This window comes from Lampetra fluviatilis, chromosome 13 (genome assembly GCF_964198595.1).
Source record: "Lampetra fluviatilis chromosome 13, kcLamFluv1.1, whole genome shotgun sequence".
In the NCBI taxonomy this organism is placed as follows: Eukaryota; Metazoa; Chordata; class Hyperoartia; order Petromyzontiformes; family Petromyzontidae; genus Lampetra; species Lampetra fluviatilis.
In genome coordinates this window covers 19272-91360 of record NC_136287.1, presented here as the reverse complement: position 1 = coordinate 91360, position 72089 = coordinate 19272, and the positions used below count along the sequence as shown (strand labels likewise).

The 72089-nt window shown below is 47.8% G+C and overlaps 1 protein-coding gene across 1 annotated transcript; it reads right to left on the bottom strand.

Moving 5' to 3' along the window:
* Positions 1-25527: 25527 nt before the first annotated feature.
* On the bottom strand, positions 25528-46584 carry LOC144935290 (tektin-like protein 1). The gene is made up of 4 exons (XM_078861853.1): positions 46460-46584; positions 43544-43765; positions 27705-27809; positions 25528-25743 (listed from the first exon to the last, which is right to left on the bottom strand). Exons 1-4 carry the CDS (start codon positions 46541-46543, stop codon positions 25546-25548), a joined length of 609 nt encoding a protein of 202 aa, XP_078717979.1. The 5' UTR covers positions 46544-46584; the 3' UTR covers positions 25528-25545.
* Positions 46585-72089: the final 25505 nt, after the last annotated feature.

Sequence of the window (72089 nt, the reverse complement as noted above, 5' to 3'; positions counted from 1 at the left end):
TCACGTTTACGGTGACTTTCAGACCGCAGTCCACTCACTGGCATGACTATATATCTTGTATTTTCCGCAGGGAATGGATTCTTTGCTCCGCTGCAAGTCTCCTACTACCACTCTTCCATTGACATATTTCGTTGCTTCCTCTTAGTATCTTTCACTCGACGGTCAATGGTATAGTGTATAGCAGATTGTATAATAATAAATAGTATAAAATTGTAATGTTTAATACAATGTATAAGGCAATATATAGTATCGTAATTGTATAGTGAATATACAGCAGTGTGATATACAGTAGGGTGGATAGAATAATACATAGTGTAATATTACACTATGTATTATTCTAAGGTATAGGTTTAGCTGGAAGCATATAATTTAATGTTGGGTTTGTCTATGGCAGCATATAGTACGGGATAGACCCTTGTGATGTAAGGGAAAAAAGTTTAGCTGGAAGCATATTATATTTTTTGCGACGTAGAATTGTCATTTATTACTTACTTAGCTCAGCTTATTGGAGAGTATATTTAGTATACTGATGATACTATGTAGTTTATACTTTAGTTTTTTACGTGGTTGTTTAGTTACTGCAGCTACATACTATTAACATTCCTTCCCTTTATTAATGCTACCCCTATCCCCTCCCTTTGATGCTGCTAATCCTGCATAATGCACGGGCATAATATGACTTTGAAACCCCCCGCCCACCTACTACGAATTTCACAAGTAGTACTAATCACATACCTGCATTTCCCATAAATATGCTAAATTCCTCTTGATATGCAAATTATTTTGTCAAGGCGCCCTTCCCCCCTTCCAACCCAGTTTAAATATACGCTCCAAGCGTGGTGGTGTTTCATTCAGACGCTGTCTCCCCGACAGACCTGGTCTTCACCTGAGGACGGCTGCTTGCGTTATGGCCGAAACGTCGTGAGAATTATTTTATTATGTTTTATTTTTATTATTTTATTACTTCCCTTTTTCGTGACTTTACCGAAAGAACCAAGAAGATGACACTGGCATTATTTATGTAAATCATTGTTTTTTCAGACATTAAAAAAAAAAAACTATTTAAGGGAGCCGATTTAACTAAAATGTAAAAATTTTATTCGACCAGGTAAGGCCAACTGAGCTACATAGCTCTTATTTAGAAGTGACCTGGCCACAAATTATAGCCCAATGAAGTAGCTTATTGAGTGTAAATTTATACCAGACAAATACTTTAAATGCATGTTTTTAAATGTGGAGGGAAAAACCGGAGGACCTGCAGTAAAATCCATGCGACCATGGCGAGAGAGACATGCAAACTCCAATATACAGGCATCAGGGTCTGGATCGAACCCACAGCCTCTTGTATACTAGGCGAGGTATTTAACATCTTGTCACCATCTCGATTATCGTAACCATCATCATACTCTTTAGATCTTTCGGTAAAGTCACGTAGGTATAAAATATAATAAATCACGATGTTTCGGGCGCAACACAAGCGTCCGTCATCAGGTGGGAAAGCATGGTCTGCTGCTGAGGCAGACTGTTGTAAAAGGTTTGCAATGGGTGTAGCCCAAGGGTCATAAAGAAGTGGTCGGGGCTAGTAATGTTAATGTGAAAAATTAGCATGTAACTGTAAGATAGGAGAGCTGCCTCCTCGACGAGGGCACGAAATTGATTTTTCCAAGACGGAGGTACTCTGCAAACCTACCGGCTACCTTCAGAGATTTGTTTATGAAGCCATCCAGATATATAAACACAGACACACTTCAACCGAGAGGATGGGTACAAACTGAGAAATCATTTGAAGGCCGTTATTAACCAGGTAAAGTATTAACTGACTGTGATGTTTCCATGTCAGCTGTTATTTCCAGCCCCCTCATACCACCCCTGCCCCCCCCGCTCCCCCCACCATCGTGACCCCCCGCCCTGTTGTATCCTAGCCTTCTTCCATCATTGAGATATAATGAATGAAAACACCCCAAAGCGCAGCAAACTGCAAAACACCAGGTGTTGTTAAGTAATGAACTGGAGGAGGACTAGGATGACAGAATTTGCAACCTTGCCTCAAGGAAAGATAAATCCAGGGTGAGTGGTCAAACGAAGTGGGTCAGCTCAAGGCTGTGTACACAGGGGGGGGAGCTGATTTAAACAACCCTGCACGTCTGAACGTGAGGGGGCCTTTGACCTGAAATTAAGAATAACACTCCCAGAGCAGAAGGTTGGATGGCCACAGTGAGACGAATAAGAGCGTTGTATATCTCAAGGATGCAGACTCAGCTGAATAACAAGGCTGCGGGGGTCACCAGAAGTTCGCGTTCGCCTAGTTAAGACGACAAGCTCAATTATTCTGTATTGCTATTAAAGTAACGTTAAAGTCGGAATTTAACAACAGGATAGGCTAAAGTTATTGATATTCACACCCACTCCAATTAAACCAGGCCACAAGTTACGCCTACTGAACCATCACCATCATTAAGTCAATATGAAATGTTATTTCCATCTATACAACTCAACCCGAAGCATATGACAATCAGAACCTTCCTAAGTCAAAATTGAATCGCACCCAGACAGGAGCGAATAGTCGATATAAGGTTGAAGAGGGAAGGAAATTAAGAGCACGGCGAACTGCAAACGTAAGCAAAAAAGCCGGGAACGACACCAACCCAGCGACCCACCAGCCCAACAACAGCGAGTCGGGCTTCGACAGGCCATAAAAGTAGAAATAATAACTCCCGGGGTCAGGGGACATCAGGAGAAGCAGGCAGACAAAAACCAGAACTGACTCCAAGGTTCAACCGCCCTCACCTACAAGGAGTGACGGAAATTAATGAGGCCTTGAGTTAACGGCGTCAGCTGGACAGCAACAACAACGGCGAGCAGAGACAGGGTGAGGCAAAGACTGCGAGGCTATGAAATGCAACTTCATGTCAGTAAAGCCCTGACCAACAAGTTAAGTTAAAGACATCACAATACATAATATCGTACATAACATCAATGTTAACGCTATTCACCGTAAACTATATTCCGCTTATATAACCATGCAGACACCAAGGAATACGAATTCCTAGGATCAAGAAACTTACCCCTTAACCTAAGATATCGGAAATAAATTAATAATAATAAGCCTATGCATGAAAAGACAAAAGTAAAACTTATGAAAAGCCAGGATAACGGGATGAATCACCACCAGGTCGAATATAAAATACATAATAAAAGAGCGATGTTAAACCCAGGGTCGGAGAGAAAGGGAGATCCCGGCCGTCTTTGTATCCCCGCAGCGCGGGATAAGAGTGTGTATACGCTCGGGGAGGCACCTCCACTTGGGTCAAGCACCACGAGGGGAAACGGCAGACCTTAGGTTACATACAGAATCATAACTGTGAAATGGTAAGGTACAAATGTTAAAACTTTTAACCATTTCTTCGTGCATCGGTGAGGGTCGGAGGGAGTGTTGCCCTCCCTCCAGGTCGTGCAACACGGACAGAGACGCCTGTGAGAAGATTTGTAACGTCTGTGTTTTGGTTCATGAAGAAGGCCAGACAAGAGATAATATTGCACCCAGACAGAGAGACGACTTCGAGGCAATTTGTAACATCTGATTGTTTGCTCGTGGATTTTATGGAGGGAGTATGACAACGGAATATACCGTGGGTGATGCACACAAGGACAAGGACATACGGACACACACATGGACACACCTACCTACGGACAGATCCTGACACAGCAAAAATCGAAAGAAACCCCGCCTTGTGGGCAGGACCCAAAGGGATTTTTCGGCATAAAAGAAAGGACCCTGAGCATTGGAAACCAGTTCGACCGGGAGGGTCGGCTCAGGAGCTCGACCGGGAGGGTCGACTCAGGAGCGAGCTGCGACCAGCGGGTCGGCTCGACTCATCTTCAGCTCGACCGGGAGGGTCGACTCAGGAGCGAGCTGCGACCAGCGGGTCGGCTCGACTCATCTTCAGCTCGACCGGGAGGGTCGACTCAGGAGCGAGCTGCGACCAGCGGGTCGGCTCGACTCATCTTCAGCTCGACCGGGAGGGTCGACTCAGGAGCGAGCTGCGACCAGCGGGTCGGCTCGACCCTTCAGCTCGTCTGGGACTCAGCCGAGTTCGATCGGCTCACCGGAGCCGGCTCTCGGGGCTCGACTCAAGCGGCTCCCCATCTCCTCTGCAGGCGGGCAAGACCCGCTTGACAGCTCAACTCGGCCTGCGTGGGTCAACCTCTGCTGAGTCGGAGCTCTCTGCTGCCGCCGGAGGTCGCGGTTTGGCGACGAGGCTCTGTGCTTCCCCTGGTTGACGACCCAACACTGCACGCTGCGAGCGAGCTGTGGGCGCCACCTACCGACCGGGCATCCAAACCAAGTTCACCACGGTGACAGGGGAGCGACTGATACGTATGACGCGCACCGCCCCCTCACCACACGACCACCAGGCGTCTGTTTGACATAAAGAACCGACTCCGAACACTGACTATTCAAGACAACTCTTACCACTCAAAAACACTCGAACCCATAAGCCATCCGTGGCTGTGAAGGCATCACAGCGAGACCGAGTGATGACCATCCGTCGTTTATAAGAGTGTTCGTAATTTTTATCTTTAATATTTAGTGGGCTGTACTCTTAATCGCATAAATTCCCAACAGATCCATCAATACGAATTGATTCTTGGCACCTCCTTCCGCTGAGCCACGCTCACGTGGGGAGTGGTGGCCCACCAGATCCTTATCAGGTGATCTGGTCCCCAATTAGTAAACTTAGTATAAGATAACGATCTTCGGGAAAAGAGCACCGTCGCAGGCCCTTACTCCGAGCCATTCTGTTGTCAGATAACCTGCCGATGTATCTGTTGAGATTGGTGCCTTTAAGAATAATAACTGTTTTTGATTGTGTTTTTTTTATCGCCGTATAATCTTTCAAGTATCTTTCAGTCATAATCGCCGCACGTACTCGCATCCTCTACAGAATATTCAACTGTCCCGTGACCCAAGGTGCTAACAACGTGATAAGGGTTGCGTATGATCAATAAGGAGGGCGGTACTGCGTGAACAATATTGAGTATAATCATTCATTAAAGTTAAGGTTTTTCTTAGCATAGTATTTGCATGTTTTAACGACTCTCTCTCTCACTAACAACCATCGCGTTATGCGGGATCCATGTGCCGTTGTCAAAGTGAAATCAGACAATCGTTGATGATACTGTATTGATGCCGTGTTGACGTTCCGGGATTGAGAGTTCGCATACTATATCATAGTTGAGGTTGAATTAGTAATAAATTGATTAATACAGAAGTGGTTGTGTGATTCTTTCCTGAAATCTATGCATAAGATCTGCTTCTGCGTTGAGATCTGAACTTGGTGACCTTAATAAACACACTAATACATACTCAGTAAATGTTAAAGCGATAACGGGGTGAACCGGGGACCTAAAATATAAGCGAGAATGAGACGAACCTAGACAACGATGCCGAGTTAATCTAAGTTAATCTTGCATACTTACACCACACCTGCATAACTGCATACGATTAATTGCCTTATTCCGATCGATAACCCACCCTCGTCACCGAGGCGGGGTCTGGTTATCATAACGACTTGCATTATCATAATTACACCCACTCGCATAATTACTACAATTACCTCTCGAATTGGCATAATTAAATGTGCATAATTACATAAATTAATATATTTCCGGATAATTACACATTTGGCCAAATTTCAGTTGATTATTATTATTTTCACTGAATATTCATAACCCACATATACAACATAATAATTTCACCCACGCACGCATACAACACATCAAAATTTTGATAACCAACATATACAACATAATGGGGGCTCGGGTCCGGGATTTCTCGCAGACAGTTTATGCATGAATTCAGGAACGAATCACTGTTGTGTTAATCAAAGTGTTGTGAACTAACGTTGCCTTGTGATTATAAACGGGGGTATACACGCGCTCTGAAGGGAAATACCAGAGTAGCAGAGTATAACAAAGACAGCTGGGCTGAGATTATTTGCTCGAGTTGAACTGACGCATCCTGTGATACAATTGTTTATATGTGCTCTGAAGGGGAATTCTAGAGTAACTCACGCCGCACATGAGATGTTAGAATTAAGATACACTCTTAAGTCTATTAACCACACTACGTAATAGAGATGGCACAGGATCCACAACGTTCTGAGTTTGACACACCAACGCATAACACTGATACAGAGTGGACCTCTGAGGAGGAGATGGAATCTATGGAAAAACAGTATCGGGAATTTGTGTTAAAACGTACTGGACGGACTGCTAGCCAGCAGATGGAGCAGAGAGATATATGGGAGGGGTGCCATACAGAAGATGTTAAGGCCCATAGAAGGAAACTACTTAAGGACGTGATGAAATGTGGCAAAGCCAAACGTGACGTAAAAATTGCAGAAATAGCGAGGGTAGACTCGTATCTCCTCGCACAGACAGACAGAGAAAGATTATGGAATGAGGAAAAATTTGAAAGGGAAAGACAAGAGAAACTGTCCTTAATGGAGCAGGTAGAGAGTCTGCACGCCCTCGTGAGAGAGAAAGAATCCGCACTAAATGCACCAGTGAAACACCCAGACGCTGATACACAGAACACATACGGGAGTAACAATTTACCACACTCCGAGCCACGTGGACGTAGCCCAGGGCCAGATCCCACAACGAGTATGGCTACTGTGCAAAGCAATTTTGATAAGGTAACACCCTCGCAAATCGAGGAGAAAGAAGAGGAAATAATAATACAAACGGGAAAACATGAGGCCGACCACCCCAACGTTAGAGAGAGACAAATAATTAACCCTAAGTCATCAGGATACACTGTAATGAGAGGGCGGAAAAGGGCGGAGCTGGTGCAAGACGGGAAACATGACATAAACAGCACACCAGGCAGACGCACGCTACGCAAGTATGACCGACATGATGCAGATGACAGAGACAGCTCACCAGAGAAACGCACCTCGCACAAACACGACCAACACGACACGGGTAACAGGAGCTCACCAGAGAGACGCACATCACACAAGCATGAGCCATGGGATAAGCAGAAATCACCGAGCCAAGTTGACCCACGTTACAGGTGCAAAAGGCACTACAAAAGTTATGTTAAGCAGAGCCACCGTGATGGTGACGGCTCATCTGACACTGACTCCTCTGACGATGACCAACACGACACGGGTAACAGAGAGAGCTCACCAGAGGAACACACCTCACGCAAACATGACCGACATGATGCAGATGACAGACACAGCTCACCAGAGAGACGCACCTCACGTAAACATTATCAACACGACATGGGTAACAGAGAGAGCTCACCAGAGGGACGCATGACCCGTAAAAATCACCCACGCAAAACCACCCGCACCACAGATGACAGAGACAGGAATCCCGATAACCATGAAGCACGAGACAAACATAAATACAACACCTCACCTAGCAGGCACCACACACGTAGTAGGCAGCATGAAGGTCAAGGACAAAAACACTCACCACATAGACACCGCTCAAGGAGACCACGCACACCAACCCACAAGCACGAATCACAAGACCCACGTAAGGAAAACAAGAGACACAAGCAACGGGACAGATACGAATCCTCGGACAGAGGGAGATCACGACACAGACACGGGAAACATGACAACAGTGATAGTAGAGACAAGGGTAGCTCAAGTGAGCACTCCTCAGGAACCGACACCACTGATGACGAACAACACACTTTTAACAGTAAGACACTAAAACTAATGGACAAAGCACTCGTGAGAATTCCCTATTTCGATCCACATAACAAGAACAGGGACATACACACTCACATAGCTACCGTAGAACAGGAGGCTAATTTCCGGGGTCTGGGTAAATCAGCAGAAAAGGCATGTTTATCAAGGAGCCTACATGAACCCGCCAGACCATGGGTAGCCTCCCTGCCAAATAGGGTGAAGAGTGACTTTAAACAATTGAGCCGAGCAGTAGTTAAGAGATTTGGGGAATACTCCACACTATCCGAAGGATTGAACGCGGCAAAGTTGATGACCCAGCGTGTAGACGAAGACCCACGAGATTATCTCCTACGCCTTAAGAAAGCATATTACGCAGGGGACGTGGACAATGCCCAGGGAGATAAGACAGTCTTAAAAGTGATGTTCTTTCAATCATTGAGACCTGAAATAGTGAGAATAGTAGGAATGATGTTGGACCCCGAGACTGCCTCCCTACGCCAGATTGAAAGCAAGGCCCACACGGCCTGGGTGAACGGACGGAAAACCACTAGCATAGCCAAAACCCACATCGTCACCAGAGATAAAGAATGCCTCGATCTGGAGGGAAGCGAATCTCCAAGGAATAATATTAGCGCCACACGGGGTGGACATGAATTCCCCCAGGAGAGGGCGCCTAACCCAATAGAATCAACACCCGTCCACAACACGCTGAATAACGTTCCACGTGGGGGGAGGAACGAGACCAAAGGAACCTGGCACCCACAGCCGCCACCACCATGGAATGCAGGAGAGGGCGGAGGCTGGAATTATGGAGGAGGAAAAGCGAGTGACGGGCCATACCTACCCCGCGGAGGCCGACGCCCACCAAACCAGTCACTATATCGTCCCCCACTGCCGCCTCCACTAACAATAGAGCATAGACCACCGTTAGCTAACAGGAATCGATATGCTCACCACATTAGGATGGAAAAAGAGCTCCTAGGGAGTATGAAGACTCCCATGCAAATAGCGAAGGGAAGAATACCAACTATACCCACACAGGAGGAGGACACACCCAGAGCAAAGGTAGCCCAAGTGAACGTAGGGAAGACAAGAAGCCCCGAAGCAATCACCGAAGTGGTACCAGAGGAAAAAGGGTACCATCTGGGGGAATTGATTCCCGTAGGACCAGTCGGACGAGTCCACGTGGAAGTAATACTGCAAGACACCCTGACCAGCCAGGGCCTTTGTGATACTGGAGCAGAAATATCCATGATATCCAGAGAATTATTTGACGAACTCCAGACTGCCCTCCAGAGGAAGAATGAAACACTACAGATGATGCCAAGTAAACTTACCTACTCAGGATGTGAAGGGACCCACATGCGACCATTGGGCAAAATTATGACGAAGTTGACGTTCAACAAAATCAACATGAAACATCCCCTATATGTCGTACAGAACCCCGGAAAAGAGCTGATCATTGGGATAGAACTACTGAATCGCCTGAAACCCATTATGAACCTTGAATCCCGACAAATTTGGGCACAGTCAATGCCGGAGCAACAAAGGGACTCAGAAGATGAAGACGTTATGAGAGACTCCACGGGAATCCAAGTGATAACACAAGAGCTCAACGACCTATCAACGACAATCAGGAACGAAGACGAGCTCCCAGCAGGAATTCGAATCACTCAGCTAATGACTAACAGACTGAGAGAAGACCGAAAGGAAGCCGACTTAGAGTCAGTATCACCAAGTGACCGTCCCCTCATGGAGTATATACCGCCCCCTGGAGGCCAAACCGACGAACTGCAAACCGATGAAGGAGAACACAAGGGCAAGAGCGTATTACCCTCGGATGAAGCCAAGGCAACTCAACCGATAGTAACGCAAAAGGAACTTTCAACCGAGCCGCCCGAAACCACGAAGGCCTTGGACCCAGACCCAGGACAAGGAGTCTCCATAATAGAAGAACAAATTGAACAACAAATTGAAGCAGCAGACGCCCTCGAGAACGACACTCAACGAAATGAGCTTCGTCAACTGCTCCACAAATACCACTTCCTGTTCTCAGAAGACCCCTATGATTGCGGCAAAACCGACCTACTCGTGGTATCTATTCCCACACTGGAAGGAGCGCCAGCGGTATATGTGAAACAATACAAGATTCCACTGGCTGCCTACGAATCAATCCAAGAAACCTTGGAGAACCTACTCAAGAAGAATATAATTCGAGAATGCAACTCAACCTACAACTCACCGATTTGGCCTGTATTGAAACCCACAGGCAAGTGGCGACTCACCATCGACTATAGGCAACTCAACAAAACGGTTCCCCTATCTCGATGGCCAATGGCAGAGATCGACCAGAATCTCAACCAAATAAAAGGCGCAAAAATTCTCACCACCATGGATCTATCAAATGGCTTCTGGACCATGCCCGTGAAAGAAGCGGATCAATACAAGTTGGCATTTACATTCAATGGAATACAGTATACTTGGAACCGATGTCCATTTGGATACTCAAATTCACCTGCGGACTTTAACATATTCCTACACAAGGCAATGGACGACGCAAAAGAGCGAGGTACCATCGTCTATGTCGACGATATACTGGTCAAGGACTCCTCATGGGAAGAACACCTCGAGAGCCTCCAGCATACCCTCGAGCAGTTAAAGGAAGCAGGCGCAAAGATTTCCATGCAAAAAGGACAGTGGGCACGCAAAAGGGTGGACTACCTCGGGCTCCAGGTCGGCACTGAGGGAATGTTACCCCAAACCAAAAGACTTGGAGCCCTCCTCGCACTCAAATCGCCCACCACAGTCACGACCCTTCGGAGCTTCTTAGGGATTTGCAACTACCTTCGACAGTTCGTGGACGACTACGCAGGAATCGTTCGACCCTTAGTCAAACTACTGCAAAAAGACGAACCATGGGAGTGGGGACAGGAACAGGAAGCCGCAGAAAAAGAATTAAAACGACAGATCACAGAGGCATCCTGCCTAGCATACCCAGAGAAAGGGAAAGAATACTACCTGGAGACCGCATACTCAGATCATAGTATCAGCTCGGTACTGTACCAGAGACAGGAAGCAGAGAAACGAGTTGCCTATGCCAGCAAAGCCCTCCGGGGAGTGGAGATGAAGTTCTCCGAGTGTGAGAAGGCGATATTTGGAAACATCTGGGCCATACAACATTTTCGGAACTTGTTGAACGGAGAGAAGATCATCCTGGAAACGAATCATGAATCCTTGGCATACCTCAACAGTAAGAAGATTCGAGAGGGCCGCGTAACCAGCAGCCGAATAGCCAGCTGGGCACTGACACTCCAAGGCCTACCAATCACAGTGAAATACGCAAAAAACAAGAAAAGTCCAATGGCCCAAGGTCTTGCCGATTTACATGATTGTACCTTTGACAGCGTAGAAGCAGAGGACGAAAAGATACCTCCGGAGGACAACAGGTACCTGCCCTTCAGGAAGGAGACATGTGCCGACCTACCAGTGATATACATCGATGGATGCTCCCAGATGAGGGAGAACAAGCTTCACGCTGGGTCAGGAGTCATTTGGGAAACTGGCCCACTCACAGGGATTCAAGAGGGATTTCAGCTGGGACCAAAGTCAAACCAGTATGCAGAGTTGGTCGGGGTACACATCGCTGTGCAAATGGCATCCGATAACCAAATACGGACCATGGTGGTGTGCACTGATTCCAACTACGTACAGCACAGCTTCCTGCACCACCTACCCATATGGAAAAAAAACGAGATGAAGAACCATAGGAATAAACCAATTCACCATCGAGAACTATTCGAGGCCATAGATAAGATGGTTCAGAACAAGGTAATGAAGATATTTTGGAAGAAAGTCAAAGGGCACTCCAAGATACCTGGTCAAGAGAAAACTGGGAACGACCAAGCAGATGCCATAGCAAAAGTGAGAAGCCTGGAAGGCACCCCGTGGAAGCTAGAAGACCAAACCGACAGAGACGGACAACAAGAGTCGACGAACCAAGACATCGCCGTGATAAGACTGGTCACAAGAAGTGGGAAGAACCCGGCAGAAGCTGGAACCAGAGCCCAATTGAACAGTGCCCAGCCTTCCGAAGACCTGATCAGAATGCAACAAGAGGACGAAACACTAAAGACACTCGCCGATCATATCCAAGATCCAGCAGGAAAACCAATCACTACTGACAACTTGAATGACAACAAAGAGCTCGAGATCATGCATAGCCAAATCAAAAGGTTCTCAATGCGGAAAGGGCTACTGGTATACACAAACGAAAAAGACGGTCGACCTAGATGGGTAGTCCCCTCTCAATATCGGGAAATAATGTTACAACACGCCCACAATGAACCGTGCAGCGGCCACCGATGCGAGGTGAATACGGGACAGATGCTGCGACAGGTGGCCTACTGGCCAAAAATGGGGGAAGACATACACAAACATGTGTCCAACTGTCTCGTGTGTTGTAAGTACCAGCCAACGACCTCACAGCATAGGGCACCCCTACAGAGGAGGGGAACAGATTATCCTTGGTCCAACCTACAAATCGACTGGATAGGACCTGTCAACCGATCAACCAAAGGGAACAAGTACATGCTAACTGTGACCTGTGCATTCTCTAAATGGACAGAGTGTTTACCAGCACCCAACAACACCGCGGAAACGACCGCTATCCTACTGATCAACCAAATATTCAGTAGATGGGGCCTACCGTCAACGATCGATTCAGACAAAGGAAGCCACGTCACAGCCGAGGTCATCACAGAAGTGTGGAAGATGTTGGGAGTAAAAAGACAATTACATGTCGCATACCATCCACAATCCTCAGGACAGGTGGAAAGAGCCAACAGGACCATCGTGAGCCTCCTAAAGAAATATGTGTCTACCACGGGCCGCGACTGGGATACGAAACTACCCCTAGTCTTGATGGCCATGCGAGCCACACCCAACCGAGCTACAGGCAGGACACCCTTCGAGATCATGACAGGGAGGCTAATGACCCTCCCAGTACACCTGTTATATGTCCCAGTGGAGGACGAGACCCCGACGGCAATGACGCCAACTGAATACCTGACGGGACTCAATAGTCACCTACAGAGCACATTCGCTATGGTCAGGGACCAGTTGCAAGTAGAGGCTCAGGGGAGCAAAGCATACTATGACCAAAAAGCCAGCCACGCAGAATACCAGCTAGGAGACCAGGTGTGGTACCTCAATTACGAGAAAAGAAAACAGAAGTGCAGGAAATTCCTGCCTTCCTGGACAGGACCACACGAGGTTGTTGACAAAATGTCCCCAGTAGTATATCAGCTAAAAATCACAAAGACAGGAAGAGAGCAGCAATACAAGTGGGTGCACATCAACCAAATCAAACCGTACCCTGTGCTGGTGGAGCAAGATGAGGAATAAAGGTGGAAAAAGGGGGGGGGGAACTAAACTAATGGGCATATCACACTACAATAATGTGTAACATGTTTTCCAGGAAATGGCAGCCCTCCTGCTCACGCTCCTGCTAACGTACCTTGCCAAGCTAGAAGGGAGCCAAGGCCTGATGATGCCACCCAAGAATAACCGTAGAAACTATCTTTTTAACGATATCTCCTATAACACGTAGTCAATAGAATAATTTCTCCCTCCCTTATCGTTTTCCCTTCCTTTAGAATATTTTTTTTTCCTCCCTCTCTCTTGTCACATAACCATGTTAAGTTGTGACACGTACGCGCGCGTTGTAAGGAAATAGCAGCAAAACTTGAGGACAATCGATGGTTCATGATGGAAGAAGGGTATACATATTTTTTTAAAAATAACCCGTGGCCATTTGACCACTGGTCATTTTAAAAGGGCGGAATGTTGTATCCTAGCCTTCTTCCATCATTGAGATATAATGAATGAAAACACCCCAAAGCGCAGCAAACTGCAAAACACCAGGTGTTGTTAAGTAATGAACTGGAGGAGGGCTAGGATGACAGAATTTGCAACCTTGCCTCAAGGAAAGATAAATCCAGGGTGAGTGGTCAAACGAAGTGGGTCAGCTCAAGGCTGTGTACACAGGGGGGGGAGCTGATTTAAACAACCCTGCACGTCTGAACGTGAGGGGGCCTTTGACCTGAAATTAAGAATAACACTCCCAGAGCAGAAGGTTGGATGGCCACAGTGAGACGAATAAGAGCGTTGTATATCTCAAGGATGCAGACTCAGCTGAATAACAAGGCTGCGGGGGTCACCAGAAGTTCGCGTTCGCCTAGTTAAGACGAAAAGCTCAATTATTCTGTATTGCTATTAAAGTAACGTTAAAGTCGGAATTTAACAACAGGATAGGCTAAAGTTATTGATATTCACACCCACTCCAATTAAACCAGGCCACAAGTTACGCCTACTGAACCATCACCATCATTAAGTCAATATGAAATGTTATTTCCATCTATACAACTCAACCCGAAGCATATGACAATCAGAACCTTCCTAAGTCAAAATTGAATCGCACCCAGACAGGAGCGAATAGTCGATATAAGGTTGAAGAGGGAAGGAAATTAAGAGCACGGCGAACTGCAAACGTAAGCAAAAAAGCCGGGAACGACACCAACCCAGCGACCCACCAGCCCAACAACAGCGAGTCGGGCTTCGACAGGCCATAAAAGTAGAAATAATAACTCCCGGGGTCAGGGGACATCAGGAGAAGCAGGCAGACAAAAACCAGAACTGACTCCAAGGTTCAACCGCCCTCACCTACAAGGAGTGACGGAAATTAATGAGGCCTTGAGTTAACGGCGTCAGCTGGACAGCAACAACAACGGCGAGCAGAGACAGGGTGAGGCAAAGACTGCGAGGCTATGAAATGCAACTTCATGTCAGTAAAGCCCTGACCAACAAGTTAAGTTAAAGACATCACAATACATAATATCGTACATAACATCAATGTTAACGCTATTCACCGTAAACTATATTCCGCTTATATAACCATGCAGACACCAAGGAATACGAATTCCTAGGATCAAGAAACTTACCCCTTAACCTAAGATATCGGAAATAAATTAATAATAATAAGCCTATGCATGAAAAGACAAAAGTAAAACTTATGAAAAGCCAGGATAACGGGATGAATCACCACCAGGTCGAATATAAAATACATAATAAAAGAGCGATGTTAAACCCAGGGTCGGAGAGAAAGGGAGATCCCGGCCGTCTATGTATCCCCGCAGCGCGGGATAAGAGTGTGTATACGCTCGGGGAGGCACCTCCACTTGGGTCAAGCACCACGAGGGGAAACGGCAGACCTTAGGTTACATACAGAATCATAACTGTGAAATGGTAAGGGACAAATGTTAAAACTTTTAACCATTTCTTCGTGCATCGGTGAGGGTCGGAGGGAGTGTTGCCCTCCCTCCAGGTCGTGCAACACGGACAGAGACGCCTGTGAGAAGATTTGTAACGTCTGTGTTTTGGTTCATGAAGAAGGCCAGACAAGAGATAATATTGCACCCAGACAGAGAGACGACTTCGAGGCAATTTGTAACATCTGATTGTTTGCTCGTGGATTTTATGGAGGGAGTATGACAACGGAATATACCGTGGGTGATGCACACAAGGACAAGGACATACGGACACACACATGGACACACCTACCTACGGACAGATCCTGACACAGCAAAAATCGAAAGAAACCCCGCCTTGTGGGCAGGACCCAAAGGGATTTTTCGGCATAAAAGAAAGGACCCTGAGCATTGGAAACCAGTTCGACCGGGAGGGTCGGCTCAGGAGCTCGACCGGGAGGGTCGACTCAGGAGCGAGCTGCGACCAGCGGGTCGGCTCGACTCATCTTCAGCTCGACCGGGAGGGTCGACTCAGGAGCGAGCTGCGACCAGCGGGTCGGCTCGACTCATCTTCAGCTCGACCGGGAGGGTCGACTCAGGAGCGAGCTGCGACCAGCGGGTCGGCTCGACTCATCTTCAGCTCGACCGGGAGGGTCGACTCAGGAGCGAGCTGCGACCAGCGGGTCGGCTCGACTCTTCAGCTCGTCTGGGACTCAGCCGAGTTCGATCGGCTCACCGGAGCCGGCTCTCGGGGCTCGACTCAAGCGGCTCCCCATCTCCTCTGCAGGCGGGCAAGACCCGCTTGACAGCTCAACTCGGCCTGCGTGGGTCAACCTCTGCCGAGTCGGAGCTCTCTGCTGCCGCCGGAAGTCGCGGTTTGGCGACGAGGCTCTGTGCTTCCCCTGGTTGACGACCCAACACTGCACGCTGCGAGCGAGCTGTGGGCGCCACCTACCGACCGGGCATCCAAACCAAGTTCACCACGGTGACAGGGGAGCGACTGATACGTATGACGCGCACCGCCCCCTCACCACACGACCACCAGGCGTCTGTTTGACATAAAGAACCGACTCCGAACACTGACTATTCAAGACAACTCTTACCACTCAAAAACACTCGAACCCATAAGCCATCCGTGGCTGTGAAGGCATCACAGCGAGACCGAGTGATGACCATCCGTCGTTTATAAGAGTGTTCGTAATTTTTATCTTTAATATTTAGTGGGCTGTACTCTTAATCGCATAAATTCCCAACAGATCCATCAATACGAATTGATTCTTGGCACCTCCTTCCGCCGAGCCACGCTCACGTGGGGAGTGGTGGCCCACCAGATCCTTATCAGGTGATCTGGTCCCCAATTAGTAAACTTAGTATAAGATAACGATCTTCGGGAAAGGAGCACCGTCGCAGGCCCTTACTCCGAGCCATTCTGTTGTCAGATAACCTGCCGATGTATCTGTTGAGATTGGTGCCTTTAAGAATAATAACTGTTTTTGATTGTGTTTTTTTTATCGCCGTATAATCTTTCAAGTATCTTTCAGTCATAATCGCCGCACGTACTCGCATCCTCTACAGAATATTCAACTGTCCCGTGACCCAAGGTGCTAACAACGTGATAAGGGTTGCGTATGATCAATAAGGAGGGCGGTACTGCGTGAACAATATTGAGTATAATCATTCATTAAAGTTAAGGTTTTTCTTAGCATAGTATTTGCATGTTTTAACGACTCTCTCTCTCACTAACAACCATCGCGTTATGCGGGATCCATGTGCCGTTGTCAAAGTGAAATCAGACAATCGTTGATGATACTGTATTGATGCCGTGTTGACGTTCCGGGATTGAGAGTTCGCATACTATATCATAGTTGAGGTTGAATTAGTAATAAATTGATTAATACAGAAGTGGTTGTGTGATTCTTTCCTGAAATATATGCATAAGATCTGCTTCTGCGTTGAGATCTGAACTTGGTGACCTTAATAAACACACTAATACATACTCAGTAAATGTTAAAGCGATAACGGGGTGAACCGGGGACCTAAAATATAAGCGAGAATGAGACGAACCTAGACAACGATGCCGAGTTAATCTAAGTTAATCTTGCATACTTACACCACACCTGCATAACTGCATACGATTAATTGCCTTATTCCGATCGATAACCCACCCTCGTCACCGAGGCGGGGTCTGGTTATCATAACGACTTGCATTATCATAATTACACCCACTCGCATAATTACTACAATTACCTCTCGAATTGGCATAATTAAATGTGCATAATTACATAAATTAATATATTTCCGGATAATTACACATTTGGCCAAATTTCAGTTGATTATTATTATTTTCACTGAATATTCATAACCCACATATACAACATAATAATTTCACCCACGCACGCATACAACACATCAAAATTTTGATAACCAACATATACAACAGCCCCCCCCTCGCGACCACCCTTGCCCCCCATTGCTCCCCCATGCCCCCGTACCCCCCCCCCCCTCGTGACCCCCCTTGCCCACCTGCCCCTCCCCCTCACAACCCCCCATGCCCCTCCCTCACGACTCCCTCCCCATGCCCCGCCAGCCCCCCCTCGTGACTCCCACCATGCCCCCCCTCGCGACCCCCCCATGACCCCCGCGCGCCCCCTCGCAACCCCCCCATGCCCCTCCTCACGACCCCCCTCATGCCCCCCCTGCCCCTTCCCTTCCTGACCCCCCATGCCCCCCCACCCTCCCCCTCGCGGTCCCCCTCATGCCCCTCCTGCCACTCCTGCGCCCTCCCTCGTGACCCCCATGCCGCCTCGCCACCCCCTCGCGACCCCCCTTGCCCCCCCATGCTCCCCCTCAACCCGCAATGCCCCCCTACCCTCCCCCACGCGACCCCCCCTGCCCCCTTCCCCCTCACAATTCCAACCATGCCTCCCCATGCCCCTCCCTCACGACTCCCTCCCCATGCCCCCCCAGCCCCCCCCCCTCGTGACTCCCACCATGCCCCCCCTCGCGACCCCCCCATGACCCCCGCGCGCCCCCTCGCGACCCCCCCCCCCCATGCCCCCCCTGCCCCTCCCCTTCGTGACCCCCCTTTGCCCCCCGCCCTCCCCCTCGCGGCCCCCTGTGCCCCCCCTCAAACCCCATGCCCCCCTACCCTCCCCCTCACGACCCCCTTGCCCCCCCCCCCAGCCCCCCCTGGTGACTAACACCATGCCCAGCCTCGTGACCCATGCCCGCTCCTGCCCCCCTCGTGACCCCCCATGCCCCCCACTCGCGACTCCCCCCATGCCCCCGCCCTCCCCACCATCGTGAACCCCCTTTTGCCCCCCATGCCCCCCCTGTCCCGCCGTCGCGACCCCACCCCCCTTCCTGGCAAGCCCTGCCCATACCCCTCCCCCTCGCGACCCGTCCCCTCACCCCCCATGTCCCACTCCCCTCCCCCCGCTGCTACTTCCGCTTAGGCCTTGGCCGAATGGAGGCGGCGCGCGCTGTGGATTGTGGGTGGCGAGCGGCTGATTTGAATTCCCGCTCACGGCCACCGTCAGTGGCTCGCGAAAGCTTCTGAAGCGGCAGCTCGCTGGGCCTCCTCTACGTCGACTCAGCCTGAAGGTGAGAACCTCGCGCGGTGTGTCCACATCAGCAGTGGCGGCGGCGGTGGGAGGAGACAGAGGAGGCGCCTGGCCCACAGCCGTCACGTTCTGCGGAGTTCACGGCGCAGCTTCAAGCAGAGCTCGGCCCTGCTGCTGCTGCTGCTGAGAGGCACTCCCAGACGGCCGTGTGGCTGATGGGAATTATAGTTGTGGTTACATTATAGTTGTGGTTAAATTATAGTTGTGGTTATAGTTGTTGGTCGTGGTTATTGTTGTGATTATAATTGTGTGGTTGTTATTGTGGTGGTTGTGCAGGTGGTGGCACACGAGTTAACCCATAGCACCAGGGTCTAGCCCTCCTCTTGCAGTCAACCCATGGTACCTGAGTCTGGCCCATGACCTCCTCCTGCACTTAGCCTGGCACAGCCGTCAAACCATGGCATCTGAGTTATTGTGGTGACGTCACCACCACGTAATGGTGAATGGCGACTGTTGATGTGTGTGGGCTTGTGTGTGAGTATGATGGTGAATGCGTGAGTATGATGGTATCATGGTAAGTGTATCATGGTTAGTGAGTAATATTGAGTGTGAGTTTGACTAATTCTCCCCCCTCTCGCTGTCTCTGCTTTCCCCCCTAACTTCCTCGCCTGGTATACAGGAGTTTGGGTTCGATCCCGACCTTGATGCCTGCTGTATATTTGGAGTTTGCGTGTCTCTGTCTCTCCCCGTGGTCGCGTGGATTTTTATCCGGGTCCTCCGGGTCCTCTTCCCTCCACATTTAGAAACATTCGTTTAAAGTTTTGACTTGACTGCAGGAATTCATATTCTTGGTTCTTTTGGTAAAGTCACGTAAATAGAAAAAAAAATATTTGTTTTAAATATATTTTTTAATAAAAATACAAAATAAGATATATTGAAAATAATAAAAGCAATATATTATATTTATTTTATAAATATATATTTTTATGTTTTGGTTTTCTATTTACTTGACTTTACCGAAAGAACCAAGAATATGAATATTCGTTTAAAGTATTTGGCTGCTGTAATTTACACGTGATGATGAACCACTTCGTTGAGCTATCATTGGTGCCAAGTCGCTTCTGAATAAGTAATATTTAAAAGTACTTCTTTTAAAAACTCGCTTTAATGAAATGTACCGTACGAGTAATGGCAGAACTCCACGACTCCAGGAAGTTGCCCCGAGGCTTGCCATAACTTAAGGGACCGTGGTTTTTTACAGCCAACGTCAGTTGAGCGTGGACAATTAGACCCAAGCCGAATCATAACATATAAAAATGAATGTTTAAAAATACTTTTTTTTATATAATCTAGTTTTGTCATCAGTATGACATAAGTATACCAAGTTTGCAGTCGATACCACATTGGGAAGTGGGTTAAAATTGAGTTACAAGATTTGAGGATACGACAACAACAGAGTCAGTTAAATAAAAGCGTGTAATAAAATGAGATGTTTAGCTCAGTGGACCTTACTTGGTAAAATGAAAATCGTTGGGATTTTAGTCTAGTTTTGTCTCTCCTTCCCGAGCACAACAACAAGCAGGAGCAGGGGGAGGAGCATTCTCCACTAAGTGGTGGTGACGACACCACGGCACTTTTGCCAGGATATGTGCACCACATATATCCATCACATAGAGACCCATAGGGTCATCACACATAGACCTATACACTCACCACGCACAGACCCTCAGACTTGCACAGAGAACCATAGACAGAGAACCACAGACTCAAACAGATCCACAGACTCGCACAGAGCCCTATAGACTCACCAAACAGAGACATAGACTCACCACAGAGAGACACATAGACTCACCAGACAGATACCCATAGACTCAATCGTACCCACACAGAGACCCATATAATCACCACACAGAGACCCATAGACTTACACAGAGACCCATAGACTTACACAAAGGCGCATAGACTCATCACACAGAACCACAGACTCAAACACACCCACGGACTCGCAGAGTAAGACTCGCAGAGGTCTATGGGCTCATCACACAAACACATAGACTCACCACAGAGACCCGTAGACTCACCACATAGATTCTAGATTTGAAGCTTTCTTGACTGCAAGGATTCATATTCTTAGGTTTTTTTCGGTAAAGTCACGTAGGTAAAAAATTTAAATTAATAAAAGTAAAATCACGACGTTTCGGAGGCAACACAAGCTTCCGTCTTCACGTGGAGCCGTCACAGCACGATAGCTGTATCAAGTGAGAGAAATTCCAAGAACACAGTATTTGTATATACATTGTCTTTTCTGAGACTAAGGTGCTCTGCAAGCATCCTGGCTACCATCAAAGGTTTGTAGACGAGGCCATCCAAATATGCAAATACAGACATAATTTCAACCGTGATGATGGGTACAAACTTAGTAATCATTGGAAAGATGTTATTAATCATGCAATAAATATTTAACTACACATATTTGGAGCATTCCTGGCAGCGATTTCAGCCGCACCACACCCCTACATAATAATAGGCTCCGTCAACCATTCTACACAACAAAGACTCTATGTACCCCTGTGCTGTTGAGATCGCCGCATGCCACCTCTGTGCTTGGTGGATTGCCATGCGTGTGTGGCCTGCGCTCACTTGCAGCGCTCGCTGGAAAAAACAAGACATCCATCATTGTTTCATGATTTCTACTTTTTTGCAATGTTTTTAATGCACAACTGGATTCAAGCTACTAACAGAGTGTAAGTTACCATCCACTTGAGAGGTGTGTGCGTTCCGCGTGGTCAACGAATCCTGGTTATTTCTTTGGTGTGAATTATTCATACTATGCAGTTTGCTTCACAACGAACGTTAAAGATTTCATGACGTCATTTGAAAAGAGGCCATTGTGTGCCAGCGTCAAGGTCCGATTTTGTCCAATTCGAAAAATGATCCAAAAATTATTCAACTGGGATAAGGTATAGCAATATCACTCCCACTAGCGCAAGAATGCCTTACAACAGGGCCAGATTCTGAGTCACCTTGTGCCTCAGGGACAGCTGCCACTGGGGGAGCTCTTTCAATATTTGAGACCAGATGAGATGCAATTTGCTTATTTTGTGTGTAAAGAACTATGAGATGCTAACACTAAACTATTTTTCTTTTACCAGGTAAGGCACACTGAGCTATATAGCTCATTTCCAGAAGCGACCTGGCCACAAATTATAGCTTAACGAAGTGGCTTATCATGCAGAAATTAATAGCAGTGAAATACTCTAAACGCGTGATGTTAATTCTAAATGTGGAAGAAAAAACAGGACTCAGAGAAAATCCATGCGACCACAGGGAGAGAGAACATGCAAACTCCAAATATACAGGCGGCAGGGTCGGGATCGAACCCACGACCTCCTGCATACCAGGCGAGGAAAATAACATCTCCGAGTCACTGTGGCAACCCCAAAAAGAAGGGCAAAGACATATCATTGTCATTATGACGATCTGTGTGAGAGCTGTGCACGTTTCTGTGTGTGGTATGTGCTGCGCTGATTACCGCGAGGCAGTTGGTCTCCACTAGCTTCTGGCCCAAACCTTGTGTCACACGCTGGCGTGCTCTGCTCTGCAGGTGAGCCACCTTCTTGATCACGTGACTAATCTCAGAGCGGATTGCCATCACCTCCTTCTGACCTTGTGCAGCTTCTTCCAGCACGTGGGTGCACTCTGACATACGTGGGCACAGGGATTTTATCCACAGGTGCATTTCGGAGATTATGCAGAGAACATAATTTATATTGTGGTATTGTATTATTATTGTTTGCTTACCCAGCGTAGCCTCAGTCAGTCTCAAGATACTTTGTCTGGATGGTCCGATCAAGACTGTGGAGTCGGGGGTAATGTTGCTATGTATAATCCCAATTGACTAATTTTCAGGTAATAATTCAGCATTGGGATGTTTAGTTAACACCCCTTCTTACATTGCTTTGTTAGCTTATGGGATGAAACCAGATAACCTGGAGAAACCCCACACAGGACCGGGGTTGATCATAACTTCACACATAAAGGCATCAAAGTTGGGAATCAAACCCAGGTCCTTGCTGGGTTTACACAGCATACCCATAGTGCCTTTGTGTATAATACAAAATGTCACAATAACCAAATGTACTAACAGGGAAACCTCACTAGTGCGACCCCGTAGAATGCTGATTCTTTATAGCACTCCTTGTCCTGGAGAAAATGTTTACGAAAAAATGTAAGATAAAAACATCTATACTGTAAAGCACCTACAAATTTTTGTGAGTATACGCAGCAGTGCTGGCCGAGGAAATGTACCCACCCCCATCATTCTCTGATGCATGGCTCTCAGCCAACCAGACCCCACCCCCAGAGATTCGATTGGCTGCTACAAATTCCACGTGATAAGCCACTTCATTAGGCTACAATTTGTGGCTAGGTCGCTTCTGAAAAAGAGATATATAGCTCAGTGGGCCTTGCCTGGTAAAATAAAAAATAGTTGAGCTTAGTTTTATCACGATTTGTAGTCACAATTACATTTTTTAAAATCTATTTTTATTTTTTAAATGTCAATGTTAGTGAGATGAGAACTCACAAAAACAGGATAAAGTCTCTCAGGCTCCACCTAAAATAAACCTCACTGAGAATGACCGCGATTGGGAGTGCAGCAGCAGCTCCAACAACCTCGCCTTTCACCGCTGCCTTGTAGGGGTGCAGTAGAATGCACTCATGAGTACAGTACATCATACTTACTGATGTTATAATAAATTATTCTTATATTACTCATACAAAAGAAATAACGCTGTCGGGAACGCATCTGCATATATAGAATGGTATTATGACCCCATTTACCGCTTATTTGATGAGTGCTCACTTCTTCAGGAACGCATGTTCAACGACAAGCGAGGTCTGCCTGTATGTATTTATTATGTACTAGCACTTACCACACATTTGTGCAGGATATTACTTAAGTGACTGCAAATTATATGGATTCCTTGATGACACTCACTAGTCAATTCTAAATCAACAACAATATCATAACAACATCAACAATGTTGTGACATTATCAACAGTAATACTGTTCATATCAACATCAACAACAATAATATATCAACATCAACACCATATTAAAACAAATATTGTTAATAGTAACAGTTGTACAACTATTTTACAACCACAAATAAAGCCACACTATAACTACAACCATCAACCACAACTACAGAGACATAACCACAATAGCTGCAATATAACCACAACTATATCCACAACCTGCATCTTAAAAACTATAACCACATTGCAACCACAAGCATAACCACCACAGAATCACAACCACAGCAGCCAAAATATAACCACAACCACAATTTAAGCACAACCACACCAGGCACATTATAACCACAACACATTATAACCCCATTGAGACCACAACATAACCACAACTTTCTAAGCACAACCACATAACTTCAACATTACAACAACAGTTACATTACCAAAATCAAAACATAACCACCACATAAGTATAACTATAACTACCACATTACCACCAGAACTACAATATATCCAGAACAAAATATCCACAGCATAACCACAACCCAAATAACAATAACCACAACCACATTATAACCACAACCATGATAACCTAACCAAAACCATAATCATATTCTAACAACAATAGGAGCATATAATCCCAACCAAAACTACATTTTAACCACAACCATAATAACCACATTATAATCACTAACAAATTATAAACACAACCATCACATTATAACCATCACCACGTTAAATAATCACAACCAGACACATGCTATCCACAACCATAAGCTTATTCAAAACACAACCATAACTAAATTATAACCACAAACACATAACCAAAAACGTAAACATATTTTAAGCACAACCATAACCACAACTACCACATTATAACCACAATAATGAGCACATTATAATCACGACCATAACCATATTCTAACCACAACCATATTATAATCACAGCCATAACCAGAACCATGGCGTGTGTGGTGGAAGAAGCGCTGACGAATTTCCATGCCAAATCTGGACAATCCCAACTCAACCTAAGCGCAAATGGAGAGGACACAGGCATTGACTAATACATGTTTTACCTGTTTCAGCACATTTGTTAACAATAATAAAGGAATGTCACATTCATTTATAATGCATCTTCACAGACCTTTTATACAATTTCCTGGGAATGTCCTCGGCAAGGGAAATTGTTTATATTTTATGGATTTTGTTCTCCCACACAGCGTTTGGGAGTTCAAGAGCATGATAGATAAATGAACGGATATACAAATGTAAATTATATATATGTAGAAGTAATTGGCCCTTATTGGTCATATTGTGCTGTATTATATGGCTCCGGTCTCGCTCAACTCTTTGGACTCACAGGACTGTGTACTCCCTTGAATCACTGTGCGATGTTGTAAGTACTCTTGACGTATGACATTATGGCATGGCATGTGTGTCCTGTAACATTATTACTCCCAATACATGGTACTGTACTATTTGGTAGTGACATGGCCCAGCAGGACGTTTGGTGCTTGTTGCAGAGGTTCATGGTTTGAACCTAGCAGGCCACCCTGGTTGATACTGCGGTGTGCCTTCATGGTATATTACCACACACCATCTGATTAATTTACAGTGGACGTTAAAAATCATCTAATGTAACTCGAAATGAGTAGGCCATGTGCGCTGGCATCATAGTAAAACATATATTTATAAATTCCCAAAATTACGGAGTTAATTACTCCATTGGAAAACACATATCAAGAATCTCCCCGACTGACAATACAAATGCCTTCTTGCAGGCGAGGTGCTGAGTCACCTTGTGCTCCAGAGACTGCTGTCACTGGGGGTACCCTTAAAGTATTTGAGATGAGATGTAAGGTGCTTCTCACGTATTAAAAGCTGTGAGACACCCCGGCATAAAGAAAGCTACTCTAAAGCAAATTATTATTACGACTTGTGCATAAACATCTGCATGTTCCATACCACGTGTATACCTGGGGACAGTGGGCCAATAGGATCTGGGCTCCATTTGGCAGAAGGAGTCGTATGACTTAGACGACTGGGTGTTGCGTGACCGATCAAGTCTAGCACACAAGACCTCTCAGAGATGCACGCCAGCAACCGCTTACGGCAAAGGGCCAAGTTCTGCATGGAGAGAAAAACAAGTTCAAAGATTAACACTGTAGTTATAAATGCAATGTCCATATGTATGTCTAACTTCTTTCGCACCGTACGTAGCCAACCGTGCTAATTGGAGGTGCAAACATGCAATATATACATTTACAAATAATGTAGTGCCCTCAAGTCGAATAGGTACTATCTTAGTAAACCTGCTCATCACCATTATCAGCCATGCCCAATCCACTGCCAGATGAATACCTCCCCATGCCACTGCCACCTCTCAGGATCCTGCGATGCAGGAATCCATCCAGCAGCAGCACGCGAACTGATTATATCACTCCATCTCCTTGATCGCATTCCATTCCTTCAGTGCAACTCCATTGTGATTCTTAACCATCGCTCACTACCCCTTCTCGTCAGGATTATATCCTGCCCGAGCCCAATTACTTTTTAAAATAACACTTTTCTTACTAGTTTTGATGTTAGTTAAAACTGTTAAACGAATTTAAAAAAATTACGACTGGAAGGAATGCAAAGTTCTGTGCTCAATTGCAAAAAAACACCATGGAATATCTGGCAATCCATTCAGGCAGCAGTAACTAGGCTTTTCCTCAACAAGAGCAGTGCATGTATAAGACGAGTGAGTTGTGTGCATGAACACAACGGGGTGGTGACATGGCCCAACAGGAGCGTGTCCGCTGCTTGTTTCAAAAGGTTTGCGGTTTGAATCTGGCAGGCCGCCCTGGTTACTCATTTGAGTTTATTAATCATATAAATAGTCTGATCTCCGATAACGCATAGTTTTCATAACGCGAATTTTATGTAATGCAATGAATATATTAGGGAACACATTTTTACAATGCGGAAGCGAATTGGAGATAACGCGATTGAGTGAATGGAACTACTTTGCACGAGTAGGAATAAGTGGTTGTACAGCTACCTCGGCGAAGCATTATCGCACAAGGCGGAATGCTGCTGGATGCTTCTAGATGCTATCCACGCACCTCAGTGTTTGTTCGGCCTGCGTACGCATCTCACGTGTTATCGCTGACTGTGCTTTATCCTATGTTATATTATCTATTATAATGCCATTTTTCCATAACACGGTGTTCTGCAGGAACGCAACTACCACGTTATAGGAAAATAGACTGTATACGCTATCTGCTTCACAGTGGACGTTAAATATCCCCTGAAACAATTTGAAATGAGGTCATTGTGTGCTGGCAAGTCATGGTTCAAATTTGGGAAATGACCCACAAATTACTCAATTGAGATACCCATAGGAACATCGCCCTCTACCGGCAGACTAATATCTTCTTGCTGGTCGGTGCGGAGTCCTCTTGTGCCACACGGGGACAGCTGCTGCTGGTGATGCCTTTTTCAATTTGCTGAGGTGTGATGCAAATTGATAAAAAAAAGGACTTGTGCCTTCCAAAAGGTATCTATCTATTTGATGTTTGAATATCTTAACATCTGTTTTATTGCCAGAAAGGGTAAAACCTATTATTATGTTTCATCATTGTTGATCCTGGCAAAAATGTCCTGTAGATATTAATGCTCGACCAGAGATATACGTGTTCTGATACTTGCATTGTCCTTGTAATGTGTACCTTTTGGTGTTCTCTGGTCTAAAACTGCTTAGACAAGGCCAATCAGTTTCAAGGACAAAGAATATATTATCAGAGCATGTTTGTTTGCATGTTTTGCCACAAGTATTTGTGGTTAATATAGACTTGATCCCTTGCAAAAGGTATCTATTTGGTGTTGGAATATCTAAAAACCTCCTGGTGTATTGCCAGAAAGGGTAAAACCTATGATTATTTTTCATTATTTTTGATACTGGGCAAAAAGGTCCCATAGATATGATGCAAGTTGCTTACTGCTTGTAAAGCGCTCTGAGTCACCCCGGTGTGAAGGGGGCACTCTATTAATACTAAACCAGTGTTGCAGTGTGCTACGCTGTACTGCTTGATGCGCTGACATACTTGCTGTAAGGCTTCAGCGCGCAGCAGCGTTTCTGCTAGGACACTCTCCAACTCTGCCAGCTGCTTCCGCTCAACACCAAGCAGCACGTCCACTTCATCTGGACCCTACAGTCCCAGCCAGACCAAGAGAAGAGTTCATACAGTACATGCATTCAGTGAACTCCCAGCACTCTGAGTACCAGTGTACATGGTAGGGTTGTTAAACAGTAACCAATAAGCCTGCAACCATTTTCAAAATCAAGTACCGCTATGGGAACCTCATTTGCCAGTAAAAATATGAAAATTGGTTTTTTACCCTTCTATCTGGCAACAAAAAAGGTGTCAGTTTTGTTGCCAGATAGAAGGGTAAAAAACCAATTATCAATCAAGTATTAGTTCTGAAAGTCAGGGAGTGGTTATCGTTTCCAGTCGGGTTATTGGTATGAAGAGATGGGCGCACCCAAACTTTACCCACCACACGCAGTCTGCCCTTGGACTGTGCTGTACAACATTTACATTACTGGCTGGGCAGAGGCAGTAGGGGAGGGGGAATTCGAGGGACTTGCACCGTTGTTTCAACTGCCATAGAAACAAACTGGTGACCTTAGGATCATCGCAAATCCAGTGTGCTAACCATTACACTGTGGCAAATCACCCACACGCTCACTCACCGAGCTACACGCTCACCTGTACACACATTCACTCAGGACCGCAGCTCACAACACTTCTCTTTCTGCTTCTTCTCTTTTACTGACCCCATGCATAAAACATCAAGGTGCCTTACATTGGGGGGGGGGGGTAAGAAGTGGCTAAGTTAAAATTCGAGATGCTTTCTTAAAAAATAAATATTTTTAGGGGGGACCTGAAGGCCCAAACTGAACTAGACTCCCTGACCAACTTTGACAGAGAGTTCGAAAGTCCAATGGCCACCGAAGCAAAATCCCGGTCGCCCATGGACCACTTTGAGCTTTCTTCTCGCGACACAGAGATCTAAATCAGCGATTCTGATGATGCAATTTACATGAAAGTGACGCTTCACAGTGGACGTTACAATTCCCGCTGATGGCGTTACTACTATAATAGCCCAGAAATGTGTGTAATGCACGTGACGTCACTCCACATACCCCCTCCCCCGTCATTAATAATAAAATACTCATGAGCGGGTGGATTTTTACACTCACGCGGAAGGCCGAGTGGAAAGATAGTTTTTTCGCAAAGTTGCTTCAAATATGACGTTTCTTTACAGAAAGTAAAACATAAATATACGCAGCAGTGCTAAATCCGTACGTGACGTCACTGCAAAAGAGAAACCCCCCCCTCATTCATAATCATGAGCGGGTGGATTTTTACATTCCCGCAGGTTGATTGGAAATAATTTGTTTTACGCAAATTAACTTTAAATTTGACGTTTCTTTATTGAAATGTAATCAAATCAATATTTCTACGCAGCAACAAAGTGTATTTGGTGTCTTTATTTATTTCTTCAGCACTTGAAACAAAAGGTAAGTCTAATTTTTGCTTCTAAATTATTATAAAAGTAGCCTATAGCCCGTCCAAGGACGGGTGTATTGCAGTTAATCTGAAATATTCAATCGAAAATAAAGACCCGCTCATGATTATTAATGAGGGGGTGGGGCCAGGGTCCACATGAGTGACGTCATCATGCCATGATTATTGATGAAGGGGGGGAGCTCCATGTGGAGTGACGGAATCCGCTCATGATTATTGATCAGGGGGGGGAACTCCATGTGGAATGACATCATCCACTCTTGATTATTAATGAGGGGGTGGGTGGCGTGGTCCACATCAGTGACGTCATCCGCTCATGATTATTAATTAGGGAGTTTGTGTCCCGCGCGTGACGTCACTCCACATGCCGCACCCCCGTCATTATGGTAGAGCAGAATTATTATTTGTTGCAAATTCGCTTTAAGTTTCACGTTTCTTTATTTAAAATGAATCTAATAAATAATTCTACGCAGCAACAAATTTGATTTGGGGTCTATATTTTTCCTAAGATAAGTCTAATTTATGCTTCTACATTTTGGTTAAATAGACATTTCTCGGTGATTTTCCAGATATTGTATTGCAATCCAATTTATTTGCACCCCAGCGACCGAAAGCAGAAAATAATAAAGTATCAGAGCAGTGAATTAGAACAAATTGAAGGTCAGTTTGTTGTATCCTAGCCTTCTTCCATCATTGAGATATAATGAATGAAAACACACCAAGAAGCAGCAGGCTGCAAAACACCAGGTGTTGTTGAGTAATGAACTGAAGGAGGGCTAGGATGGCAGAATTGCAACCTTGCTTCAAGGAAAGATAAGGCCTGATAAATGGGCACACGTCACCGTGCAGGCGGCAGAGACAGTGGGAGAGTCAGCCAGACAGAGTTAAGGCAAAAAGCCCAACCATCTATGACCTCAGCACATGGGCGAATAATGGGGCAGTGTCGACTCGAAGGCAATGGAAGGAAGCAGAGGCGCCTTTGTCTAGATCACGGCCACAGAAGGCCGGGGGTCATCACTGATTGTGTGTTTAGGGATTTCGAGCTAATTGGAACACGTGCACACAGGGAGGAGAAATACGCCTTGTTCTCCTGCAGCTGAGGGAGCCAAGATAAACCCAGCTCAAGGCTGTGTACACAGGGGAGGGGGCCTGTGTCCTGAAATTAATCACACTCCCAGCGCAGAAGGTTGGATGACCACAGTGAGACGAGAATAAGGGTGTTGTGCCTCTCTCAAGGCTGCAGGCTCAGCTGAACAGCGAGGCTGCGGGGGTCACCAGAAGTTCGTGTTCGCCTAGTTAAGTCAAAAAGCTCAATTATTCTGTATTGCTATTAAAGTCACGTTAAAGTCGGAATTTAACAACAGGGTAGGCTAAAGTTGTTGATATGAAATGTTATTTCCATACTTTAATACTTTATATACAACTCGACCCGAAGCATAACGGGATGAATCACCACCAGGTCGAATATAAAATACATAATAAAAGAGCGATGTTAAACCCAGGGTCGGAGAGAAAGGGAGATCCCGGCCGTCTTTGTATCCCCGCAGCGCGGGATAGGAGTGTATACGCTCGGGGAAACACCTCCACTTGAGTCAAGCACCACGATGGGAAATGACAGACCTTAGGTTACATACAGAATCATAACTGTGAAATGGTAAGGGACAAATGTTAAACTTTTTCCCATTTCTTTGTGCGTCAGTGAGGGTCGGAGGGAGTGTGCCCCTCCCTCCAGGTGGTGCAACACGGACAAAGGTGCCTATGAGACGATTTGTAACGTCTGTGTTTTGGTTCATGAAGAAGGCCAAACAAGAGATAATATCGCACCCAGACAGAGAGACGACCTCGAGGCAATTTGTAACACCTGATTGTTTGCTCGTGGATTTTATGGAGGGAATATGACAACGGAATATACCGTGGGTGATGCACACAAGGACACACGGACGTACGGACACACACATGGACACACCTACACACGGACAGATCCTGACACAGTAAATCAAAAGAAACCCCGCCTTGTGGGCAGGGTCTAAAGGGATTTTTCGGCATAAAAGAAAGGACCCTGAGCATTGGAAACCAGTTCGACCAGGAGGGTCAACTCATCAGCCGAGTTCGACCAGTGGGTCGGCTCAGGAGTTCGACCAACAGGGTCGGCTCAGGAGTTCGACCAACAGGGTCGGCTCAGAAGTTCGACCAGCGGGTCGGCTCAGGAGTTCGACCAGCGGGTCGGCTCAGGAGTTCGACCGGGAGGGTCGACTCAGGAGCGAGCTGCGACCAGCGGGTCGGCTCGGCTCATAACCAGCTCGACCGAGAGGGTCGACTCAGGAGCGAGCTGCGACCAGCGGGTCGGCTCGACTCATCTTCAGTTCGACCGGGAGGGTCGACTCAGGAGCGAGCTGCGACCAACGGGTCGGCTCGACTCTTCAGCTCGTCTGGGACTCAGCCGAGTTCAGCCGGCTCTCAGGGCTCGACTCAAGCGGCTCCCCATCTCCTCTGCAGGCGGGCAAGACCCGCTTGACAGCTCAACTCGGCCTGCGTGGGCCAACCTCTGCCGAGTCGGAGGTCTCTGCTGCCGCCGACGGTCGCGGTTTGGCGACGAGGCTCTGTGCTTCCCCTGGTTGACGACCCAACATTGCACGCTGCGAGCGAGCTGTGGGCGCCACCTACCGACCGGGTTCCGAACTACGACAGCGTATCAACAGGCATCCAACCAATTCACCACGGCGACAGGGGAGCGACTGATACGTATGACGCGCACCGCCCCTTCACCACACGACCACCAGGCGTCTGTTTGACATAAAGAACCGACTCCGAACACTGACTATTCAAGACAACTCTTACCACTCAAAAACACTCGAGACCGAGTGATGGCCATCCGTCGTTTATAAGAGTGTTCGTAATTTTTATCTTTAATACTTAGTGGGCTGTACTCTTAATCGCATAAATTCCCAACAGATCCATCAATACGAATTGATTCTTGGCACCTCCTTCCGCCAAGCCACGCTCACGTGGGGAGTGGTGGCCCACCAGATCCTTATCAGGTGATCTGGTCCCCAATTAGTAAACTTAGTATAAGATAACGATCTTCGGAAAAGGAGCACCGTCGCAGGCCCTTACTCCGAGCCATTCTGTTGTCAGATAACCTGCCGATGTATCTGTTGAGATTGGTGCCTTTAAGAATAATAACTGTTTTTGATTGTGTTTTTTTATCGCCGTATAATCTATCAAGTATCTTTCAGTCATAATCGCCGCACGTACTCGCATCCTATCAATAAGGAGTACGGTACTGCGTGAACAATATTGAGTAATCATTCATTAACGTTAAGGTTTTTCTTAGCATAGCATTTGCATGTTTTAACGACTCTCTCTCACTAACAACCATCGCGTTATGCGGGATACCTGTGCCGTTGTCAAAGTGAAATCAGACAATCATTGATGATACTGTATTGATGCCGTGTTGACGTTCCGGGATTGAGAGTTCGCATACTATATCATAGTTGAGGTTGAATTAGTAATACATTGATTAATACAGAAGTGGTTGTGTGATTCTTTCCTGAAATATATGCATAAGATCTGCTTCTGCGTTGAGATCTGAACTTGGTGACCTTAATAAACACACTAATACATACTCAGTAAATGTTAAAGCGATAACGGGGTGAACCGGGGACCTAAAATATAAGCGAGAATGAGACGAACCTAGACAACGATGCCGAGTTAATCTAAGTTAATCTTGCATACTTACACCACACCTGCATAACTGCATACGATTAATTGCCTTATTCCGATCGATAACCCACCCTCGTCACCGAGGCGGGGTCTGGTTATCATAACGACTTGCATTATCATAATTACACCCACTCGCATAATTACTACGATTACCTCTCGAATTGGCATAATTAAATTTGCATAATTACACAAATTAACATATTTCCGGATAATTACACATTTGGCCAAATTTCATTTGATTATTATTATTTTCACTGAATATTCATAACCCACATATACAACATAATAATTTCACCCACGCACGCATACAACATAACAAATTTTCATAACCAACATATACAACATAATGGGGGCGTCGCCCGGGATTTCTCGCAGACAGTTTATGCATGAATTCAGGAACGAATCACTGTTGTGTTAATCAAAGTGTTGTGAACTAACGTTGCCTTGTGATTGTAAACGGGCGTAAAACAAAAAAACGCCCTCTAAGGTTAAATACCAGAGTAGCAGAGTATAACAAAGACAGCTGGGCTGAGATTATTTGCTCGAGTTGAACTGACGCAACCTGTGATACAATTGTTTATATGTGCTCTGAAGGGGAATTCTAGAGTAACTCACGCCGCACATGAGATGTTAGAATTAAGATACACTCTTAAGTCTATTAACCACACTACGTAATAGAGATGGCACAGGATCCACAGCATTCTGAGTTTGACACACCAACGCATAACACTGATACAGAGTGGACCTCTGAGGAGGAGATGGAATCTATGGAAAAACAATATCGGGAATTTGTGTTAAAACGTACTGGACGGACTGCTAGCCAGCAGACGGAGCAGAGAGATATATGGGAGGGGTGCCATACAGAAGACGTTAAAGCCCATAGAAGGAAACTACTTAAGGACGTGATGAAATGTGGCAAAGCCAAACGTGACGTAAAAATTGCAGAAATAGCGAGGGTAGACTCGTACCTCCTCGCACAGACAGACAGAGAAAGATTATGGAATGAGGAAAAATTTGAAAGGGAAAGACAAGAGAAACTGTCCTTAATGGAGCAGGTAGAGCGTCTGCACGCCCTCGTGAGAGAGAAAGAATCCGCACTAAATGCACCAGTGAAACACCCAGACGCTGATACACAGAACACATACGGGAGTAACAATTTACCACACTCCGAGCCACGTGGACGTAGCCCAGGGCCAGATCCCACAATGAGTATGGCTACTGTGCAAAGCAATTTTGATGAAGTAACACCCTCGCAAATCGAGGAGAGAGAAGAGGAAATAATAATACAAACGGGAAAACATGAGGCCGACCACCCCAACGATAGAGAGAGACAAATAATTAACCCTAAGTCATCAGGATACACTGTAATGATAGGGCGGAAAAGGGCGGAGCTGGTGCAAGACGGGAAACATGACATAAACAGCACACCAGGCAGACGCACGCTACGCAAGTATGACCGACATGATGCAGATGACAGAGACAGCTCACCAGAGAAACGCACCTCGCACAAACACGACCAACACGACACGGATAACAGACACAGCTCACCAGAGGGACGCATGACCCGTAAAAATCACCCACGCAAAACCACCCGCACCACAGATGACAGAGACAGGAATCCCGATAACCATGAAGCACGAGACAAACATAAATACAACACCTCACCTAGCAGGCACCACACACGTAGTAGGCAGCATGAAGGTCAAGGACAAAAACACTCACCACATAGACACCGCTCAAGGAGATCACGCACACCAACCCACAAGCACGAATCACAAGACCCACGTAAGGAAAACAAGAGACACAAGCAACGGGACAGATACGAATCCTCGGACAGAGGGAGATCACGACACAGACACGGGAAACATGACAACAGTGATAGTAGAGACAAGGGTAGCTCAAGTGAGCACTCCTCAGGAACCGACACCACTGATGACGAACAACACACTTTTAACAGTAAGACACTAAAACTAATGGACAAAGCACTCGTGAGAATTCCCTATTTCGATCCACATAACAAGAACAGGGACATACACACTCACATAGCTACCGTAGAACAAGAGGCTAAGATCCGGGGTCTGGGTAAATCAGCAGAAAAGGCATGTTTATTATCAAGGAGCCTACATGAACCCGCCAGACCATGGGTAGCCTCCCTGCCAAATAGGGTGAAGAGTGACTTTAAACAATTGAGCCGAGCAGTAGTTAAGAGATTTGGGGAATACTCCACACTCTCCGAAGGATTGAACGCGGCAAAGTTGATGACCCAGCGTGTAGACGAAGACCCACGAGATTATCTCCTACGCCTTAAGAAAGCATATTACGCAGGGGACGGGGACAATGCCCAGGGAGATAAGACAGTTTTAAAAGTGATGTTCTTCCAATTATTGAGACCTGAAATAGTGAGAATAGTAGGAATGATGTTGGACCCCGAGACTGCCTCCCTACGCCAGATTGAAAGCAAGGCCCACACGGCCTGGGTGAACGGACGGAAAACCACTAGCATAGCCAAAACCCACATCGTCACCAGAGATAAAGAATGCCCCGATCTGGAGGGAAGCGAATCTCCAAGGAATAATATTAGCGCCACACGGGGTGGACATGAATTCCCCCAGGAGAGGGCGCCTAACCCAATAGAATCAACACCCGTCCACAACACGCTGAATAACGTTCCACGTGGGGGGAGGAACGAGACCAGAGGAATCTGGCACTCACAGCCGCCACCACCATGGAATGCAGAAGAGGGCGGAGGCTGGAATTATGGAGGAGGAAAAGCGAGTGACGGACCATACCTACCCCGCGGAGACCGACGCCCACCAAACCAGTCACCATATCGTCCCCCACTGCCGCCTCCACTAACAATAGAGCATAGACCACCGTTAGCTAACAGGAATCGATATGCTCACCACATTAGGATGGAAAAAGAGCTCCTAGGGAGTATGAAGACTCCCATGCAAATAGCGAAGGGAAGAATACCAACTATACCCACACAGGAGGAGGACACACCCAGCGCAAAGGTAGCCCAAGTGAACGTAGGGAAGACAAGAAGCCCCGAAGCAATCACCGAAGTGGTACCAGAGGGAAAAGGGTACCATCTGGGGGAATTGATTCCCGTAGGACCAGTCGGACGAGTCCACGTGGAAGTAATACTGCAAGACACCCTGACCAGCCAGGGCCTTTGTGATACTGGAGCAGAAATATCCATGATATCCAGAGAATTATTTGACGAACTCCAGACTGCCCTCCAGAGGAAGAATGAAACCCTACAGATGATGCCAAGTAAACTTACCTACTCAGGATGTGAAGGGACCCACATGCGACCATTGGGCAAAGTTATGACGAAGTTGACGTTCAACAAAATCAACATGAACCATCCCCTAGATGTCGTACGGAACCCCGGAAAAGAGCTGATCATTGGGATAGAACTAATGAATCGCCTGAAACCCATTATGAACCTTGAATCCCGACAAATTTGGGCACAGTCAATGCCGGAGCAACAAAGGGACTCAGAAGAGGAAGACGTTATGAGAGACTCCACGGGAATCCAAGTGATAACACAAGAGCTCAACGACCTATCAACGACAATCAGGAACGAAGACGAGCTCCCAGCAGGAATTCGAATCACTCAGCTAATGACTAACAGACTGAGAGAAGACCGAAAGGAAGCCGACTTAGAGTCAGTATCACCAAGTGACCGTCCCCTCATGGAGTATATACCGCCCCCTGGAGGCCAAACCGACGAACTGCAAACCGATGAAGGAGAACACAAGGGCAAGAGCGTATTACCCTCGGATGAAGCCAAGGCAACTCAACCGATAGTAACGCAAAAGGAACTTTCAACCGAGCCGCCCGAAACCACGAAGGCCTTGGACCCAGACCCAGGACAAGGAGTCTCCATAATAGAAGAACAAATCGAACAACAAATTGAAGCAGCAGACGCCCTCGAGAACGACACTCAACGAAATGAGCTTCGTCAACTGCTCCACAAATACCACTTCCTGTTCTCAGAAGACCCCTATGATTGCGGCAAAACCGACCTACACGTGGTATCTATTCCCACACTGGAAGGAGCGCCAGCGGTATATGTGAAACAATACAAGATTCCACTGGCTGCCTACGAATCAATCCAAGAAACCTTGGAGAACCTACTCAAGAAGAATATAATTCGAGAATGCAACTCAACCTACAACTCACCGATTTGGCCTGTATTGAAACCCACAGGCAAGTGGCGACTCACCATCGACTATAGGCAACTCAACAAAACGGTTCCCCTATCTCGATGGCCAATGGCAGAGATCGACCAGAATCTCAACCAAATAAAAGGCGCAAAAATTCTCACCACCATGGATCTATCAAATGGCTTCTGGACCATGCCCGTGAAAGAAGCGGATCAATACAAGTTGGCATTTACATTCAATGGAATACAGTATACTTGGAACCGATGTCCATTTGGATACTCAAATTCACCTGCGGACTTTAACATATTCCTACACAAGGCAATGGACGACGCAAAAGAGCGAGGTACCATCGTCTATGTCGACGATATACTGGTCAAGGACTCCTCCTGGGAAGAACACCTCGAGAGCCTCCAGCATACCCTCGAGCAGTTAAAGGAAGCAGGCGCAAAGATTTCAATACAAAAAGGACAGTGGGCACGCAAAAGGGTGGACTACCTCGGGCTCCAGGTCGGCACTGAGGGAATGTTACCCCAAACCAAAAGACTTGGAGCCCTCCTCGCACTCAAATCGCCCACCACAGTCACGACCCTTCGGAGCTTCTTAGGGATTTGCAACTACCTTCGACAGTTCGTGGACGACTACGCAGGAATCGTTCGACCCTTAGTCAAACTACTGCAAAAAGACGAACCATGGGAGTGGGGACAGGAACAGGAAGCCGCAGAAAAAGAATTAAAACGACAGATCACCGAGGCATCCTGCCTAGCATACCCAGAGAAAGGGAAAGAATACTACCTGGAGACCGCATACTCAGATCATAGTATCAGCTCGGTACTGTACCAGAGACAGGAAGCAGAGAAACGAGTTATTGCCTATGCCAGCAAAGCCCTCCGGGGAGTGGAGATGAAGTTCTCCGAGTGTGAGAAGGCGATATTTGGAAACATCTGGGCCATACAACATTTTCGGAACTTGTTGAACGGAGAGAAGATCATCCTGGAAACGAATCATGAATCCTTGGCATACCTCAACAGTAAGAAGATTCGAGAGGGCCGCGTAACCAGCAGCCGAATAGCCAGCTGGGCACTGACACTCCAAGGCCTACCAATCACAGTGAAATACGCAAAAAACAAGAAAAGTCCAATGGCCCAAGGTCTTGCCGATTTACATGATTGTACCTTTGACAGCGTAGAAGCAGAGGACGAAAAGATACCTCCGGAGGACAACAGGTACCTGCCCTTCAGGAAGCAGACATGTGCCGACCTACCAGTGGTATACATCGATGGATGCTCCCAGATGAGGGAGAACAAGCTTCACGCTGGGTCAGGAGTCATTTGGGAAACTGGCCCACTCACAGGGATTCAAGAGGGATTTCAGCTGGGACCAAAGTCAAACCAGGATGCAGAGTTGGTCGGGGTACACATCGCTGTCCAAATGGCCTCCGATAACCAAATACGAACCATGGAAGTTCCGATTCCAAGCCACGTCGCACTGGTCACAATACCAAGAGGAACATTCGTACGCATAGGGGACAAGGTATTATATAACCTAGACAAAAGCCTACACCAAGCGGAGGTAGAAATAGTAGACACATTCCGAGGCCACAAGTTTGAGATAAGCAGCACTCTGTCCAACTTGTTGAACAGTAAAGAATTCCATATGGTGAAATTATCCCTCAGCGAATCAGAGATTAACATAACAGATCTTACTTGGGCGACCAAAGAGGCTGGATATCAGCGAAATCAACAGATGGGGATGGGAATCACAGGGGCAACAGGGATGATCATACTAGTCCTGGCTATTCTAACCTTAACATACCATGTGGCCAAAATGAATACCGAACTTAAAAGACTAATCGCAGGCACAAGCCACCTACCATTCAAGCTCAGGAACACGAGATTGAGCAATAACAGGCCTGATGATGCCACCCAAGAATAACCGTGGAAACTATCTTTTTAACGATATCTCCTATAACACGTAGTCAATAGAATAATTTCTCCCTCCCTTATCGTTTTCCCTTCCTTTAGAATATATATTTTTTTTCTCCTCTCTCTTGTCACATATAACCATGTTAAGTTGTGACACGTACGCGCGCGTTGTAAGGAAATAGCAGCAAAACTTGAGGACAATCGATGGTTCATGATGGAAGAAGGGTATACATTTTTTTTTAAAATAACCCGTGGCCATTTGACCACTGGTCATTTTTAAAAGGGCGGAATGTTGTATCCTAGCCTTCTTCCATCATTGAGATATAATGAATGAAAACACACCAAGAAGCAGCAGGCTGCAAAACACCAGGTGTTGTTGAGTAATGAACTGAAGGAGGGCTAGGATGGCAGAATTGCAACCTTGCTTCAAGGAAAGATAAGGCCTGATAAACGGGCACACGTCACCGTGCAGGCGGCAGAGACAGTGGGAGAGTCAGCCAGACAGAGTTAAGGCAAAAAGCCCAACCATCTATGACCTCAGCACATGGGCGAATAATGGGGCAGTGTCGACTCGAAGGCAATGGAAGGAAGCAGAGGCGCCTTTGTCTAGATCACGGCCACAGAAGGCCGGGGGTCATCACTGATTGTGTGTTTAGGGATTTCGAGCTAATTGGAACACGTGCACACAGGGAGGAGAAATACGCCTTGTTCTCCTGCAGCTGAGGGAGCCAAGATAAACCCAGCTCAAGGCTGTGTACACAGGGGAGGGGGCCTGTGTCCTGAAATTAATCACACTCCCAGCGCAGAAGGTTGGATGACCACAGTGAGACGAGAATAAGGGTGTTGTGCCTCTCTCAAGGCTGCAGGCTCAGCTGAACAGCGAGGCTGCGGGGGTCACCAGAAGTTCGTGTTCGCCTAGTTAAGTCAAAAAGCTCAATTATTCTGTATTGCTATTAAAGTCACGTTAAAGTCGGAATTTAACAACAGGGTAGGCTAAAGTTGTTGATATGAAATGTTATTTCCATACTTTAATACTTTATATACAACTCGACCCGAAGCATAACGGGATGAATCACCACCAGGTCGAATATAAAATACATAATAAAAGAGCGATGTTAAACCCAGGGTCGGAGAGAAAGGGAGATCCCGGCCGTCTTTGTATCCCCGCAGCGCGGGATAGGAGTGTATACGCTCGGGGAAACACCTCCACTTGAGTCAAGCACCACGATGGGAAATGACAGACCTTAGGTTACATACAGAATCATAACTGTGAAATGGTAAGGGACAAATGTTAAACTTTTTCCCATTTCTTTGTGCGTCAGTGAGGGTCGGAGGGAGTGTGCCCCTCCCTCCAGGTGGTGCAACACGGACAAAGGTGCCTATGAGACGATTTGTAACGTCTGTGTTTTGGTTCATGAAGAAGGCCAAACAAGAGATAATATCGCACCCAGACAGAGAGACGACCTCGAGGCAATTTGTAACACCTGATTGTTTGCTCGTGGATTTTATGGAGGGAATATGACAACGGAATATACCGTGGGTGATGCACACAAGGACACACGGACGTACGGACACACACATGGACACACCTACACACGGACAGATCCTGACACAGTAAATCAAAAGAAACCCCGCCTTGTGGGCAGGGTCTAAAGGGATTTTTCGGCATAAAAGAAAGGACCCTGAGCATTGGAAACCAGTTCGACCAGGAGGGTCAACTCATCAGCCGAGTTCGACCAGTGGGTCGGCTCAGGAGTTCGACCAACAGGGTCGGCTCAGGAGTTCGACCAACAGGGTCGGCTCAGGAGTTCGACCAGCGGGTCGGCTCAGGAGTTCGACCAGCGGGTCGGCTCAGGAGTTCGACCGGGAGGGTCGACTCAGGAGCGAGCTGCGACCAGCGGGTCGGCTCGGCTCATAACCAGCTCGACCGAGAGGGTCGACTCAGGAGCGAGCTGCGACCAGCGGGTCGGCTCGACTCATCTTCAGTTCGACCGGGAGGGTCGACTCAGGAGCGAGCTGCGACCAACGGGTCGGCTCGACTCTTCAGCTCGTCTGGGACTCAGCCGAGTTCAGCCGGCTCTCAGGGCTCGACTCAAGCGGCTCCCCATCTCCTCTGCAGGCGGGCAAGACCCGCTTGACAGCTCAACTCGGCCTGCGTGGGCCAACCTCTGCCGAGTCGGAGGTCTCTGCTGCCGCCGATGGTCGCGGTTTGGCGACGAGGCTCTGTGCTTCCCCTGGTTGACGACCCAACATTGCACGCTGCGAGCGAGCTGTGGGCGCCACCTACCGACCGGGTTCCGAACTACGACAGCGTATCAACAGGCATCCAACCAATTCACCACGGCGACAGGGGAGCGACTGATACGTATGACGCGCACCGCCCCCTCACCACACGACCACCAGGCGTCTGTTTGACATAAAGAACCGACTCCGAACACTGACTATTCAAGACAACTCTTACCACTCAAAAACACTCGAGACCGAGTGATGGCCATCCGTCGTTTATAAGAGTGTTCGTAATTTTTATCTTTAATACTTAGTGGGCTGTACTCTTAATCGCATAAATTCCCAACAGATCCATCAATACGAATTGATTCTTGGCACCTCCTTCCGCCAAGCCACGCTCACGTGGGGAGTGGTGGCCCACCAGATCCTTATCAGGTGATCTGGTCCCCAATTAGTAAACTTAGTATAAGATAACGATCTTCGGAAAAGGAGCACCGTCGCAGGCCCTTACTCCGAGCCATTCTGTTGTCAGATAACCTGCCGATGTATCTGTTGAGATTGGTGCCTTTAAGAATAATAACTGTTTTTGATTGCGTTTTTTTATCGCCGTATAATCTTTCAAGTATCTTTCAGTCATAATCGCCGCACGTACTCGCATCCTATCAATAAGGAGTACGGTACTGCGTGAACAATATTGAGTAATCATTCATTAACGTTAAGGTTTTTCTTAGCATAGCATTTGCATGTTTTAACGACTCTCTCTCACTAACAACCATCGCGTTATGCGGGATACCTGTGCCGTTGTCAAAGTGAAATCAGACAATCATTGATGATACTGTATTGATGCCGTGTTGACGTTCCGGGATTGAGAGTTCGCATACTATATCATAGTTGAGGTTGAATTAGTAATAAATTGATTAATACAGAAGTGGTTGTGTGATTCTTTCCTGAAATATATGCATAAGATCTGCTTCTGCGTTGAGATCTGAACTTGGTGACCTTAATAAACACACTAATACATACTCAGTAAATGTTAAAGCGATAACGGGGTGAACCGGGGACCTAAAATATAAGCGAGAATGAGACGAACCTAGACAACGATGCCGAGTTAATCTAAGTTAATCTTGCATACTTACACCACACCTGCATAACTGCATACGATTAATTGCCTTATTCCGATCGATAACCCACCCTCGTCACCGAGGCGGGGTCTGGTTATCATAACGACTTGCATTATCATAATTACACCCACTCGCATAATTACTACGATTACCTCTCGAATTGGCATAATTAAATGTGCATAATTACACAAATTAACATATTTCCGGATAATTACACATTTGGCCAAATTTCATTTGATTATTATTATTTTCACTGAATATTCATAACCCACATATACAACATAATAATTTCACCCACGCACGCATACAACATAACAAATTTTCATAACCAACATACAACAAGTTATATATAGTGCTACAGTGAAATGCAGTGAAGTGTTTTATGACATAATTTCGTGCAAGATTCACTGCCATTCAATTAACACAAGATACAATTATACTCTGCTAATTTTTTTCGTAAATATTACAGCTTCCGTCCTAGGATGGGCAAAGAAGCTAGTTTGATAAGAGTAGGCCAATGTGTGTTGCTGTCACGGTTCAAATTTTCCAAATTCACAAATGACCGACAAATTCCTCAATTGGCATTCCACAAAGCAACATCACAACATGTAGCTACTGCAGACTACTATATGTGCTGTACTGCGCCTTCGTGATAGCCTTGCGCTGTAAGCCTTGCGATTTTACACCTCCCCCTTTTATATCGTTTAGAAAATACGTTGTCACTTTATTATCAACACCACCGCTACCCGACTAGCGTTGCCTCAACCCACACTCATGTCGCTGACAGCATCGTCTGCCCTTTCTCGTAACCGTCGCCTCTCAACCTTCACCTCCACCTAACCCTGTACACAAACTACTTTGCATCGCGCGTAAAGAAATGTTCTGTACTGTGGAGTACAATATAGTAATTACGCATGATATTTTAGTGATTTTATTTTCATAATGTACTGCTAATAATGTTTTAACGTTTACTGCCGAAACTAGTATTGAGTGTAGTATTTTTAGTAATTGAATGTAATGTTGCGGATACGTCTAGGATGAAGATGCACGCATTGTTTAGTCCTCGTGGCAAAATTGCGTTGATTTACGTCGTTTCAGTATTCGTTGTCGCACATTTAAGGAAAGCATCCCCGACATAAACCGGGTTATTACTGTCAACTAAATTATTATTATTCAAGACTTACCACCTCACGTGTAGGTCGTCGCGATCGCATGCTAGAAGCTTGCACATTTGCCTGTTTCTCATTACGAACGTGTCCCAAGGCCTTGTTCAGATCACCTTGAGTGTGGGCCAAGGCAACTGCGTGCACGGACAGTGACCCACACTCGGCGCGGAGACGTGCCACCACCCCACGCACCTCGCGGCTGTACAGGTACATGTGGCGCACACTCACATTCACCTCCACCTGTCAGGAGGACAGAAACAAGAGTTAGGGACAAGGACATTTTTATTATTGTTACACTTCCTGACCCAGAAAATCCTAAGTCTCAAGAATATTTTTAACGAGGGTCATGCCATTTTTTTGGCAGCAGGAGGGGATGATGATTGCATGTGTCATCCGAATTCAGTAATTTTGCAAGTAATTTCCAGCATTGGGATAGATGAGCAATACATGTTCAATTGGAAGGGGTTTTTTATTTTATGGGAGGAAATCCATGTGTAGTGAGTCCAACTGAGTTGCAGAAGTTCTTCAGAGGCAACACAGTGCATCGCACGCCGTGCTCTGCTAGAGCCGGCATCACTCTGCAACACACACGATGCTGTCCGGCACCATACAGTGACATCCCCAATGTCACTCACTACACATGTGTAGAGTAGTATGACGACATGACATCATGAGCGCTGTGAGGCGCAATGACGTCCTGTCACGGGAAATACTTAAGGGGGACCCCGTGGCGAAAGCGGGGTCGTTGTGGGAGCACGGGATGGTGAGCGTCTTAAGAAGGTCTCTCCTGCTCGTGACCGGACGGTGTTGGCTGATCCCCCGTCCGGGTTCTACGAGTAGGAGAGCCGAAGATACAGCCAGGGGTAGGGCTCAGAGAAGTCTGCAAGAGCCGGTTAAGATTACGTGGGGTGCTGCTCTCCTCGGTCGGGTGGTGTTGGATAAGCCCCCATCCCAACTCGAGTGAGAGGCCAAGAGATAGCCCAGGCTAGGAATAGATAGAGGCTGACGTCCTCGTCAAGGACTGAGTGTAGGGACACCTACCTCTGGTGTGTTTTGTTACCTCTGTGTTAATAAACTGGCACAAGCCCTTACTAAGAGTTCAGTCTACGAGTCGTCCATGTACAGCAGGTGGAGAACATACACACTCCTCAATTAAGCCCACAAATCAACTATGCATCATAACGCTGGCCGTGGAAACCTAAGTTTATGAATAAAATAATTGACGTGGCTCAGCGGTAGTGCATTTGCCACTTGTTGCAGAGGTTTGCGGTTCTATTCCGACAGGCCGTCCTGGTTAATACTAAGATGTACGAGCCGTAAAATAAACTCCATCGGCTTCACAGGGGACATCGAATATCCCGTTTAACACGTAGGCTTTCACGACGAATATCATCCATAAGAGGTTTGTTTTGTTAGATCGTGTAAATATGTGTCGTTAAAATCCACCACCACCCGACACAGCCAACTAGTAAGGGTTGTAATGTAAACAGAACATGCCAATTTGTCACTAGTACAGCACACTGGTGTGCTGGAGAGCCAAGCCACAACATTTACAATCTGAGTACGATGTTTTGCCAATATTACAACTAGCTTCATCAGGCGACAGACAGATTTGTGGAGAAGTCCACCTGTTTTGTTCCTTATATAGAGGCGTAGATGTGGTGACCACACTTCACGCTCTTGCGCAAAGTGGAGGGGGGGCGATTAATGAGTCAACGTACATTATGCATGTGCATTATACGAGCCCTTTAATCTTGTCCTTCCAGTCCATTGTGTGTATTAAAATAGCCGTATCAATGACAATACAATATTCTATCAAAAAAAATAAAAAATATATTTTGAAACAATCTTGGGTCTAATTGTCAACGCTCAACTTACGTAGGCTGTAATTGACCACGGTCCCTTACATTATGGCAAGCCTCGGGGCCACTTCCTGGAGTTGTGGAGTTCTGCCATTACTCATACGGTACATTTCATTAAAGCGTGTTTAAAAAAAAGTATTTTAAAATATTACTTATTCAAAAGAAGTTTTAGCATCTGTATTATTAGTGCTGTTACCAATACCTCAATGAAGCCCTCATATATTGCTCATACATGTGCAATAATACAGGTCGACGACAAGCGACTGTGTTCATTCAGACGCTGTCTTTCCGACAGACCTGTTCTTCACCTGAGGACGGCTGCTAGCGTTGTGGCCGAAACGTCGTGAAAATTGTATTTTATTATGTTTTATTTTTATTATTTTATTATTTCCCTTCTACGTGACTTTACCGAAAGAACCAAGAAGAAGCGACTGTGTCTCCGTCTGTTTATTTCTTCATTATATGGACAGCTCGCGTTCCGCTCTCTCGGACGTTCCGCGGCGCGTCGCGTGAGCTGGCGTCCCGCTCTCACGCCATTCTCTCGCTCTCGGCGCGTCGCGTGAGCTGGCGTCCCGCTTCCCCGCTCCCGCGCACCGCTAGCAGACGGCGCGCTGGGAGCCGTCTCCACGTCGCCACGTGGCCGATGGCTCACGGAGACCCGCGACGTGGTCCAGCTTCCAGCTCTCACCAACTGACCTCGAGCCCCTTCCGGCTCTCCATTATATCCCCTTCCCGTGTCACCCAGACTCTGCCCTTCACCACACCCCTTAAGAACTTTCCAGATAATACCACCCCCTAGCGCCCGCGGGCTCCACCCTTGAACCCTTTACCCGATGGCTCGTGTCGCCTGGATGGCTTAGGGGCTGGGGCGGCGAAGCCCCAGCCTACGCTCGCATTACACATGTAAGAATTAAAGCTGTTGGGAATGCATCCCCATATATACAATTGTCTAATGAACTCCTTTATGCGCCGATTTTATTAGTGGCCACTTCTCCAGCATACACATTTTGAGCGCTAAGCGAGGTCTGCCTGTACAATAATTTTCACTATTATTATTCAAGCACACAAATACCTCTCTAGACGTGGGCAGCATGGCTCGACCTCTGGTCTTCTGGTCTTGCTCCGTGAATTCCCGACATTCTCGCAGACGCCCCATGCCTCACTGCATGCAGCTAAAGACATGGCTGTACTCTCCAATTGCTGTCAAATGAGAAGAGAGTTTAAGACACCATGAAGCACTTTTCTTGACACTGCAACACCACCACACCATCTTGACTAGTTGTACCGTGTCAATGACCACATATGCCAATGCAATTTATATACAGTGAGGGAACAAAGTATTTGATCTCCTGCTGATTTTGTACGTTTGCCCACTGACAAAGAAATGATCAGTCTATAATTTTAATGGTAGGTTTATTTGAACAGTGAGAGACAGAATAACAACAACAAAATCCAGAAAAAACGCATGTCAAAAATGTTATAAATTGATTTGCATTTCAATGAGGGAAATAAGTATTTGACCTCCTCTCAATCAGAAAGATTTCTGGATCCCAGGTGTCTTTTATACAGGTAACAAGCTGAGATTAGGAGCACACTCTTAAAGGGAGTGCTCCTAATCTGAGCTTGTTACCTGTATAAAAGACACCTGTTCACAGAAGCAATCAATCAATCAGATTCCAAACTCTCCACCATGGCCAAGACCAAAGAGCTCTCCAAGAATGTCAGGGACAAGATTGTAGACCTACACAAGGCTGGAATGGGCTACAAGTCCATCGTCAAGCAGCTTGGTGAGAAGGTGACAACAGTTGGTGCGATTATTCGCAAATGTAAGAAACACAAAATAACTGTCAATCTCCCTCGGCCTGGGGCTCCATGCAAGATCTCATCTCGTGGAGTTGCAATGATCATGAGAACGGTGAGGAATCAGCCCAGAAATACACGGGAGAATCTTGTCAATGATCTCAAGGCAACTGGGACCATAGACACCAAGAAAACAGTTGGTAACACAGTACGCCGTAAAGGACTGAAATCCTGCAGCGCCCGCAAGATCCCTCTGCTCAAGAAAGCACATATACATGCCCGTCTGAAGTTTGTCAATGATTCAGAGGACAACTGGGTGAAAGTGTTGTGGTCAGATGAGACCAAAATGGAGCTCTTTGGCATCAACTCAACTCCCGTGTTTGGAGGAGGAGGAATGCTGCCTATGACCCCAAGAACACCATCCCCACCGTCAAACATGGAGGTGGAAACATTATGCTTTGGGGGTGTTTTTCTGCTAAGGGGACAGGACAACTTCACCGCATCAAAGGGACGATGGACGGGGCCATGTACTGTCAAATCTTGGGTGAGAACCTCCTTCCCTCAGCCAGGGCATTGAAAATGGGTCGTGGATGGGTATTCCAGCATGACAATGACCCAAAACACACGGCCAAGGTAACAAAGGAGTGGCTCAAGAAGAAGCACATTCAGGTCCTGGAGTGGCCTAGCCAGTGTCCAGACCTTAATCCAATAGAAAATCTGTGGAGGGAGCTGAAGGTTCGAGTTGCCAAACGTCAGCCTCGAAACCTTAATGACTTGGAGAAGATCTGCAAAGAGGAGTGGGACAAAATCCCTCCTGAGATGTGTGCAAACCTGGTGGTCAACTACAAGAAACGTCTGACCACTGTGATTGCCAACAAGGGGTTTGCCACCAAGTACTAAGTCATGTTTTTCAGAGGGGTCAAATACTTATTTCCATCATTGAAATGCAAATCAATTTATAACATTTTTGACATGCGTTTTTTCTGGATTTTGTTGTTGTTATTCTGTCTCTCACTGTTCAAATAAACCTACCATAACAATTATAGACTGATCATTTCTTTGTCAGTGGGCAAACGTACAAAATCAGCAGGGGATCAAATACTTTTTTCCTTCACTGTATGTAAAACTGCTCAATTATTTACAACTAGCCTTTAGCCCTTCCAAGGACGGGTGTATTGCAGTTAATCTGAAACTTGCAAGTGAAAAGCAGACCGCGACGTGATATTCATTGCATCAATGCGTGTGCAATTTGTAAGGGCGCAGTGACACAGACCTATTTCATTTTAAGGTTATAATCCCTTGTTCATCATGACGTCCTTTTTACTTTGATGTCTCAATAGCATTACGGAGATTGCTTGACTTGAGACTTTTGCCTTTGTAGTGAGGTTTGTAAGTTAACGCTGAGGAGGGGGGAGGAGGCACCTCGGCCCCCCATGTGGAGTGACGTCAGCCGCTAATTATTATGAATGGGGGGAGGTGTCCATTTGGAGGACGTCACCTTATGATTATTAATTAGGGGGGCTGTTCGATGTGGAGTGACGTCACCTGCTCATGATTATTAATTAGGGGGGCTGTTCGATGTGGAGTGACATCACTTACGCATGACTACACTATGTGTAACACAATTTTTGTCCCTGGGTAGTAAGTGTTATTTTTGAATTGCTTCTGCCTAAAAAGTATAGAAAATGGCTATTATTCCCCACAAACTTTGGTTTTGTGACCAGGACAGTGATATTTAGAAATGTACCTATTTTCAATGAGAAAACCGGCGAATTTGTGTCTTTTCGTTCACATAAAGTCAGAAAAAAAAACATATGAATCGAAATTAACATGTATTTATACTAAAGTAATACAAAAATTATTACAAAAGATTTAGAAGTGAGTAGTTTTTGGAGATTTACAATTATACTGTAAATTACTTTCATGAATCAGCCCCCAAATGTAGCCTCCCATCATGTTCTCATTATACTGTCCTTGGTAGCGGCGTTCAAAGTCCAGTATATCCTGGTGGAAGCGCTCGCCCATTTCCTCCGAATGCGCTGCCATATTCTCCTTGAATTTATCAAGATGAGCATCAAGGAAATGGACTTTGAGGGACATCCTACAGCCCATTGTGCCATCGTTCTTCACCAGAGTCTCAACCAGCTCCACATAGTTTTCGGCCTTGTGATTTCCCAGGAAGCCCCGAACGACTGCGACAAAGCTGTTCCAAGCCGCTTTCTCCTTACTTGTGAGCTTCTTGGGGAATTCATTGCACTCCAGGATCTTCTTTATCTGTGATTCGACGAAAACACCAGCTTTCACCTTTGCCTCAGACAGCTTCGGGAAGTACAGTGGAACCTCGGTATACAACCGCTTTGGAATACGTCGAATTTGGTATACGTCGTATACGTATAAAAAATATATCTTGGGATACGACGTCTTGCTTGGGATACGACGCCTTTGCTAAAACTTGTGTGGGTCGGGATGAGTCACCGCGTACAGTACCCGCGTATGCCCCGTTCACGACTGAAACAAAGCGAGAGTGGTGGTGTAGCGGGGGGAGGCGGGGGACGTGGGGGGGAGGGGCGGGGTGGCGTGGCGTGGGGGAGAGGGGCGGGGAATGTGGGGAAAAGGGGCAGGGTAGCGTGGTGGAGAGGGGCGGGGGACGTAGAGGAGAGGGGCGGGGGACGTGGGGGGCTGCCCCCATGGAGGGCCCCAGGTCGAGGCGCGTGCTACTTGCGGGGTTGAGACACGCCACGTGGCCAGCACAGCTGGCAGCAGCGCGGTCACGTGGCTTCTGTAAGCATTTTCGTAATTAGTGTCAAAATTATTTTATACAACCCCATTAATGTATAATATGCCATATAAAATATAATTTATTTTCCTCTGGAACGGATTATTTCCTTTCCATTTATTTCTTATGGGAAAAAATCGTTTGGTATACGTCATTTTCGGTATAAGTCCTACCTTCTGGAACGAATTAACGACGTATACCGAGGTTCCACTGTAGTCTTGAAGGTACTTGAAGGCTGCAGACTCCTTATCTACAGCTCTGACAAATTGCTCCATAAGGCCCACTTTGATGTGCCGTGGTGGCATCAGCACCTTCCGGGGGTCCACCAGTGGCTCCCACTTGACCTTGTTCCTCCCCACAGAGAACTCGGTCCGCTGTGGTCAGTCCCGCCTGTGGTAGTGCGCCTTGGTGTCCCTGTTGTCCCAAAGGCAAAAATAGCAGGGAAACTTGGTAAAACCGCCTTGGAGACCTTTCAGGAATGCCACCATTTTTAAGTTTACGATGACCTCCCTGCCATACTCATCATACTTCAAGGCATCCAGCAAGGTCTTGATGCTGTTGTAATCCTCTTTGAGGTGCACCGAGCGAGCCAGGGGAAGAGACGGGTACTTGTTACCATTACGGAGCAGCATGGCTTTGAGGCTCCTGGATGAGCTATCAATGAAGAGGCGCCACTCATTCTGGTTACAGGCGATTCCGATTGCCTCGAACAGACTGGTCACATTGTGGCAGAAGCAGAGCCCATCTTGACGGGTGAAGAAGCTGCAAAAAGGTTGGTGACGCTTCCTCTGATCTGCGACTTGCACACTTGCATTCAACCAGTTTCACTGCTTGAGCCGAGACATCAAAAGCTCAGCATTGGACTTGGTGCGACTAAGATCTCTGATCAAGTCGTTGAGGTCTTTTTGGTTTCTCTCCTCGGCTCCACCTCTGAAAATGTCATCTGGATCTACGTCTTCCTCGCTCTCTGACTTGCATTGAAAATTGTAAAACATTTTCAAATAAAAAAGTTTTACAATTTTTTTATATTTTATAATATAAAATTCCGAGCAACAATTGTCCATCTTACATTCCATAGTTTTTTTGCATTGCTGGCAGGTGAAATGAGGTGCCCAGGGTTTGTCTTGATCCCCGACAGACATGCCGAAATATCGTAAATATGCCTTGTGGGCCTCACACATCTTAGCAGATGCTTCAACAGAGTACTTTTTCGCTCTTGTATTGATAAATTGGCTGCAGACATAGCAAAATGCGTCTGCCGGATGCTTGCAGCCGCTTAATGCCATCTCAGAAAAATGCAGATATATATCCACTTCGGCAGCTGGAACTAAACTGAACTGGTGGGCTTAAGGCCCCTGTATTTATACTAGTATTTATATTACTGGAAAGTTCTAGAATGTTCTCGAAGTTACTCCAAGTTTACTCCGCACTGAATCTATCTGGAATGCTCAATGAAAATAGGTACATTTAAAAATATCACTGTCCTGGTCACAAAAGCGAAGTTTTTGGGGGGAATAGCCATTTTCTGTACTTTTGAGGCATACGCAATTAGAAAATAACACTTACGACCCAGGGACAATTTTTCTTACAGTGTTATTAGTAAGGGGCAGGGGGAGTACTCCATATTGAGTGAAGTTACCCGTTTTTGATTATTAATGAGGGGAAATGGCGGAGCCAGGATTTTCAGGTAGGGGTGGCAACTCCTCCAGCAATGAAAAATGATAGTTATTAGTAAGTAAGGACTTGTCCCTTGCTTTTTATTCGACGCGTGTGCGGCGATGTGTGCAGCCATCAATCGAGGGTCGAATTCGAACTGTGTGTGATCGGCATCGCGCTCACTTAAGATATGCCTTCAGGGAAGTCGTGTACTGTATACGCAACTGCGCACAATTCTGTGAGTCACTTATAACTGCTTTGACGTTACTTGTTGCCAATTATGGACTCAGACTATTGTCCTATCATCTCATAGAGTCCCTGGCACATAATAATATGCTATACAGTGGCAGTGGGGGTCGCAAAATGCCGATTTATTACTAATAAACCCCAATGATCCGATCGAAATTAGGGATTTAGATCGGATCATTGGGGGGGGCACGTGCCACCCCACCCCCCACTAGCTCCGCCAGTAAGGAGGGGTGGGGGGTCCATTTGGAGGACGTCACCTGCTCATGAATATTAATGAGGCGGGCTGGTCGATGTGGAGTGAGGTCACGAGCGTTAAGGACAGACATTCCTGGGTGGTTATTTACAATAGTTATTTTGGTTAGACTACATAACAAACTAGCCAAGATTATGTCATAAGACTCTCGAAAAAGGTGAATTGTCATGTCCACAAGCATTTAACGTGCTAATTATTGTTGTTTGAGCTCATTGGTGCATCAGTACACTTGGTTAATATAAAAAATAAAATTACGTAGAGGGACAGATATTTGAAGGAGACATTGCTTATTTATTATTACTGTACTTATATTCTGCACAACGATGCTACAAATAATTTTGTCTGGTATGCATAACATTCTCCACATGTAGAGCCACTTATAAAGTGCTATATAGTGCTATATTAGTAGTAATGTACATGTGGAGTATGATAATTAGCTGTAAACATATACAATATTATATAGTATACTAAATAAAATAATTAATACTGTATCGTCATTGTGAAAAATGTAAGTCCAATAATAATCCAATAATCCGCGTTCCTGTGGGGGATCAAATCGTGGGTCCTGTAACCTGCGGTACACCGTGGAGAGTCGTTAAACAATCCCCTTGAAAACATGTTTACGCTGACGTATGCTATGGATTATGGGATGAATTAACTGCACAGTTGCATTAATTACATGAAATAAAATCACTGATTTTTTTTATTACGCGTTTTCTAACACCCAAATGGTGCAACATCTTCAATGTCCATAATAGAGGTTTTTTGGGTTAGATCGCGTAAATACAGAAATGTGTCGTTAAACCCGCCACCCCCCGACACAGCAAAGTAGTAAGGGTTGTCACGTAAACAGAACATGCCAATACGTCACGAGTACATCACACCAGTTTGTTGGAGAGCCAAGCCACAACGTTGACAATCTGAGTACGACGTTTCCCAAAAACCTCTATTATGAATTATATTGGTCGCGAAAGCCTACGTGTTAAATGTTTCATGTGGGTCTATATTAGAAGATGTCCTTGCATTACACCGTATTGGCGGTACACCGCTGGTGCGCGGTACAGTATCATAACAAAAAATTTGGAATACATTTTTATTTTCCCGCAATTCACAACCCCGGTCAGAAAATATTGCGTCTGTGCGACAAAATCAATCGGAAGACCAATGGTATGAGCAGCTGAACACAAAGCTTCACAGTCTGTTGCCGTATAGCAGCACAAGTCTGATTGCGATTGACTGGCTCCGTGTTCCAAAGGCAAGATTTGACTCCTCGTGCCCTAGACTTGGTCGGACGGTTCTTCGAATAATTTCCGGAATCATTGCTCGTCGGACGGTGGTATTAAAATATTATAGGACTCAGGGTGTCATCACATGTTCGAATGGGGAAAGTAGCTACTGAATCTAAGTGCAACTTGTGATGGAGAGTTCTGCAGCTCACTCAAGGGGCAACAGCGACATCGTCAGACTGCTTCATGAGGACCACCGTTATCTTAATTTGGAGCTTTCGTGACTGCAGGAATTACTCTTTGGTTCTTTCGGTAAAGTCACGTATAAAGATAAAATAATAAATTAAATAATAGCATACGACGTTTCTCTAACCCCTCCCTCTCTCCGCCCCCCTCTGTCTATTTAAGGCCTCGCCACAGAGACGATCGTCAAATAGTCCCCATAATCTGTATGGTGTGGGAAAGCACTCATTCAGCTGTGGATTGATCAAAGGGCTGCACGTGTACACGTGGGAAAATCATCATGATCACCATAACAATGCAATACCAACAGCATGACTATTGTTGTCATTACAATGACATCATTATCATCTCCCCCATTGTCGGCATCCTCATAACCTCCTCCAACAATCAACATCATCATAGTCATCACCGCCATTATCATCGTGATCATGAACGTCATAATCATTATTGTGACTATATCATAATCATGTAAATCATGAACGATTGTCACCATTACCAACACCATCATCATCATAACTACCCCAAACAACAACCACCATCATCAACATCATTACCCCTACCAAAATAAATACAATCATCACTCACAATGCTATCACTACCATCAACATCATCATTACTAACGTAACTTTATCTGTGAAACATCCTGTTGTATTTAAAACAGGTATTCCTAGAATATAAAAAAAAATCACACAACCGGTTTCATTAAGTTATAATATTCTGACATTCATGTTGATTCCAATGACTGCTACGGTATATGGACATTTCAGTCGGGCAGAATGTAACAAAGACAAAGATCCCTGCATAGCCTCAACAGACCGCAGGGGCAAGTGCTGTTATTGAACACCTATGAACGCCAACACGGCATAAAATGGGGTGTTTTGGACACGTTAATCTAGTGATATTACACACCACACCAGGAACTCATTTCACTTTGAGTTGATATGGGGGGAGTTCAGCACCGGTGGAAATATTTGCCACCAATGTTGGCCGTGAGCGGGAATCAGGTCAACGGATTTGTCGCGCAGTGCAAAATCCGCCATACTTCTACACAGACGCCGCCCAGATCGTAGAAACAATCGCCAAGTCGCACGCTACCGCGTCCACCACCACAGCCAACAGTGGACACGCGCCCACCACGCGCACGATCGCCCATCGCCCTGTGCCATATCATCGGTAGTCGGTTGGTGTCTCTCCCCCCTGGCCTGGACTCGAACCCGTGTGTGCGCAGAGTCAGCGGTGCCATCCTTCACGCGAGACGTTTCAACCGATCTCGCGTCTACCCACGTGGACATTAAAGAAGACCCCGTGGCTCTTTGTGATAAAAGCGGCAGACAACCCCAGTGACCCGGTACAAAACAAACAAAAACATCCCACTACGGGTCAATAAGTGTTCGTGCCTTCGCCATATTCTCCCGCACGTGGCTGGTTCACGAAGCGACTTCACCGCACCATGCCGACCGGCCAGCCCGGCTCGGCGTGCCTGTAAATGAGAGCGATGGGTCTCCGATGGTGGACCCAGCAGGGATAATGCTAAATCATAAAAGGGATAATAAGATCCACCTTTAAGCCATATAGCCTTCTGGCTGGTGGGGGGGGTATTCTAGGCGAGCAACCCTGAAGGCTGGCAGAATGTTTATTGGATTGCTGTTGCAAAAACAATGTCTTTCTAATGTTGACACACCCGACTGTATAAAGTATACATTTTTGGCCTAGTTGACCTAGGGCAGCTAAGTGAACGTAGATTCTGACGATGCAGGGTGCAGAGCATGAGCCTGAGAAGCATTCACAGAGGATTGAAGTCTACTTTCTGTACTGCCTCCAACAATTACTTTCCTCTCTGTGCCTATGTGTTACTCTCTCTCTATGTATCTTGGTGATATCCGTCTGCTTATATGTCTGTCTATAGTTTTCTGGTTAGATTTTTGTTGCTATTTCATTTATACCTGTATGTTATTATTTAATTTATTATGACCACCGTTATGTTATGCTGTACCGGTGTTGTATCGCCAATGCGTACATTATTTATGATACTTGATATCCAAGTAAATACATGCTAAATACTTCCTAACAGATCGCGTGAGCACAGCTAGTCTATACTGATACAAACCCAAAAGACGACATTGCTGGATTACGGAAGCAAATCGCGAATCACAAATCCCCGAATTACAGGGATTTGTAGATTACGACATCGCGAATTATTGGATTTCTGCTGTAACAAAAGACATTACGCCTCCTGCACATATATATGTCCCTCTACGTACAAAACAACTATGTATATCGGCCTTTTGGGAGCGCAGCTCAGACAGCATGGGTTCAACGCAAGCAAACTCTGGACCGGTTTAGACATTCAGTGTCTCCATCAGCAGTCCGATTTGGAAGAAACCACAGCTGAAACTTTCTAAATGGTTAGTAGCAATTTCCACTGTCGACGAGTGCTCATTTGCGTGTCGCGTATTTACAGGTGTCGAGGTTGACCCGATTCGAACAGAGCATCCATTCGCCAATCAACATCTGGTAGCACGCAAAAAAGATCCTCCATGTCGCCTTAACAGACTGTCGGGGCAAGTGCTGGTAGCGAGCAGCACCCACGAAGGCCACGCGAGGGGGTGAGGGGGCGGGCGGGCGGCCAACACCACGCGCGACCGCGTTTGTCTCCCAGTGGCGATGTTTCTACACACCGTACCAGGTTCTTACATTGAAACCGAGTCGACCTAGGAGAGGCCCAGGACCGCTAACCACGACGCTACCCCTCCCCACGCACACACAATTCTGGCTCTGACTGATGCGGGACGCTCACTGCCCGTAGTGTTCTCGTGTCGCACCGCGTGTGTGGACGCGCTGGCGAGATGGTAGCTACGTCGCTTGGTATACAGGAGGTCGTCGGTTCTATCCCAACCCCGACTTCGGCTGTATATTTTGAGTTTGCGTGTCTCTCTCTCTCCCCGTGTTCGCGTGGATTTTTTTCCGGGTTTTTCCCTCCACATTAAGAATCAACGCTGCTATAAATTTACACGCGATGATACGCCACTTCCGTTGAGGTATAATGTGGTAGTCAGGTCGATTCTGAAAAAGAGCTATAATACAGCTCAGTGTGGAGCCTTAGCTGGTAAAATATAAAAATACTGAATATAGTTTTGAATAGTTTTAGTTGACTGTTACCTGCACCGCTGTCTCCACTCGCCCCGCGCGTCCCGCGTCTCCCAACCGCGCGGCGACGTCACGCACCGAGTCCCGATCAATGGGCGAGCGGCAACTCACATAGCGCCTTGCCACCCCCCCACCCCAGCAGGTTGTGCGCACTACTTTTGTAACATTGAATGCGACTTTGGAGTTAACGTAAATTGTAATTCGATATGACTCAACTGAATATTTTCAAACTCTGAGAACGTCCTTTAAAAACATTTGAGCGTATGACAAGATCACTTCATTTTTTGTCCCGGAGGCGGAAAACAACCGCTTGCACGCCATCTCGGCGTGATGACGCGAGTGGGGAGACATCGATTAACAACACTTGAATCGATTCGAAGCCGACGACAATTGATTTCCAAGAGAGCTGCCGTTCGCCACTCAGTGGTGGTGACGTCACCACAGCGCTTGTGCCAGGCTAGGTGCATCTTACGGCTACATGTACTCATCTTCTTGGTTCTTTCGGTAAAGTCACGTAGAATGGAAATAATAAAAATAAAACATAATAATTCTCACGACGTTTCGGCGACAACGCAAGCAGCTGTCCTCACATGAAGAACAGGTTTGTCATTTCCCATAAATATGCTGGGGCCACTCGGGGCGATTCTCAGCTGGAGGGAAATCGCCCAAAAAGAGGCGGTACTCCACAGAACGTAGCATGACGCTGATTGGACTATATCCAGAGGCACAGTGACGGCTAGCGTGACTCTGTGGTTGAATGACATTGGTGGTGCGTCGCCCAATCGCCCTAATGAAGAAACCGCCCCTGGCACCAACGAGGCATCACTCGGCTCGTCGGATGCGTCGCACGCTCGGCCCCCATGATGTGTGTGACGTGGGAACACGCGGCGCAACGAAAGGCTTCAACCGGGAGGGGTGGACAAACCAACGACGCTTTCCCCATCGGATTTTAATGCAGTGGGGCCGAACCTCAACAATTTCGACGGGGCCCCGCCATGGTTTAAGAAGTGTGGTTGACGTGGACACTGGCACCTGGGGGCAATCAAGCCAGGCTTTGTCCCCCGCCGTCCACTCGTCTCTCCTCACCCATCGCCTCCTCACCCATCGCCGCCTCACCCATCGCCGCCTCACCATCGCCTCACCTGTCCCGTGACCTCATCCTGCAACTCGCCTGGCACAGCAGGCACCGTGGTGACGTCACCATCGCTTAGCGACGAAGGGAGGGGAGGGGGTGAACGGGGGCAAGGGGGTGACATCACACGTCTCTAAAAGCGCGGGAAACCCCCCCCCCCCCAGCGATGGCGGCTGTCTCCGAGTCGTCCTCGTGGTCGCCACCGCCCGCGTGGAGGCCCAAGCGCCGCCTCGGCGATGTCGCCCTCGAGCACCACGGGCGCCCCGCGGACCGCCATCGACATCAGTAAGGTTGGAATCTGTAAAATCTCGTTCCTCACCACCCTCACAACCTCATCAACCTCTCCCCATCACCTCACCTCGTCTCCCTCCTCACCCATCACCTCACCTGCCTCCTCACCCATCACCTCACCTCGTCTCCCTCCTCACCCATCACCTCACCTCGTCTCTCTCCTCACTCATCACCTCCCCTCGTCTCCCTCCTCACCCATCACCTCACCTCGTCTCTCTCCTCACTCATCACCTCACCTCGTCTCCCTCCTCACTCATCACCTCACCTCGTCTCTCTCCTCACCCATCACCTCACCTCGTTCCCCTCCTCACTCATCACCTCACCTCGTCTCTCTCCTCACTCATCACCTCACCTCGTCTCCCTCCTCACCCATCACCTCACCTCGTCTCCCTCCTCACCCATCACCTCACCTCGTCTCCCTCCTCACTCATCACCTCACCTCGTCTCTCTCCTCACCCATCACCTCACCTCGTCTCCCTCCTCACCCATCACCTCACCTCGTCTCTCTCCTCACTCATCACCTCCCCTCGTCTCCCTCCTCACCCATCACCTCACCTCGTCTCCCTCCTCACTCATCACCTCACCTCGTCTCTCTCCTCACCCATCACCTCACCTCGTTCCCCTCCTCACTCATCACCTCACCTCGTCTCTCTCCTCACTCATCACCTCACCTCGTCTCCCTCCTCACCCATCACCTCACCTCGTCTCCCTCCTCACCCATCACCTCACCTCGTCTCCCTCCTCACCCATCACCTCACCTCGTCTCTCTCCTCACCCATCACCTCACCTCGTCTCTCTCCTCACTCATCACCTCACCTCGTCTCCCTCCTCACCCATCACCTCACCTCGTCTCCCTCCTCACCCATCACCTCACCTCGTCTCTCTCCTCACTCATCACCTCACCTCGTCTCCCTCCTCACCCATCACCTCACCTCGTCTCCCTCCTCACCCATCACCTCACCTCGTCTCCCTCCTCACCCATCACCTCACCTCGTCTCTCTCCTCACCCATCACCTCACCTCGTCTCCCTCCTCACCCATCACCTCACCTCGCCTCCCTCCTCACTCATCACCTCACCTCGTCTCTCTCCTCACCCATCACCTCACCTCGTCTCCCTCCTCACCCATCACCTCACCTCGTCTCCCTCCTCACCCATCACCTCACCTCGTCTCCCTCCTCACCCATCACCTCACCTCGTCTCTCTCCTCACCCATCACCTCACCTCGTCTCTCTCCTCACTCATCACCTCACCTCGTTCCCCTCCTCACTCATCACCTCACCTCGTCTCTCTCCTCACCCATCACCTCACCTCGTTCCCCTCCTCACTCATCACCTCACCTCGTCTCCCTCCTCACCCATCACCTCACCTCGTCTCCCTCCTCACCCATCACCTCACCTCGTCTCTCTCCTCACCCATCACCTCACCTCGTCTCTCTCCTCACTCATCACCTCACCTCGTCCCCCTCCTCACTCATCGCCTCACCTCGTCCCCCTCCTCACCCATCGCCTCACCTCGTCTCTCTCCTCACCCATCACCTCACCTCGTCTCTCTCCTCACTCATCACCTCACCTCGTCCCCCTCCTCACTCATCGCCTCACCTCGTCCCCCTCCTCACCCATCGCCTCACCTCGTCCGCCTCCTCACCCATCGCCTCACCTCGTCCCCCTCCTCACTCATCGCCTCACCTCGTCCCCCTCCTCACCCATCACCTCACCTCGTCTCCCTCCTCACTCATCACCTCACCTCGTCTCCCTCCTCACCCATCACCTCACCTCATCTCCCTCACCCATCACCTCACCTCGTCTCCCTCCTCACCCATCACCTCACCTGCCTCCTCACCCATCACCTCACCTCGTCTCCCTCCTCACCCATCACCTCACCTCGTCTCCCTCCTCACCCATCACCTCACCTCGTCTCCCTCCTCACTCATCACCTCACCTCGTCTCTCTCCTCACCCATCACCTCACCTCGTCTCCCTCCTCACCCATCACCTCACCTCGTCTCTCTCCTCACTCATCACCTCCCCTCGTCTCCCTCCTCACCCATCACCTCACCTCGTCTCCCTCCTCACTCATCACCTCACCTCGTCTCTCTCCTCACCCATCACCTCACCTCGTTCCCCTCCTCACTCATCACCTCACCTCGTCTCTCTCCTCACTCATCACCTCACCTCGTCTCCCTCACCCATCACCTCACCTCGTCTCCCTCCTCACCCATCACCTCACCTCGTCTCCCTCCTCACCCATCACCTCACCTCGTCTCTCTCCTCACCCATCACCTCACCTCGTCTCTCTCCTCACTCATCACCTCACCTCGTCTCCCTCCTCACCCATCACCTCACCTCGTCTCCCTCCTCACCCATCACCTCACCTCGTCTCCCTCCTCACCCATCACCTCACCTCGTCTCCCTCCTCACCCATCACCTCACCTCGTCTCTCTCCTCACCCATCACCTCACCTCGTCTCTCTCCTCACTCATCACCTCACCTCGTTCCCCTCCTCACTCATCACCTCACCTCGTCTCTCTCCTCACCCATCACCTCACCTCGTTCCCCTCCTCACTCATCACATCACCTCGTCTCTCTCCTCACCCATCACCTCACCTCGTCTCCCTCCTCACCCATCACCTCACCTCGTCTCCCTCCTCACCCATCACCTCACCTCGTCTCCCTCCTCACCCATCACCTCACCTCGTCTCTCTCCTCACCCATCACCTCACCTCGTCTCTCTCCTCACTCATCACCTCACCTCGTCCCCCTCCTCACTCATCGCCTCACCTCGTCCCCCTCCTCACCCATCGCCTCACCTCGTCCCCCTCCTCACCCATCGCCTCACCTCGTCCCCCTCCTCACTCATCACCTCACCTCGTCCCCCTCCTCACTCATCACCTCACCTCGTCCCCCTCCTCACTCATCGCCTCGTCTCGGTAAGCTTCATCACCTCACCTCGTCTGTCCTAACACATCACCTCATCTCGTCTCTCCTCACCCATCACCTCACCTTGTCTCTCCTAACCCATCACATCATCTTGTCTCTCCTAACCCATCACATCATCTTGTCTCTCCTCACCCATCACCTCACCTTGTCTCTCCTCACCCATCACCTCACCTTGTCTCTCCTTACTCATCACCTCACCTCGTCACCCATCACCTCAGCTCGTCCCCCACCTCAACCATCACCTCACCTTGTCTTCCTCACCTATCACCTCAACTCGCCTCTGTGGTAGCAGTTACATTGGAAAACCAACGACATGTCTCGGACCGCATCCGTGAACACAAGGGCAGACCTAAAACACGGTAGGACCAACACCTCAGCCATGGCAGATCATTGTTATAATTCAGTGGGGCTCACATGACATTGACTTCTCCAAGATGGAGGTTCTCTGCAAGCCATCCGGCTACCTTGAGAGATTCGTTCATGAGGCCATCCACAACTACAAACACAGAGACAATTTCAACCGAGTAGATGGATTCTGGCTTGGCAATCATTGCAAGGATGTGATAAACCATTTCGGGTCTTGATTTATTGTATTCACGTTTACGGTGAATTTCAGACCGCATTCCATTCTCCTTCTCTCCACCCTTCTCCGTTCCGAGCATAGATGGACTCGTCCGTCTGAACAACACTCGTCGCTGTCCGTTGTACTAAAGTAAAAAAACGCCACTTTTTTCAGAAATGTGCTTGCTGTGGTTTTCACACCTGATGATTGCTTGTGTTGCAATTGAAATGTGAGAATTTTATTGTTTTATTTTAATAATTTTATTATTTCCCTTCTACGTGACTTTATTGAAAGAACCAAGAATATCAACCAAATTCTATAAATGCATTTTCAAATGTGGAGGGACAACCCGGAAAACCGAGAAAATACCACGTGACCACAGGGAGAATATGCAAACTCCATATATACAGGCGGAAGGGCTGGGATAAAATACACAACCTCCTGTATATCTCTGACTCACCCACTCAACCTCCCATATTCCCTCACCCATCCACCCACTAACTCAATCATCCACCCACTCACAAATCCATCAATTCACCTATTCACCCACCCACTGACTCACTACCTCACCCACCCACTTACCCTGCAACCCACTTAATCTCTAACACTCACTCACCCACTCACCGACTCCCTCAACCACTGACCCACTGACTCACTCACAGACCCACCCAGTTAATCACCCACTCTATGTGTAGTGCTCACCTCTTCTGGTATTGTGAGATATTCTTCCTCCCAGCAGCTTCTTCATGACGACGCCCGTGGGGTGGGCGAGCCTCTCAACGAGCCAGGCGAGAGGGACCACAGCCTGGTCATGTTAGGTTCATAGTGCAGTGGGGCACACGGTCCACTCCAGCTCCATGTATGGCTTGCCCTGGTACAGATGTTAAATACCTCGTCTGGTATACAGGCCGTGGGATTGATCCCGACCCTGCCACCTGTGTATTTGGAGTTTGCATGTTCTCTCTGTGGTGGCGTGGATTGTTCTCTGGGTACTCCAGTTTTTACCTCCACATAAAAAAAAAGTGTTTAAAGAGTGCTATACATTGCTACACATTTCCACTTGAGAAGCCATTTTCATTTTGTTTAATAGTTTATTCTAAACAGCCACTCTCAGTTTAAGCAACTATTCTACTTATTCGTGTATTGATATCACCTGAGGTGGCACTACTTAAGTTGAAGTGCATGCAGCCCAGCAATTGCTTCCTCAATGCTGACAGATGGACCTCCACTCGAGGAGCTCGAGAAAGCCCCTCGAGATAGTTTTGGCCTCCTGTTCCCTGCTGGCCAGACATTGTATAGGAGGTGGGATTACCCACACTGTATCCCACTACACACAAATTGCCCATCGACTGCGCTGTTCCCATTTATACTGCTGAGTGGACAGAGGGAGGGGGAATGAAAAAATATATATTTTAGCAGGTAAGGCTCACTGAGCTATGCAGCTCTTTTTTCAGAAGCAACTTGGCCACATGATAGCTCAACGAAGTGGCTAATTACGTAAAAATGCATAGCAACCAAATACTTCAAACGTGTGTTGATTATAAATGTGGAGGGAAAAACAGGAGGACCCGGAGAAAAATCCAGGTGACCACAGGGATAAGATGCAAACTCCAAATATACAGGCGGCAGGGTCGGGATCGATTCCATGACCTGTATACTACGCAAGGTAGTTAACATCTCACCACCGTGGTGCCCCATTCTCTGACTCACTCACCCACCCACCCACTCACACACTGACTTATCCACTCAACCTCCTACACTAACTTACCCACCCACCAGCCACTCACCCAAACATCCACCCATTCACCTACTGACTCACACCACTTACTCAAATACCCATCCACTCACACAATGACCCAGCCACTGACTCAGCCACCCACCAACTCACCCACCCAACCCCCATTCAACCACCCAACCACCAACCCACCCATTCACTCACTCATCCACTCACCCACAAAACAAAAACTAAACTGTTTTTATTTTACCAGGTAAGACCTACAGGGCTATATAGATCTTTTTCAAAAGTGACCTTGTTACAAATGACAGGTTAACGATGTGGCTTATCACATACACATGCATTGCAGCCAAATCCTCTGAATGCAAGTTTATTCTCAATGCAGAGGGAAAACCCCGTGGACCTGGAGAAAAATCCACGCGACCACGAGGAGAACAAGCACAATCAAATATACTTGCGACAGGGTCGGGATCGAATCGACAACCTCCTGTATACACTAGGTGAGGAAGTTAACATCTCACCCCCGTGGCACCCCATTTTCTGACTCACTCACTCAAACACCCACCCATTCACCGATTCACTCACACCACTTACTCAAATACCCACCCTCTCACCCATAGCCCATCCACTCACTCATGAACCCTCCCAAACACTCACCCATTCACTCACCGACTCACTCACCCATGAATTCGCATACCCATCTTCTCAACCACTCAGCCAGCCACCCACTCAATCTCGTACCCAATAGAGATGTGTGTAGGTGTGTGTAAGTGTATAGAGGTGTGTGTGTGTAAGGGTGTGTAAGTGTGCAGAGGTGTGTGTGTCGGTGTGTGTAGGTGTGTGTAAGTATATAGAGGTGTGTGTGTGTAAGAGTGTGTAAGTGTCTAGAGGTGTGTGCGTAGGTGTTTGTGAGTGTATAGAGGTGTGTGTGTAGGTGTGTGTCAGTGTATAGAGGTGTGTGTAGGTGTGTGTACGTTTATCGAGGTGTGTGTGTAGGTGTGTGTCAGTGTATAGAGGTGTGTGTGTAGGTGTGTGTAAGTGTCTAGAGGTGTGTGAGTAGGTGTGTAAGTGTCTAAAGGTGTGTGTGTGTGAGTGTATAGAGGTGTTAGTAGGTGTGTATAAATATATAGAGGTGTGTGTGTAGGTGTGTGTGAGTGTTTAGAGGTGTGTGTGTAGGTGTGTGTAAGTGTCTAGAGGTGTGTGTAGGTTTTTGTGAGTGTATAGAGGTGTGTGTGTAGGTGTATAGAGGTGTGTGTAGGTGTGTGTAAGTGTATAGAGGTGTGTGTGTAGGTGTGTGTAAGTGTCTAGAGGTGTGTGTGTAGGTGTGTGTAAGTGTATAGAGGTGTGTGTGTAGGTGTGTGTAAGTGTATAGAGGTGTGTGTGTAGGTGTGTGTAAGTGTATAGAGGTGTGTGTGTAGGTGTGTGTAAGTGTATAGAGGTGTGTAGGTGTGTGTGGGTGGGTGAGTATATAGAGGTGTGTGTGTTAGTGTGTGAGTGTGTAGAGGGTTGTGAGTAGGTGTGTAAGTGTCTAAAGGTGTGTGTGTAGGTGTGTGTCAGTGTATAGAGGTGTGTGTAGGTGTGTGTAAGTGTATAGAGGTGTGTGTGTGTAAGGGTGTGTAAGTGTGCAGAGGTGTGTGTGTCGGTGTGTGTAGGTGTATAGAGGTGTGTATGTGTAGGTGTGTGTGAGTGTATAGAGGTGTGTATAGAGGTGTGTGTGTAGGTGTGTGTGAGTGTATATAGGTGTGTGTTTAGGTGTGTGTGAGTGTATAGAGGTAGGTGTGTGTAAGTGTATAGAGGTGTGTGTGTTTGTAGGTGTGTGTGTGAGTGTATAGAGGTGTGTGTAGGTGTGTTTAGGTGTATAGAGGTGTGTGTGTAGGTGTGTGTAGGTGTGTGTGAGTGTATAGAGGTGTGTTGTGTGTAGGTGTGTGTAAGTGTATAGAGGTGTGTGTGTGTAGTTGTGTAAGTGTATAGAGGTGTATGTGTAGGTGTGTGTAAGTGTATAGAGGTGTGTGAGTAGGTGTGTGTAAGTGTATAGAGGTTTGTGTGTAGGTGTGTGTAAGTGTCTAGAGGTGTGTGTAGGTTTTTGTGAGTGTATAGAGGTGTGTGTGTAGGTGTATAGAGGTGTGTGTAGGTGTGTGTAAGTGTATAGAGGTGTATGTGTAGGTGTGTGTAAGTGTCTAGAGGTGTGTGTGTAGGTGTGTGTAAGTGTCTAGAGGTGTGTGTGTAGGTGTGTGTAAGTGTATAGAGGTGTGTGTGTAGGTGTGTGTAAGTGTATAGAGGTGTGTGTGTAGGTGTGTGTAAGTGTATAGAGGTGTGTGTGTAGGTGTGTGTAAGTGTATAGAGGTGTGTAGGTGTGTGTGGGTGGGTGAGTATATAGAGGTGTGTGTGTTAGTGTGCGAGTGTGTAGAGGTGTGTGAGTAGGTGTGTAAGTGTCTAAAGGTGTGTGTGTAGGTGTGTGTCAGTGTATAGAGGTGTGTGTAGGTGTGTGTAAGTGTATAGAGGTGTGTGTGTGTAAGGGTGTGTAAGTGTGCAGAGGTGTGTGTGTCGGTGTGTGTAGGTGTATAGAGGTGTGTATGTGTAGGTGTGTGTGAGTGTATAGAGGTGTGTATAGAGGTGTGTGTGTAGGTGTGTGTGAGTGTATATAGGTGTGTGTTTAGGTGTGTGTGAGTGTATAGAGGTAGGTGTGTGTAAGTGTATAGAGGTGTGTGTGTTTGTAGGTGTGTGTGTGAGTGTATAGAGGTGTGTGTAGGTGTGTTTAGGTGTATAGAGGTGTGTGTGTAGGGGTGTGTAAGTGTCTAGAGGTGTGTGTAGGTGTGTGTGAGTGTATAGAGGTGTGTTGTGTGTAGGTGTGTGTAAGTGTATAGAGGTGTGTGTGTGTAGTTGTGTAAGTGTATAGAGGTGTGTGAGTAGGTGTGTGTAAGTGTATAGAGGTTTGTGTGTAGGTGTGTGTAAGTGTCTAGAGGTGTGTGTAGGTTTTTGTGAGTGTATAGAGGTGTGTGTGTAGGTGTATAGAGGTGTGTGTAGGTGTGTGTAAGTGTATAGAGGTGTATGTGTAGGTGTGTGTAAGTGTCTAGAGGTGTGTGTGTAGGTGTGTGTAAGTGTCTAGAGGTGTGTGTGTAGGTGTGTGTAAGTGTATAGAGGTGTGTGTGTAGGTGTGTGTAAGTGTATAGAGGTGTGTGTGTAGGTGTGTGTAAGTGTATAGAGGTGTGTGTGTAGGTGTGTGTAAGTGTATAGAGGTGTGTAGGTGTGTGTGGGTGGGTGAGTATATAGAGGTGTGTGTGTTAGTGTGTAAGTGTATAGAGGTGTGTGTGAGTGTGTAGAGGTGTGTGAGTAGGTGTGTAAGTGTCTAAAGGTGTGTGTGTAGGTGTGTGTCAGTGTATAGAGGTGTGTGTAGGTGTGTGTAAGTGTATAGAGGTGTGTGTGTGTAAGGGTGTGTAAGTATGCAGAGGTGTGTGTGTCGGTGTGTGTAGGTGTGTGTAAGTATATAGAGGTGTGTGTGTGTAAGAGTGTGTAAGTGTGCAGAGGTGTGTGTGTCGGTGTGTGTAGGTGTATAGAGGTGTGTATGTGTAGGTGTGTGTGAGTGTATAGAGGTGTGTATGTGTAGGTGTGTGTGAGTGTATAGAGGTGTGTGTGTAGGTGTGTGTGAGTGTATATAGGTGTGTGTTTAGGTGTGTGTGAGTGTATAGAGGTAGGTGTGTGTAAGTGTATAGAGGTGTGTGTGTTTGTAGGTGTGTGTGAGTGTATAGAGGTGTGTGTAGGTGTGTTTAGGTGTATAGAGGTGTGTGTGTAGGGGTGTGTAAGTGTCTAGAGGTGTGTGTAGGTGTGTGTGAGTGTATAGAGGTGTGTTGTGTGTAGGTGTGTGTAAGTGTATAGAGGTGTGTTGTGTGTAGGTGTGTGTAAGTGTATAGAGGTGTGTGTGTGTAGTTGTGTAAGTGTATAGAGGTGTATGTGTAGGTGTGTGTAAGTGTATAGAGGTTTGTGTGTAGGTGTGTGTAAGTGTCTAGAGGTGTGTGTAGGTTTTTGTGAGTGTATAGAGGTGTGTGTGTAGGTGTATAGAGGTGTGTGTAGGTGTGTGTAAGTGTATAGAGGTGTATGTGTAGGTGTGTGTAAGTGTCTAGAGGTGTGTGTGTAGGTGTGTGTAAGTGTCTAGAGGTGTGTGTGTAGGTGTGTGTAAGTGTATAGAGGTGTGTGTGTAGGTGTGTGTAAGTGTATAGAGGTGTGTGTGTAGGTGTGTGTAAGTGTATAGAGGTGTGTGTGTAGGTGTGTGTAAGTGTATAGAGGTGTGTAGGTGTGTGTGGGTGGGTGAGTATATAAGGTGTGTGTGTTAGTGTGTAAGTGTATAGAGGTGTGTGTGAGTGTGTAGAGGTGTGTGAGTAGGTGTGTAAGTGTCTAAAGGTGTGTGTGTAGGTGTGTGTCAGTGTATAGAGGTGTGTGTAGGTGTGTGTAAGTGTATAGAGGTGTGTGTGTGTAAGGGTGTGTAAGTGTGCAGAGGTGTGTGTGTCGGTGTGTGTAGGTGTGTGTAGGTGTATAGAGGTGTGTATGTGTAGGTGTGTGTGAGTGTATAGAGGTGTGTGTGTAGGTGTGTGTGAGTGTATAGAGGTGTGTGTGTAGGTGTGTGTGAGTGTATATAGGTGTGTGTGTAGGTGTGTGTGAGTGTATATAGGTGTGTGTGTAGGTGTGTGTGAGTGTATAGAGGTAGGTGTGTGTAAGTGTATAGAGGTGTGTGTGTTTGTAGGTGTGTGTGAGTGTATAGAGGTGTGTGTAGGTGTGTTTAGGTGTATAGAGGTGTGTGTGTAGGGGGTGTGTAAGTGTCTAGAGGTGTGTGTAGGTGTGTGTGAGTGTATAGAGGTGTGTTGTGTGTAGGTGTGTGTAAGTGTATAGAGGTGTGTGTGTGTAGTTGTGTAAGTGTATAGAGGTGTATGTGTAGGTGTGTGTAAGTGTATAGAGGTGTGTGAGTAGGTGTGTAAGTGTCTAAATGTGTGTGTGAGTAAGTGGGTGGGTGAGTGGGTGAGTGGGTGGGTGGGTGGGTGAGTGGGTGGGTGGGTTGGTGGGTGAGGGAGTGAGGGAGTGAGTGAGTGGGTGGGTGGGTGGGTGAGTGAGTGAGTGAGTGGGTGGGTGGGTGGGTGAGTGGGTGAGTGAGTGGGTGGGTGGGTGGGTGAGTGGGTGAGTGAGTGGGTGAGTGAGTGGGTGGGTGGGTGGGTGTGTGTGTGGGTGGGTGAGTGGGTGGGTGAGTGAGTGAGTGGGTGAGTGAGTGAGTGGGTGGGTGGGTGAGTGGGTGGGTGAGTGGGTGAGTGGGTGGGTGAGTGGGTGGGTGGGTGGGTGGGTGAGTGGGTGGGTGGGTGGGTGAGTGGGTGAGTGGGTGGGTGGGTGGGTGAGTGGGTGGGTGGGTGAGTGGGTGGGTGGGTGAGTGGGTGGGTGGGTGAGTGGGTGGGTGGGTGAGTGGGTGGGTGGGTGGGTGGGTGAGTGGGTGGGTGGGTGAGAGAGTGATTGGGTGAGAGAGTGATTGGGTGGGTGAGTGGGTGGGTGGGTGGGTGGGTGGGTGGGTGAGTGGGTGGGTGGGTGAGTGGGTGGGTGGGTGGGTGGGTGGGTGAGTGGGTGGGTGGGTGAGTGAGTGGGTGGGTGGGTGAGTGGGTGGGTGAGTGAGTGAGTCATTGGTTGGGTGGGTGGGTGAGTGAGTGGGTGAGTGATTGATTGAGTTGGTGAGTGAGTGGGTGAGTGATTGATTGAGTTGGTGAGTGAGTGGGTGGGTGAGTGAGTGAGTGAGTTGGTAGGTGAGTGGGTGAGTGATTGATTGGGTGAGTTAGTGAGTTAGTGAGTGAGTGAGTGAGTGGGTGAGTGGGTGGGTGGGTGGGTGAGTGAGTGAGTGGGTGGGTGGGTGAGTGGGTGAGTGGGTGGGTGGGTGGGTGAGTGGGTGAGTGGGTGGGTGAGTGAGTGGATGAGTGGGTGAGTGAGTGGGTGGGTTGGTGTGTGAGTGAGTGGGTGAGTGAGTTGGTGAGTGAGTGAGTGGATGAGTGGGTGAGTGAGTGGGTGAGTGGGTGGGTTGGTGTGGGTGGGAGTGAGTGGGTGGGTGGGTGGGTGTGTGAGTGAGTGGGTGGGTGGGTGGGTGTGTGAGTGAGTGGGTGAGTGGGTGAGTGGGTGAGTGGGTGAGTGGGTGGGTGAGTGAGTGATTGGTTGGGTGGGTGAGTGGGTGAGTGGGTGGGTGAGTGGGTGAGTGATTGATTGAGTGGGTGGGTGGGTGAGTGAGTGAGTAAGTGAGTGCGTGGGTGAGTGAGTGGGTGGGTGAGGTGAGTGGGTGAGTGGGTGGGTGTGTGGGTGGGTGTGTGAGTGAGTGGGTGGGTGAGTGAGTGAGTGGGAGTGGGTGGGTGAGTGAGTGAGGGAGTGGGTGGGTGAGTGAGGGAGTGGGTGGGTGAGTGAGTGGGTGAGGTGAGTGGGTGGGTGGGTGGGTGAGTGGGTGAGTGGGTGGGTGGGTGTGTGAGTGAGTGGGTGAGTGGGTGGGTGGGTGGGTGGGTGAGTGAGTGAGTGGGTGGGTGGGTGAGTGGGTGGGTGGGTGGGTGGGTGGGTGGGTGAGTGATTGATTGAGTGGGTGAGTGGGTGAGTGGGTGGGTGGGTGGGTGAGTGAGTGAGTGAGTGAGTGAGTGAGTGGGTGGGTGAGTGGGTGGGTGGGTGGGTGAGTGAGTGAGTGGGTGGGTGGGTGGGTGGGTGGGTGGGTGAGTGAGCGGGTGGGTGGGTGGGCGGGTGAGTGAGTGGGTGAGTGAGTGGGTGAGAGTGAGTGAGTGGGTGGATGAGTGGGTGAGTGAGTGGGTGGGTGAGTGGGTGGGTGGGTGGGTGAGTGAGTGGGTGAGTGGGTGGGTGGGTGGGTGAGTGGGTGGGTGGGTTGGTGGGTGAGGGAGTGAGTGAGTGAGTGAGTGAGTGGGGTGGGTGGGTGGGTGAGTGAGTGAGTGAGTGAGTGGGTGAGTGGGTGAGTGTGTGAGTGGGTGGGTGTGTTAGTGGGTGAGTGGGTGGGCGGGTGGGTGAGTGGGTGGGTGGTTAGGTTAGCGGGTGGGTGAGTGAGTGGGTGAGTGGGTGGGTGGGTGGGTGGGTGGGTGAGTGGGTGGGTGGGTGGGTTGGTGGGTGGGTGGGTGAGTGAGTGGGTGGGTGAGTGGGTGAGTGAGTGAGTGGGTGGGTGGGTGGGTGAGTGGGTGGGTGGGTGGGTGGGTTGGTGGGTGGGTGAGTGAGTGAGTGGGTGGGTGAGTGGGGTGAGTGAGTGAGTGGGTGGGTGAGTGTGTGGGTGAGTGGGTGGGTGGGTGGGTAGTGAGTGAGTGGGTGAGTGGGTGGGTGGGTGTGTGAGTGGGTGAGTGAGTGTGAGTGGGTGAAGTGAATGAGTGGGTGGGTGGGTAGGTGGGTGATTGGTTGGGTTGGTGAGTGGGTGGGTGAGTGGGTGAGTGATTGTTTGAGTGGGTGAGTGAGTGAGTGAGTGGGTGATGTGAGTGGGTGGGTGGGGTGAGTGAGTGGGTGGGTGGGTGAGTGGGTGGGTGGGTGAGTGGGGTGAGTGATTGATTGAGTGGGTGTGTGAGTGGATTAGTGATTGATTGAGTGGGTTAGTGGGTGGGTGAGTGAGTGGGTGGGTGGGTGGTGGGTGGATGAGTGAGTGGGTGAGTGGTGGTGGAGTGGGTGAGTGGGTGAGTGGGTGAGTGGGTGAGTGGGTGTGGGTGGGGTGGTGGGTGAGTGGTGTGGGTGGGGTGGGTGAGTGGGTGGGTGGGTGGGTGAGTGGGTGGGTGGGTTGGTGGGTGAGGGATGTGAGTGAGTGGGTGAGTGAGTGGGTGGGTGAGTGTGTGGGTGAGTGGGTGGGTGGGTGGGTGGGTGAGTGAGTGGGTGGGTGGGTGGGTTGGTGGGTGAGGGAGTGAGTGAGTGGTGTGAGTGAGTGGGTGAGTGAGTGAGTGGGTGGGTGAGTGTGTGGGTGAGTGGGTGGGTGAGTGGGTGAGTGATTGATTGATTGGGTGAGTGGGTGGGGTGGGTGAGTGGGTGAGTGGGTGAGTGATTGATTGAGTGGGTGAGTGATTGATTGAGTGGGTGAGTGGGTGAGTGAGTGGGTGATGAGTGGTGTGATTGAGTGGTGAGTGAGTGGGTTAGTGATTGATTGAGTGGGTGGGTGGGTGAGTGGGTGGGTGGGTGAGTGGGTGGGTGAGTGGGTGGATGAGTGAGTGGGGTGATTGAGTGGGTGGATGATGTGGGGTGGGTGGGTGGGTGAGTGAGTGGGTGATTGAGTGGGTGATTGAGTGGTGAGTGAGTGGGTTAGTGATTGATTGATTGAGTGGGTTGGTGGGTGGGTGGGTGAGTGGGTGGGTGGGTGGGGGAGTGGGGTGGGTGAGTGGGTGAGAGTGAGTGGGTGGGTGAGTGAGTGGGTGTGTGAGGGGGTGGATGAGTGGGTGAGTGTGTGGGTGGGTGAGTGGGTGGGTGGGTGAGTGGGTGGGTGGGTGGGTGAGTGAGTGAGTGGGTGAGTGATTGAGTGAGTGGGTGGGTGAGTGGGTTGGTGAGTGAGTGAGTGGGTGGGTGGGTGGGGTGGGTGAGTGGGTGGGTGGGTGGGTGAGTGATTGGTTTGGTTGGTGAGTGATTGGTTTGGTGGGTGAGTGGGTGAGTGAGTGGGTGAGTGATTGGGTGAGTGGGTGGGTGAGTGGGTGGGTGAGTGGGTGAGTGGGTGAGTGAGTGGGGTGAGTGAG

Coding starts and splice junctions, on each gene's coding strand:
- LOC144935290 (XM_078861853.1), bottom strand. CDS start 46,543: ATGGGGCGTCTGCGAGAATGTCGGGAATTCACGGAGCAAGACCAGAAG. Junction 43,766..46,459: donor TGCTGCCCACGTCTAGAGAG/GTATTTGTGTGC, acceptor TCCTCCTGACAG/GTGGAGGTGAATGTGAGTGT. Junction 25,744..27,704: donor GCGCTGAAGCCTTACAGCAA/GTATGTCAGCGC, acceptor CTCTCCATGCAG/AACTTGGCCCTTTGCCGTAA.